The sequence below is a fragment of the Euprymna scolopes genome, chromosome 45 (assembly GCF_053919585.1).
Source record: "Euprymna scolopes isolate OS-2025 chromosome 45, ASM5391958v1, whole genome shotgun sequence".
Taxonomy (NCBI): domain Eukaryota; kingdom Metazoa; phylum Mollusca; class Cephalopoda; order Sepiida; family Sepiolidae; genus Euprymna; species Euprymna scolopes.
Genome location: NC_136526.1, coordinates 50,385,761 through 50,457,849, shown reverse-complemented (window position 1 = coordinate 50,457,849; position 72,089 = coordinate 50,385,761). Strand labels below are relative to the sequence as shown.

General features: G+C 29.7%; 1 long non-coding RNA gene across 1 annotated transcript; it reads right to left on the bottom strand.

Moving 5' to 3' along the window:
• Window positions 1-34,626: 34,626 nt before the first annotated feature.
• Window positions 34,627-47,804, bottom strand: LOC145269594 (uncharacterized). The gene is made up of 2 exons (XR_013865121.1): window positions 47,709-47,804; window positions 34,627-39,583 (listed from the first exon to the last, which is right to left on the bottom strand). It is a non-coding gene; the product is annotated as an uncharacterized LOC145269594 (long non-coding RNA).
• Between the last annotated feature and the right edge of the window lie 24,285 nt (window positions 47,805-72,089).

Below are 72,089 nucleotides of genomic sequence, written 5' to 3'. Positions count from 1 at the left end.
TTGTTATGATACCGAGCAAAGGGTTCGATTTTTAGGAAGGAAAGCTAGTATTAAAGATGGGGAGGGAGTGTCGGTGCTTTAACTGGAGTTATCTGCCCGTGACGTTTTTAAACTCCAAACTAAAATTAAGAAAAAATCCAAGGTGTCTGCCTTCAACGTGCTCTCATAAAACGTGTTTTTCCGTTGTAAAAAAAAAACAACAAAAAAACAAAAAAAAAAAAAACTACTCGATCAAATTAAGAATTTTTTTCGGAGATCTTCAGTACAAAACAGATACGCACAATATAACCTTTTTTTTTTCAATATTTTCATTTTTTAATGTCTTGATTAAACTGTACAAGTACCGTCAATTTCAATATCGTTTCATTATCATTTCTAATTATCTTTTTGTTTATCATTTTATTTATAAAATTACGCGGAAGTGATTCAATAAAAAAAAGATATAAACTACTAAAAAATTTTTTTTTAATTCCTGTATTTAATAAAAATTATATTTAAACTTTAAAAATCTAGCAAAATTTCTCTATTGGTTAAATTTTTACAACATTTTCAGGGTAAATGTGAAATTTTATGCTCTTTCTAATAAACCGAATATAATATTTTAGACAAACGTTTTTTTTTAATTCACCCACCATTTTGAAATGTCTATTAAAATTTTAATAATTAATTTATGTGCAAAAGTTTTATATATCACAAATTGAACATAAAGGATCAATAAATAATATTTTGTAATTTAAAACAAAGAAAAAATAGTTTTTTTTTCGAAATTTACCTGTAAAATCCAATGTTTAAAACCTTTTTAAAAAAAAAAACGTTGATTTTTTTTTTAATGAAACCTATTAATCTTGTTATATTGCACAGAAAGTTTCGTTTTATTACGAAAATTATTTCTATTACATTCAATGTTTTTTTTAGATATTAAAAATAAAAAAAATCACTCCATAAAGTGGAAATAAAATATATTAACTCAAAAACTCGTGTATTTCTTTGAGAAAAGAAAAAAAAATTGAATGAAATGTTTTGTTTTTTTTTAAGGCAAAAAATTATAAGTAAAATTTGACTAGTTTTCCAGGATGAAGGCACAAATTTCTTCACGTGCAAGGCTAGAAGGCTAACGCGAACGTGTGGTTTTTACTTCGTTTTGTCCACGCATAGTTCAAAACAATAAAAAAAAAACTACTTCCGGTTTTCAATAAAAACGTAAAATCCTATACAAAAGATATACAACTGCGAAATTTTTTATTGGTTTCTATGACTATATGTTGTAAGAAATTCTCTTACTCGTTTTTGCCTATGGCAGAATGAAAGAGACTCAGAAAAGCAACAAAGGCTCACCTTAAATCCAAGACAAATTTTATTTACAAAAGGGTAAAAGAGGAGTCCATATTGCAAAAGAGTGCCCTCTTTAGCTTCTGCCAAAGGGCGGGTAGTTCTTGCCTAGAAAGGCGAAGGTAGTTGTAGTTCATGCCTTGAAAGGCGAAGGTAGTTTTCTTCTTGTGAAGATGCTGGTAGACTCGGCCGCTCGTAGAATTGGTTGAGGGTTCGCGAAATCCTTCCAGACTGTCGATACGAACAACGCATGTTCATAAAATAATATGCCCCCTTGTGGGCAAAGATAATGAAGTAATTATTCCGTAGAACATTTTAGCCTCTGGCTAGTATCCGCATTTAAATGAGCGGAGAAATAAATGGGGTAGAACCCTGCCTTAGTTCATTAGGCCTGGAGCGAGATTTCGCGTGTCAGCTTTGCTCGGCATCATATTGAAATCTGTTTTTTGAAACACAAATTCCCGCCAATTCTGAATCCGCCTTAGCAACTGAACAATGCAATACCGCTGGTCGAAATAATCGCGTGATTGTAAATCACGCGGTTATCGCCCTTGCATTCTGAAATTTCTAACAATGTTTAACGTTTATTCTATGAATACATTTTTAAAGTTTATTTCTATGGATAAATTTTTTAAGTTTATTTCTATGAATAAATTTTTAAAGTTTATTTCTTTGAATAAATTTTTAAAGTTTATTTATATGAATAAATTTTTAAAGTTTATTTCTATGAATAAATTTTTAAAGTTTATTACTATGAATAAATTTTTTAAGTTTATTTCTATGAATAAATTTTGAAAGTTTATTTCTATGGATAAATTTTTAAAGTTTATTTCTATGAATAAATTTTGAAAGTTTATTTCTATGAATAAATTTTTAAAGTTTATTACTATGAATAAATTTTTAAAGTTTATTTCTATGAATAAATTTTGAAAGTTTATTTCTATGGATAAATTTTTAAAGTTTATTTCTATGAATAAATTTTGAAAGTTTATTTCTATGAATAAATTTTTAAAGTTTATTTCTATGAATATATTTTTTAAATTTATTTCTATGAATAAATTTGGAAAGCTTATTTCTATAAATAAATTTTTAAAGTTCATTTATATATATGTTTTTTGAAAATTTATTTCTATGAATATATTTTGAAAATGTATTTCTATGAACATATTTTGAAAGTTTATTTCTATGAATAAATTCTGAAAGTTTATTTCTATGAATAAATTTTTAAAGTTTATTTCTTTGAATAAATTTTTAAAGTTTATTACTATGAATAAATTTTTAAAGTTTATTTCTATGAATACATTTTGAAAGTTTATTTCTATGGATAAATTTTTAAAGTTTATTTCTATGAATAAATTTTTAAAGTTTATTTCTATGGATAAATTTTGAAAGTTTATTTCTATGAATAAATTTTTAAAGTTTATTTCTATGAATAAATTTTTAAAGTTTATTACTATGAATAAATTTTTAAAGTTTATTTCTATGAATACATTTTGAAAGTTTATTTCTATGAATAAATTTTTAAAGTTTATTTCTATGAATATATTTTTTAAATTTATTTCTATGAATAAATTTGGAAAGCTTATTTATATAAATAAATTTTTAAAGTTCATTTATATATATGTTTTTTGAAAATTTATTTCTATGAATATATTTTGAAAATGTATTTCTATGAACATATTTTGAAAGTTTATTTCTATGAATAAATTTTTAAAGTTTATATCTATGAATAAATTTTTAAAGTTCATATATATTAATGTTTTGAACGTTTATTTCTATGAATATATTTTGAAAGTTTATTTCTATGAATAAATTTTGAAAGTTTATTTCTATAAATAAATTTTTAAAGTTTATTTCTATGAATAAATTTTTAAAGTTTATTTCTATGAATAAATTTGGAAAGTTCATTCATATAAATGTTTGAAAGTTTATTTCTATGAATAAATTTTGAAATTTAATTTCTATGAATAAATTTTGAAGGTTTATATAAATGTTTTGAAAGTTTTTTTCTATAATATATGTTTGAAGTTTATTTCTATGAATAAATTTTCCAAGTTTATTTCTATGAATATATTTTGAAAGTTTATTTCTATGAATATATGTTTAAAGTTTATTTCTATAAATATATTTTTAAAGTTTATTTCTATGAATAAATTTTGAAAGTTTATTTCTATGAATAAATTTAGAAAGTTTGTTTCTATGAATATATTTTGAAAGTTTATTTCTATAATTATATTTTGAAATTTTTTTTCTATAAATATATTTTTAAGTGTCTTTCTATGAATATATTTTTACAGTTACTTAATTTTCAAGAGAAATGATTATATCTGTAACTTTCAATATTGAATAAATAAAAGAACACACTTATATACGGATAACATAATTTTAAATCGAATTATCTTGCACAACGACTACATTTTACTAGTGTTTGCACTAAAATTCATTACAATATACTTTTTTGATCAGTAAAGTTTAAGGATTAAAGCAAAAATAAAAAAATTAGCAAGATTGGTGGGTGGTAGAAAAATAATGCAAAAAACGGTATTTTTCCTCATAAGGTTACAGTAGTGGAAAATTCCATGACAAGTTAACTGTTCCATCTGCCTGCTTCCCACCTGACTACAACCTGGATGTCTTCAAGTCCAATGTAAACAAATTCCTGATGAACCACCCCCTTTAGTAGACACTTCATTAAATCTCCACACTAACGTACTGTACTTGCAATAACCCTTATCCCTGAGTGGCTTCAGGGACTTGATAAGTGGTGACTACTGAGTAAAAAAAAAAACAAAAAAAAACGACGAGTTATGATCACATTACAGGATATTTCATCAGGTAACATGTCATGTAAAACCGTATGTGACAGAAGTGAGATCGATTTTGGCTTTATGATTGAACTGAAATATTTCAAAACCAAAGGTTAAAATTTTAAATGGTAAAAGATAGAAAGGAATAAAGTCTGGTTTAGTGGCGTGTGTTGATTGTCAATTATCCACTGTTATTGTGCAGTGTGCCCCACATGTAAGTCTGGTACATTTGCATCTTTATATGGTGGGCAAAAATCTTGCTGTTTTAGACCTGACTTTCTTAAGCCAATCATGGTTTTTTCCACCTAGTCCATAGTTTTTTATTAAAATGTTCAGGAGTAGTTGGGTAGAGATTGTAGACGCTATGTCTTTGAACTACTTGAATATTTTAGGTGTGTAGTAACCCATGGTGATGTTTGGGGGCATGCTTATATCTTAGACGAGGGTATTGTTCTGTTTTAAATTCATGGCGATGCCAAACTTGCTGCTACACTGGATATTTTGCGTTTTCACAGATGGTCCACTTGAGATTTTTATACTCTCCATTATGTTGCATTGTATAAAATCCGTCCCGAGCAGAAATTTCTTACTGAATGTCAGATGGCTCAGATTCTAGTGTGACTTCTCATGTTTCACTAAACTTGATTTTTGAGAAAAAGAATATTCACATATTTTACAAGAATATGGCTTTTCCCCAGTGTGAATTCTAATATGTTTCACTAAGCTGGATTTATCTGAACACGAATATTCACAAAATTCACAAGAATATGGCTTTTCCCCAGTGTGAGTTCTCATGTGTGTCACTAAATGTGATTTCTGGGAACAAGAATATTCACATATTTTACAAGCATATGGTTTTTCCTTAGAGTGAGTTCGCATATGTGTAACCAAAGTTGATTTAACAGAGCAAGAATATCCACATATTTTACAAGAATATGGTTTTTCCCCAGTGTGAATTCTCATATGTTTTACTAAATTTGATTTCTGGGAACAAGAATAATCACATAATTCACAGGAATGTGGCTTTTCTCCAGTGTGAGTTCTTATATGTGTCACTAAATCTGATTTAAAAGAAGTAGAATATTCACATACATTACAAGAATACATGTTTTCACCAGGAAAAATAAAGATCAATTCAAATTCAGCAAAGGCTTTGAACCAGGAACATCTGCAAATAAAAAGATTAAATTCAATTTTTTAGTAGCTGCATTCATATTCAGTTCGTTTATCATTTTACATATTTTACATATTACTAGATAAATTAACAAACTCTATACTAATATATTTTTCAAAGAACTTGGGAGAATTTGAATGCCTACGACGACACTATTTCCGACTGTACAAGGGTTTTTCAGGACAACTGGTATGAGATTATTTTCCCTACGAGTAAACTGACTAAATATTTATATCACATGGTATCCGTGGCCCAAATAAGATCTCCTCACTATGGTCAACTTAGACTAGCTTTTACATGGAATGGTGCACCTTCCCCAAGTGATGTTTCCTCAAGTAGAACATGAAGTTGGATACTCCACCAAGCTAGATGAATTCTTTTGGAAATCACAAGGACTAAGATGCCATTATAAAAATATACTATAAAATATAAAAATATTCAATTGGGGGGACAAATCTATGTTCTCAATTTTGTTATTAACTCATAACTTTAATAAAACATTCAGATATCTATGTATCGCATACAGAGTTAAAGTGTTATCCCCTTGATTTCGGAGAACCTCAACTGAAGTAAAATGAAAAAAGGGAAAGTTATATTCGTGCAAAATATGTGAGTATTCTTTTTCCCAGAAATCAGTAATAATGAAACGATTTTTTTAGAAATTTGTTTTATAACAATATATTTTCATATAATTGACATTAAAATATATTGAAAAAAATGATGCAGAACAATATATTTTAATGAAATTGATATATATATATATATATATATATATATATATATATATATATATATATATATATATATATCAGTTATATTAAATATACTGAGACTATTAACATCAAACAAGTATTTCTTCAATGTAGCTAGGAAAATACGAAGATGAGAAAATTATCCTAGAACAATATATCTATATATATATAGATATAGATATAGTCATCAGTTTAAGAACATCTGTACGATTGTTTATTTATGTAAGTAAAACTATTCTGCGATATGATACATTAATTAACTTTCTGACAAAATTATGTTCCAATGAAGGAGTATTTTTTATAGTTTTAAAGAAACTTCTAAGACTATATATATATATATATATATATATATATATGTGTGTGTGTGTGTGTGTGTGTGTGTGTATATATATATATATATATAGCAGCGTCCAGTAATCAAAGACTCATGGTAAAAAAAAAGAAAATTATATAATCGATATATATATATATATATATATATATATGTGTGTGTGTGTGTGTATATATATATATATATATATATATATATATATAGCAGCGTCCAGTAATCAAAGACTTATGGCAAAAAAAAAGAAAATTATATAATCGATATATATATATATATGTGTGTGTGTGTGTGTATGTGTATATATATTTATATCTGTATTATATAATTTTCTTATTTTTTTTTTACATGAGTCTTTGATTGCTGGATGTTGCTTTGTTGGCATTTGAGTTTATTGTCAGCTTGGAGAAGAAAAAAAGATAATAAGAAAAGAACCGGTGCTGCTTGAGTAATAAGTGAACGTTTCATGGGAAAAAGAAAGACAACATTTGACTCGCGTGTGTTTTTTGTTCTTAACTTAAAATAATTTGCATAATTAAAATAGGAATTGATTCTCTTAAAATATCATTAGGTAATGAAAAACCAGCCAATCTTTGAAAATGTGTTTCTTATATGAAACGGTCATCGAAATATTTCAATCAAAAAATAATTCCTCTGAAGAGTTGATGCTTGAATAACTAATTGCAAAAGTGCAAGTAAAAAATCTCCCTTTTCTATTGATAATAATCCCACTATTATAATTTTTATAGTGATATCAAAAAAAGAGAAACTGGCATTTATGCAAAGTTCACAACTTCCGACGTTCAAACACTCTGGATTGTCTAATGTCTACGCCAGAATAGTGAATTTATTAGTTATTAATTCCCTTCATTCCAATGGCAATTGTTTGGTGGCCTGGAAGTAAAGGCTTAGCTAATGAAGATGAAAGTGACTTTGTGCCTGCATCTCCTGATCAGCAGATTGTGTAAGTATGAAGCACTAGTGTCTCTAGGTATAAGAAATAATTATTATTTTATTGTAATCGCAAGTGGCGACTAATTTGAACAATTAAAATATTTTTCAAACATAACTCAATCCGAAAATTATTGACTATTTTAACATATGTTTTGTGTCATATAACTATGTAAGAAAAAGGTGTTAATTAATACAGTTTTAGTATACTAATAATAACAAGCATAATAATATATAGATTTAAAGTATGTTTACAAATATGATGATAACGGTCGAAGCGACAAGCCTAATAATATATAAATATTGTTAAGATTCCGAATATAATAATTTTACATAGTGGTCTTTAAATAGAAACGCATTGATAATGTGTATGTAATGTTTAGAGTAATAGCAAAGAAATGTTTCCATATTTGTGGAAGCATCAGTCAAAAAGGTTCATAATAAAATGTTCACCAATTTCAGGACAGAATAGGGCTTAAGTGATAACAGCATTAGTTTTTGAGACTCGATTTTGGGGGGTTGGTGTACTAAACAAATCTTCGTCAACTCTTTTCGTTTTTTTACGTTGTTTCGACATTTTTTGCCATTCATGTTTTTTTTAGGTTTTCAGTATTTTGTTCATTGAAAAAAAAATGATAAAAATAACACAAATATAAAGTGCATCGACAAAGTTTTAATGTTGGTGAATTTAAAAGCAAAATTAATTTTATTAATCTAGCAATGTTTTGCACAAGTATTTTTTTCAATTTTAGTAATTAAAATGTGTACAAAATGTCTCTAACAATTTGATAACTTTATTAAAATTAGATGGATATAATTATGGAATTAGTCTCTGAAACACATTCCTCTTAAAAAATGTGTTGTTAAAAAAAAGAAAAACAACAATATACCTCTATATTATTTAATTAGAATTCATTATTGAGATGAGTATTATTAATTTATTTATTGCGGACTATTATCCTCATCTTTTCTTAGTTATTGTTCCATGGTGCAGTGGATAGACATTGAATCTCTACAGTTCCAGGTGAAAATTGTCTGAAGATAGCGGTTTCAATCCTACCCAAAGCCGGCCAGAGGCTTACTTGGCCAATACGTGGTGAGATGACAACAACTATGGATGGCAGTAATTGCTGAAAATGCAGTTAGGAGATTCAGAGTTCCAATCCTGTTGCAGTTACCACTTGACGAACGCTAGAGGAATAGTTGGCCGAAACATTGTGAAACAACAACTAATAAAAGATGAGGGTAATTGTCCGCAATAAATAAATAATAAGCCTATTTATACTTTTTGAATTTGAGGCGGTAAGTTTGGGAAAAAGAGTTATAAATAAAAAACAGAAAAAATACTGTTAGAAACTCGCTCAATATATGTTACTGTGACATAAGCTGACATATATTGGGCGGGATTTAAAAGTATTTTGACTGTTTTTTTATTTATAATTCATTTTCCCAAACTTACCATCTCCAAGAGATAGTTGGCCGCCATTTTGAATTTTCCAATACATCGGTAAACACTGTATGTTTTTCGAGCTGAATAAACATGTTACATTAAATATAAACACTAAAAACATATCCAGTTGGGTAGAAAAGTAACTTATCTTGCCTTTGATAACATTTATTTGTTCTATATTTGTTTTGTGACAACTTTTTCGAATCTATGTGTACAGTAAAACAAACCCAAATAAAGATTATCGTCAATAAACTGTCTTTAATCAAATTTTTGTAGAAACTTTTTACAACGTTGCGTTGGTCATGTCATTTACGCTCATTCCAAGGTTTTTAGAAAGTTATTGAACGCAACTTTTTAGAAAGGTGTTACAAAATTGCGCCATACTTGAACCGAAAGTAGCTTGGTAATCTGGAAGAAAGAGAGAGCCTGTTTCCTCCGTTTGACTATAGGTGGCGTTACTGTCTATCCACTCAGTTATGGAAGCACAAAATCTATATAATGGTACCCTTGAAATAAAAATAAATGTTTTTGTTATATTTTAATTTTAAACATTTTTTTTTTTTGCAAACATATTTAAGTTTTATTTTTTCAAACACATTTACATTTTGTTGCTTGTTTATTGTCAAACATTTACGTTTTTTGTTTTACATTTCTAAGAGAACATCCTTTAAAGAACACTCAAGATGTCACTTAGTGGTAAAATGTTATCAAAAATTGCATCCATTATGTGGTTTGGCAAGGGTTAATTGGCGGCAAATATCATAAGAGATTGCTTATTTTTACAAAATAAAAAAATTTAAAAAAATATATTTGAAAAAAAAAATGACAACAAAAAAATATGTTTGCAAAAAAAGAAAAAAAACGTAACTGTGTTTGAAAAAACAAAAAAGAAACGTAAATGTTTCCAAAACAAACAAAAATAAAATAAATATGAAAAATGAAAAAAAAAACGTAATGTTTGAAAATAAACAAGCAACAAAACGTAAATATGTTTGAAAAAAAATAAAAATATGTTTGCATAAACAAAAACAAAAAAAACGTAAATATGTTTGCAAAACTAAAAAAAAAACAACTTAAATATGTTTGAAAAAAAAAACGTAAATATGTTTGAAACAAAAACATGTTTGCAATTAAAATATAACAAAAACATTTATTTTTATTTCAAGGGTGCCATTATATAGATTTTGTGCTTCCATAACTGGGCGGACAGAGTAACGCCACCTATAGTTAAACGGAGGAAACAGGCTCTCTCTTTCTTCCAGATTACCGCTAAGTATTGGTCGTGATTGTCTTTTTTTATATACCGTTCAAACGAAATAAAAAATAAATAAATAAATAAATAAGTGTTAACACGTTTTCTACGTAAGTGAATTTATTTTTACTCCAAAACTTTCATTATGTCATAATCTTAAAAATAAATAATATAATCGACTAGAAACTATTTAAACGAATTTTCGTAGAAACTTTTTACGGCTGGGATTCATAATTTAACCTCATTTAAACGTTTAAAATTGTTAAAAGGGTTTTTGAATTTTTTTTTTTTTTTTAAGTATTACAAAAATCTTACCTTTCATTCCAGAAAATTCAATGGAAAAAAAAAAAAACAAAAAAAAAAAACAGGATGAATTATTTTTCTTTTGTGTTCAAAGCAGAAAATTTTTTTTGTTTAAGATTTCTTTAGTAAATTAATACTTTTTGTTTTGTGTGTCCAATTCATTAAGAAATAAAATATATGAAACTATAAAAGAATCAAAATTAAAAGATTAAAAAGTAATTTTTTTTTAAAAAGAAAATCAACTGCTAAAGAACAATGAAATTAGGTCATCGTAAGGCGGTGTAATCATTATTTCGTTCCTCGTGTAAAAATGCTCCTTCATAAATTAAATGTGGCCAATTCTTTTCTGATCAAGTTTAGATTGATTTATCAATGCATAAGGCTAAAAGTCTATACATTAATACCATAGTGTGTGTGTGTGTGTGTGTGTGTGTGTGTGTGTGTGTGTGTGTGTGTTATTTTCTGTGTCACACTTACATCCGGGTCGTTTAATTTTTATGTACTTCCATTTCTTGTCATAAATAATTTTACTTAGAATTCTTCATTCGTTTGTTCTTTCGGTTTCGATTATAACTGATGGGACTCCAGTAATCGATTTTTTTTCAATTTTTATAGATAATTTTATTAAGAATTCTTCATAGGTTTTGGTTTCGGTTTCGATTATGACTGAAGGAACTCGAGTTATACATCTATTTTTTTCATAAGTTTTTATTCCGATTTCGATTCAAGCTAATGCACCCAAGTCGTATGGATATATGATTTATTTTTTAAATCACAACTTAATAATATATAAAAATCCATAGAACATCAACTCTATAATAATATATATGAAATCTGCAAGAATTAAAATATATTTAAGCGTACTTTGCAACCGGGCTTTGCCGGGCGTTCGTGCTAGCTTAGATAAATACTTTTTCAGTTTTAACAAAAAAGTTACAATATCAGAGCATCTCCATTTACACTGAACATCTACAAAATGCCAACCTCAATATATTACATATGAGTCCCCCTGTGGACTTTCCACGGATCCCACTAGTAAAGTATTAATACGAATTAAACAAGCGCCGAACACACGAGGACAAAATTATTAAAAAGAAATTCAGTTGCTGCGTCATTGTCTCAAGTCATAGACATATGGTAACCAGCATTTCATCACTACACTTATGAGAAGTTTAGTCGACCCATGGACAGGTAGACACATAAAAGGGCTGATATTTAGATAGTCACTAAAGAAGGGTAAAAATTTGGCAACTGTAGCAATAACACTGACCATTCTAATTTGTGTTTTGAGTGGATTATCGACACCGCTGTAAACGAATCTTGCATTTAAACCAGTCACAAACTTACCATTTGCATGGTATTAATTCCTGGACCTATTTTGCGCCATTTTTTCGCGTTCGTTAATGCTTGTCTTACATGATGCGTTTGCATAATAAAGTGACTTGTCACATCGTGGAGAAATCTTTAGCGGACATTTGAAATAAGAAAGGTTTTGGTGCTTATGTATTTTTGGTACCACTCTATTTTTAAATAGTTTTTTTCAGGTTAAATTCAAGTTTCGCAATATCTTTTTTTTATTAAATTGTTAGATGGAAGCACAGAATAGTTACAAAACACCCTGCGCTCCCCATGTTTAGCATGGCTTTCAAAATAATAACGTTATTATTTCAGCATGGTACCAAAAATACATAAGTACCAACTTTTCAAAAAAAAAAAACAAAAAAAAAAATGCGGTTCATTTTATTTTGTGTGTTGTTACGTAGTTTTTGGTACTTTTTAATTGATTTAAAAGATAAAGTTTTCACGAGCTGTTTATGGAAACATTTTTTTGTTTTTTTGTTCTTTTTTTGGAGGGGAGTTGTTCAATTATCGAACGTAAATTTTTTAACAGATGCTTCTGCAGTTTAATTAACCGTTTTTCAGTCAGTAACGTGTTGACATTAACCAGGCAGAAGAACCGTTTAATATTTCACACAAATTATGTTTACATGAAGAAGGGGTGAAAGGGGCGAGGGGTGTTGTAGTGACCGCATTAAACAGCACTAAAAATGAACCACATTTTGTTTTTTGAAAACTTGTTATTCTAAATGTTTGCTGAGAGATTTCTCCTCGATGTGACAAGTCACTTTACTATGTGCGTGTGCGTGAATGCATCATGTAATAAAAAGGTTAACAAAGGCAGTGAAATGGCACAAAATAGTCCCAGGGTTATGGGGTTAATACCATGCAAACGGTGAAACTGTAACACAATGATTTTGTAAGGCAAGAGAAATATTGGTGACTCCGAAACTCTTGTCAGCAAAGGAAAACTTTACTAGTGGCGTCCTCATTGTAACTCCTTGAAGACGTCAGCCTTTGGAATAGCAACATGTTCAGGCAGAGTTATTTCCCTTATCCCACAACTTCTAATGGGATTAAATATAGGCTTTTAACCCAGAGACTGTGGAGCAGTCATTTCTTCGGTTTTAACCATTTTTTTTTTCACAATGTCGATTCAGTCCCATGTATCCTTTTAATTGTTGGTTGGTTGTTTTTTGTTTTACGGCAGGTCAGCCAGTTTTAGGTTATTTAATGCCGAATCCAAATATTTTGAAGAAAATTTTTTTTAATAGAATATATTTGTTGTTTTCAAGTCAGTTTCTATTCAACCCATAGTTGGGACCCTAACAGGTACTATCACTCTGGGTCAGAGTGGACCTGAGCGCAATGGCAATTAAAGGGTGGCTCCACACTCCCTAAAGTCCGCAAGTTGGGGCCTCACCACTGGATATAGTTTAAGGTCATATCCAGGACTATCTTTTTAGTGCATTGTGTAAATATTGTAAGTGAAGACAAAACATGAATAATGCGAAGGAATGAAAAACAAACAATAAATAATGATGAACCGGAACTGTGAAGAATAGATGAAATAGTATTGTTAGACAATTAAAGAATAAAAAGGAATATCATTTTCCTGCCAGTACACGCTTCGAAAGGAAATATTTTGGGGGATGGCTCTATATTGCCTTAGGAAGTGAGATAAATGTGTTTTCTAGTTGTGACGGTCCACAATGGTAGAAATCTTTTTAAATATGCATAAAGTGCTTAATTTACCTCACGAAATAGTCATGTGATTTTTCTATATTTGAAACCTGAATTAATGGAAAAGTCCTTGAAATATGGGTTTACTATTGGACTTTATAATGGTTGGATACCCCTGTTTGGCGAAAAATCATGTTCTAACGAGAGATGACTGCATTTGCCAACAGAAAGAGGCGCATTTCAACTTCAGGAAATCTGCTACAGTCATTACGTGTGACTAGCAGAGCCTTTCCAGATGCAAAAGGACCTGAAAAATGAACTGAAATTTCAGTCGAAGGAGCAGTTAGGAGAGAGATCGAGTGTGTTGGTTCAAAGTGTGTGTCTTGAGTTTGAGGCTTTGTGGCGAATGCAGCCATGTAGTGTTTCAGCCCCTAACTTGTTCATTCCTAGGAACCAGACCATTTCTCTTATTGTTTTGTCTTAACAATGCTTTTATGTGCGTGATGTGCTATGCTGACTTTCCTTTCTCTCAATTTGGAAGAAATCACAAGATGGTGTCCTCGAAAGAGGAGACCACTATGAACTGATAGTTTATCTTTAAATGAAGGAACACGTGAAAGCTGAGGATCAGTTCATCGTCCATCTTTAATGACAGCTTCACTTTCTGTAAAAGAGGGCCTTCCTTTTTAGCTTATTTTATGGGGTGATAGCTATGGCTGTAGTGCTTTGTATCACATGCCTTCTAGAAGCATCTGCTGTATTGTCTTTTGATGGTAATTGGTGTGGGTGGCGACAGGTCATCTTCAGGGCTCAGATAGTTTTTCCTAGGCTAGTATATCAAACTGTATTGATATGACATGAGTTCAATCCTGGTTGTTGTTGATTTGAGGCTCTTCACGATCTCAAGAAATGGTCTGTGGAAACGTTCGACTGCATACACAACAGCAAATATTTTTGGTCCAGGAAAGTATCGCTGTTCTAAATCCATAAAGGTAAGATTTGCATAGCATAATACTTTCCCAATTTCTATAGGAACTGCACCGTCTGCAAGATTGTTGGTGTCTTTATTTTGGTTAAAGGACAAACTTCAGCTTCTGCCTAAGAATGATTGACCTTCACTAATGTTATTGGGGATTTGCATTTCGTTATAGGTAGAGTGATATTCTCTTTTCTCTGAAAATCTGCCCCCAAGAGATTAGTTCTTGCACAGAGAAAAACTATCTTTTAACCTAAGAAGCCTGTCTTTTAACCTAAGAAGATACACATTTTAGTAACATTTGAGTCAGAATCTCCAGTCAGTATTTTCAACATCGAACATGGAAGCCAGGCTAAGTAGCCTCGCTGAATATGAGTCCGTAGTTTCATCTGGGCTTTGCATGGCCTATCGAAATTTGAAATAGTATGACGTGTGTATTGACCGACTTTATTTCAACTGAAAGTGCTCAACGATAAGAAACGGGTTTCTTAAAAGGGTTATTAGAGGGGCTGACATAATTATTTACTATAATAATTATTGAGTAATTACAGAAACAAGTGTTTTCAGGAATCATCAACATTTGGTTCTGGATAATGGAGTCAGAGATGGCTTCGTTCCTTGGTTCGGATCTATCGACTATTGTTAATTGTGACACCTGCACTGATGATTCCTGAAAGGATGAAACACTTGTGTCTGTAAAAATATATTTTCTGATAATATATACTAATCCTTATTTAAGAAGCTCAATGTAATTACAGAGCAATATGGAGAATCAATGACAAGAAACTACATCCCAAAATTCAGTCGGTGAATCTATTATGCCCTTAACTCATCAGAAGAAATAGCAACAATCAACCCTCCAAAAGGAAATGAAGTGTGATTTGACATGATTAAAATGAAGTGATTGATTTTGCAGATACTGTCACGAATTGTGAAAGTCAATTGGATAAAAGGAATACATTATAAGATGGTCAACATCATGAATTTTCGAATATTGTTTTTGGTCATTTATTCTCTCTCTCTTATATATATATATATATATATATATATATATATATATATATATATATATATATCCATTCTATTTTTCCCCCCAAAAAATATATGTGTTCAATCGTTATTATTTAAAAAAAAAAAAAATGATCTACACGTTTTCATACAATAGTTTTGAAAATCCTTACGGTACGGGCAAAAATGTGCAGCCAAAAATGTGCGGGGACCTCATTTTGAAAGCCGATTTATCATATTGTTTTGTAGGTTTCCGATTACCTTTTGATTGTATTTGAAAGATTAAAGACTAAAGTTAATTTCCTAAAGGAAAAAAATATTTGTACACATGAAAAAAAAAATTATAAAAAATGTTTTCACGGCGAGCTAACCAATTCAGCTAAATTTTGAAGTTAAATAAATGCATTATAAAAATCCTTTAAACCATAAATATTAGTTTTCTCGGTCTATTTCAAAGATAATTCGTAAAATACAGTCCTAAGATATTGAATTAAATTTAAAAGTAAAACACCTTGTTTGTGCAAAAATAACTTTTAGCCCTCAAAAAGCAAGTAATTTACCGTTCGCCAAAAACGCAACAAACTAAAATTTTGTAAACACGATTAAAAGGAGGCCCAAAATTTCAGCCAATCAAAACGCTGTTTTAAAATGAAGTCATGATAGTAAAAGAAGGTAGAGGTGTTAGATTTCTTCTCCCCCCTGACGTGCATCCATACATTCCTATTCTGAATGTTTGTATCAGTTTTGATCATTTTTTAATTCAATTATTTTTTATGTTCCTGGTTTTAAATTTTTTTTTTATTGTTGTTCGAGATTATACAAAAATTATATTACGCGAAAAGTTTCACATTCTTGCGAGCTAGGAAATTATTAAAATCTTGCATATAAACATTATGAAAAATCTGTAATTTAAAAAGAAAAAAAGTAGAAATATCTTTGCTATTATAATTTGTTTGTGTGAAAATATTAAATAAACAATTATCGGTAGTTCGAGAAATTCATTTTTCTTCGAGTTATATCGAATTCATTAATATAGATTCGGGGGGGGGGGTTCGTACTGTTCCTGTAATTTTTTATTATTGCTACAAGTTACGATGCTTTATTTATATAAAAAAAAGCAAAACTAAATTCTTGCGTTTTTTTTTTTGTTTTTTTTTACTACTGAAAACCATAACTTTAGTAAAGGTATTTGGTACTTCTACACTTTATCGCCGAAACTGGAGACATCATTTTATTTCGCGCACCTGCTGTTGAAATCCAAGGGGGAAATCAGTATTTTAAACGATGCCCGAAGTCATGCTTCGACGAAGCAACAAAAAACTTAAACTGGAGAAGGGTTGCTTCCGGAAAGAATAGATTAACCTAAAATTAAATGAAAAACTTTAATTAAATCGAAAAATTTCCAATTAAACAATTATGGATATATGTTCTCTTTCACTTTCTTTGTTTACTATTTTTTAGTTCTTTCTGGAAGTTTATTTAGCTTAATTTTTTATTTCTGACTTCGGCCATAGTTTAAAATACTGATTTCTCCCCTGATTCTAATCGACAGGTGCTCGAAATAAAATGGCGTCTCCAGTTTCGGCGATAAATTGTAGAAGCCCCAGGTATTTTTTGTTTAAACAAAATAATGCATTTTCACTAAGATTTAAATAAAACTAATCAGTTAATTATATTCCGCGATCATTCTTGGATAAATACTGAAAGTTTCATTGAAATTGGTTAATTCCTGATTTTTGGTGAATTTTTAAGTTACGGCAAGCAGGCAGGGGTCAAAATGTTTATACATTTTGAGCATCGGCATTCATTTGGACCGTATTAATTTATGTCCTTTTATTTTTGTCGCCGGATGTAATTTTGTAAAATGCTTCAGCTTGCAAGAAACATGACAGAACACAAACGTATAATTAATAACAACCTGATCGCTGAGTAAAACTATCTCGTACGCTTTTCTATGTACCTCAGTGTTATCGTTTCAGGGTAGATAACTCTTTTGGGAGTTATGTCCCTTTAATTACATTACAACTTCAAGACCTTGTGTCTATTTTATTCACTCAACAGTCTCTCTCTATAAAGACATGAGTTCTTTAAACTTTTCTAAATAAACAGGCCCTGTTAGTGGGGCATTAGAATACACCGACTGTCCCCCCCCCATGCAGAGGGTAAAAGTCCCTCAATGGGGGTCCTGGATATGACCTTAAACTATATCCAGTGGTGTGGTGAGGCCGAGGCCCTAGCTTGCGAGCTTTGGGGAGTGTGGAGCCACCTTTTAATTACCATCGCTCCCAGGTCCACTCTGACCCAGAGTGGTAGTACCTGTTAGGGTTCCAACTATGGGTCAAATAGAAACCGACTTGAAAACAAACAAATATATTCTTTTAAAAATATTTCTTCAAAATCTTTGGATTCAGCATTAAATAACCCGAAAAGGGTTGATATGCCGCAAAACAAAAACAACCAACCAACCAACAACTAAATAAACATTTCTTGATTGAAAATTACTTTTATATTCTTTAAAAATTATAGTTCTATAAATGTTTTGTCATTTAATCATTTTTTCTTTGTTATTTTATTTACAAAGCACTCTTGAAGTATTTAGTTAGCACTTGCTATTTCTCCCGGTATTTTTATTCTATTTTATTTTATTTTTTGTACCTTGATACGCAAAATTTAAGTCCTCCATTGGGTACGTCAAAAGTTGCTAGGTATCATGTCTGAATATGTTTCTACAAAAGAAAAAAAAAGGGTTATCTTTAGATTTTTCTCGTTTTTTTTTTTTTTTTTTTTTTTTTTTTTTTTTACATTTCTCTCTCTCTCTCTCTTTTTTTTTTTTTTTTTTTTTTTTTTACATTTTTATCCAGCAAAGAAACAAGGGGTTTGTATTACTGTACACATAGATTCGAAAAAGTTGTCAAAAAACAAATATATAACAAATAAATGTTATCAAAGGCAAGATAAGTTACTTTTCTACCAAACTGGATATATTTTTCGTGTTTTTATTCAATGTAACAGGTTTATTCAGCTCGAAAACCATACAGTGTTTACTGATGTATTGGAACATTCAAGATGGCGTCTTATTCTCTCTTTAACACGGTAAGTTTGGGAAAAGATGTTATAAATAAAAAAAAAACGGATAAAATACTGTTAAAAACTCGCTCAATATATGTTACCGGGACATAGGTTGACATATATTCGGCGGGTTTTTAATAGTATTTTGTATAGTTTTTTTTTTTTTATTATTTATTTATAACACCTTTTTCCATACTTACGGTATTAAATAGGGTGTGAGACGCCATCTTGAATTTTTTTTACATCGTTAAACACTGTATGTTTTTCGAGCTGAATAAACATGTTACATTGAATAAAAACACAAAAAATATATCCAGTTAGGTAGAAAAGTAACTTATCTTATCTTTGATGACATTTACTTGTTATATGTTTGTTTTTTGACAACTTTTTCGAATCTATGTGTACAGTAATACAAACCCAAAAAAAAGTTGTTGTTTTTTTTTTACGGCATATGTTCCCTAACAACTTTTAACGTACCAAAATGGTGGTCTGTAATTTGGCACAGTGACATACTGGTGTACTGAAAAAAAAAAGGGGGGTTTATCACCATTTTCACAAAATACCTCAAGTTTTAACGAATCTTATATTACTTTCTTTTATTCAATGTCAAGGTCGTTTACATGTCAGCAACATAAATACACAATCTTTTCACCGAGAACAAATTGAAAGAAAAACTTCCTCGATTTCAAACCAAATCTCTTCAACAAATACAACGATATTTTTAATCAAATCAAATTGTTTTGTCTTTAATTCAACGGATGAAAACAAATACAAATTACGATGTGAAGAGTTTTCTCCCCCTACATGACTAGCCATTTATAAAAAAAATGCCAATGAATTCTTTTTTTTTTTTTTTCATATGTTAATATTATGAAATAGTTTTAAATTAATATAAATTGAATTTAGGTAATCTCCAAAAGTCACGTGATCGGATCACGTGACTCTTCTGGCGGCCATGTTGTAAGTCCTAACGGTATTTTTGGAGATTACCTGAATTTATTTAAGGCGATCCATAAGTTACTCTTCTACCTTTCTGGGAAGGTTTCTAGTGGTTTTACTCACTTTAAAACGTGTAATCGCTTCGAAAATCATACAATTGTTTTTAAAAAGAAAAATGTCGGTATGTTTGTAACTTATCTTGCCTTAGATAACATTTATTTGTTATATATTTGTTTTTTGACAACTTTTTCGAATCTATGTGTACAGTAAAACAAACTCGTTATGTAAATTAATTACAGTTAAAATGTTATAAAAAACAAAAAAATTGAAGTTTTAAATATATTTCAAAGAAATCAATTACGCCCCGTGCTAAAATATTGATAATTCACCAATCGTAAAAAAAAACAAAAACAAAAGAACACTGGCGTGAAAAATGCTTACTTTAAAATATTTTAAAATACTCAGTGAAAAGTTTTATTTATTATTAAAAGAACGGACTGAAAAATATTATATAAAAATTGGGGTTTGTATTACTGTACACATAGATTCGAAAAAGTTGTCAAAAAACAAATATATAACAAATAAATGTTATCAAAGGTAAGATAAGTTACTTTTCTACCTAACTGGATATGTTTTCAGTGTTTTTATTTAATGTAACATGTTTATTCATCTCGAAAAAACATACTGTGTTTACCGATGTATTATAAAATTCAAAATGGCGCCCGACTCTCTCTTTAACAGGGTAAGTTTGAGAAAAGGTGCTATAAATATAAAACTAGACAAAATGCTGTTAAAAACTCGATCAATATATATTCCCGTGACATAGGTTGACATATATTCCGTGGGTTTTTAATAGTATTTTGTATAGTTTATTATTTATAACACCTTTTCCCGAACTTATGTAAAAGAGTGAATTATTTATTTTTATTTCTTTCACCTTATTTTTTTTATTTCTTTCACCTTATCTATTTTTATTTCTTTCACTTTATTGTTTTTTTTTCTTTCACTTTATTTTTTTATTTCTTTCACCATCTCTTTTATATTTCTTTCACTTTATCTATTTTTATTTCTTTCACTTTATTTATTTTTATTTCTTTCACCTTATCTATTTTTATTTCTTTCACGTTATTTATTTTTATTTCTTTCACGTTATTTATTTTTATTTCTTTCACCTTATTTATTTTTATTTCTTTCACGTTATTTATTTTTATTTCTTTCACGTTATTTATTTTTATTTCTTTCACCTTATTTATTTTTATTTCTTTCACGTTATTTATTTTTATTTCTCTCACCTTATTTATTTTTATTTCTTTCACGTTATTTATTTTTATTTCTTTCACCTTATCTATTTTTATTTCTTTCACGTTATTTATTTTTATTTCTTTCACCTTATCTATTTTTATTTCTTTCACGTTATTTATTTTTATTTCTTTTACCTTATCTATTTTTTTATTTCTTTCACGTTATTTATTTTTATTTCTTTCACGTTATTTATTTTTATTTCTTTCACGTTATTTATTTTTATTTCTTTCACCTTATTTATTTTTATTTCTTTCACGTTATTTATTTTTATTTCTTTCAACTTATCTATTTTTATTTCTTTCACGTTATTTATTTTTATTTCTTTCACCTTATTTATTTTTATTTCTTTCACGTTATTTATTTTTATTTCTTTCAACTTATCTATTTTTATTTCTTTCACATTATTTATTTTTTATTTCTTTCACGTTATTTATTTTTATTTCTTTTAACTTATCTATTTTTTTATTTCTTTCACGTTATTTATTTTTATTTCTTTCACCTTATTTATTTTTATTTCTTTCACGTTATTTATTTTTATTTCTTTCACCTTATTTATTTTTATTTCTTTCACCTTATTTATTTTTATTTCTTTCACGTTATTTATTTTTATTTCTTTCAACTTATCTATTTTTATTTCTTTCACATTATTTATTTTTTATTTCTTTCACGTTATTTATTTTTATTTCTTTCAACTTATCTATTTTTATTTCTTTCACGTTATTTATTTTTATTTCTTTTACCTTATCTATTTTTTTATTTCTTTCACGTTATTTATTTTTATTTCTTTCCCGTTATTTATTTTTATTTCTTTCACGTTATTTATTTTTATTTTTTTCACCTTATTTATTTTTATTTCTTTCACGTTATTTATTTTTATTTCTTTCACCTTATTTATTTTTATTTCTTTCACGTTATTTATTTTTATTTCTTTCACCTTATTTATTTTTATTTCTTTCACGTTATTTATTTTTATTTCTTTCACGTTATTTATTTTTATTTCTTTCACCTTATTTATTTTTATTTCTTTCACCTTATCTATTTTTATTTCTTTCACCTTATCTATTTTTATTTCTTTCACCTTATTTATTTTTATTTCTTTCACGTTATTTATTTTTATTTCTTTCACGTTATTTATTTTTATTTCTTTCACGTTATCTACTTTTATTTCTTTCACGTTATTTATTTTTATTTCTTTCACCTTATCTATTTTTATTTCTTTTACCTTATTTATTTTTATTTCTTTCACCTTATCTATTTTTATTTCTTTCACCTTATTTATTTTTATTTCTTTCACCTTATCTATTTTTATTTCTTTCACCTTATTTATTTTTATTTATTTCACGTTATTTATTTTTATTTCTTTCACGTTATTTATTTTTATTTCTTTCACGTTATTTATTTTTATTTCTTTCACCTTATTTATTTTTATTTCTTTCACGTTATTTATTTTTATTTCTTTCACCTTATTTATTTTTATTTCTTTCACCTTATTTATTTTTATTTCTTTCACCTTATTTATTTTTATTTCTTTCACCTTATTTATTTTTATTTCTTTCACGTGATTTATTTTTTATTTCTTTCACGTTATTTATTTTTATTTCTTTCACGTTATTTATTTTTATTTCTTTCACGTGATTTATTTTTTATTTCTTTCACCTTATTTATTTTTATTTCTTTCACGTGATTTATTTTTTATTTCTTTCACGTTATTTATTTTTTATTTCTTTCACGTGATTTATTTTTTATTTCTTTCACCTTATTTTTTAAATTTCTTTCACGTTATTTATTTTTATTTCTTTCAACTTATCTATTTTTATTTCTTTCACTTTATTTATTTTTGTTTCTTTTACCTTATCTATTTTTTTATTTCTTTCACGTTATTTATTTTTATTTCTTTCACCTTATCTGTTTTTTTATTTCTTTCACGTTATTTATTTTTATTTCTTTCACGTTATTTATTTTTATTTCTTTCACGTTATTTATTTTTTATTTCTTTCACGTTATTTATTTTTTATTTATTTTACGTTATTTATTTTTATTTCTTTCACGTTATTTATTTTTTATTTCTTTCAACTTATCTATTTTTTATTTCTTTCACGTTATTTATTTTTTATTTCTTTCACCTTATTTATTTTTTATTTCTTTCACGTTATTTATTTTTATTTCTTTCACCTTATCTATTTTTATTTCTTTCACGTTATTTATTTTTATTTCTTTCAACTTATCTATTTTTATTTCTTTCACGTTATTTATTTTTATTTCTTTCACCTTATTTATTTTTATTTCTTTCACGTTATTTATTTTTATTTCTTTCAACTTATTTATTTTTATTTCTTTCACATTATTTATTTTTTATTTCTTTCACGTTATTTATTTTTATTTCTTTTAACTTATCTATTTTTTTATTTCTTTCACGTTATTTATTTTTATTTCTTTCACCTTATTTATTTTTATTTCTTTCACGTTATTTATTTTTATTTCTTTCACCTTATTTATTTTTATTTCTTTCACCTTATTTATTTTTATTTCTTTCACGTTATTTATTTTTATTTCTTTCAACTTATCTATTTTTATTTCTTTCACATTATTTATTTTTTATTTCTTTCACGTTATTTATTTTTATTTCTTTCAACTTATCTATTTTTATTTCTTTCACGTTATTTATTTTTATTTCTTTCACGTGATTTATTTTTTATTTCTTTCACCTTATTTATTTTTATTTCTTTCACGTGATTTATTTTTTATTTCTTTCACGTTATTTATTTTTTATTTCTTTCACGTGATTTATTTTTTATTTCTTTCACCTTATTTTTTAAATTTCTTTCACGTTATTTATTTTTTATTTCTTTCAACTTATCTATTTTTATTTCTTTCACGTTATTTATTTTTGTTTCTTTTACCTTATCTATTTTTTTATTTCTTTCACGTTATTTATTTTTATTTCTTTCACCTTATCTGTTTTTTTATTTCTTTCACGTTATTTATTTTTATTTCTTTCACGTTATTTATTTTTATTTCTTTCACGTTATTTATTTTTTATTTCTTTCACGTTATTTATTTTTTATTTATTTTACGTTATTTATTTTTATTTCTTTCACGTTATTTATTTTTTATTTCTTTCAACTTATCTATTTTTTATTTCTTTCACGTTATTTATTTTTTATTTCTTTCACCTTATTTATTTTTTATTTCTTTCACGTTATTTATTTTTATTTCTTTCACCTTATCTATTTTTATTTCTTTCACGTTATTTATTTTTATTTCTTTCAACTTATCTATTTTTATTTCTTTCACGTTATTTATTTTTATTTCTTTCACCTTATTTATTTTTATTTCTTTCACGTTATTTATTTTTATTTCTTTCAACTTATTTATTTTTATTTCTTTCACATTATTTATTTTTTATTTCTTTCACGTTATTTATTTTTATTTCTTTTAACTTATCTATTTTTTTATTTCTTTCACGTTATTTATTTTTATTTCTTTCACCTTATTTATTTTTATTTCTTTCAACTTATCTATTTTTATTTCTTTCACGTTATTTATTTTTATTTCTTTCACCTTATTTATTTTTATTTCTTTCACGTTATTTATTTTTATTTCTTTCAACTTATCTATTTTTATTTCTTTCACATTATTTATTTTTTATTTCTTTCACGTTATTTATTTTTATTTCTTTTAACTTATCTATTTTTTTATTTCTTTCACGTTATTTATTTTTATTTCTTTCACCTTATTTATTTTTATTTCTTTCACGTTATTTATTTTTATTTCTTTCACCTTATTTATTTTTATTTCTTTCACCTTATTTATTTTTATTTCTTTCACGTTATTTATTTTTATTTCTTTCAACTTATCTATTTTTATTTCTTTCACATTATTTATTTTTTATTTCTTTCACGTTATTTATTTTTATTTCTTTCAACTTATCTATTTTTATTTCTTTCACGTTATTTATTTTTATTTCTTTTACCTTATCTATTTTTTTATTTCTTTCACGTTATTTATTTTTATTTCTTTCACGTTATTTATTTTTATTTCTTTCACGTTATTTATTTTTATTTTTTTCACCTTATTTATTTTTATTTCTTTCACGTTATTTATTTTTATTTCTTTCACCTTATTTATTTTTATTTCTTTCACGTTATTTATTTTTATTTCTTTCACCTTGTTTATTTTTATTTCTTTCACCTTATTTATTTTTATTTCTTTCACGTTATTTATTTTTATTTCTTTCACCTTATTTATTTTTATTTCTTTCACCTTATCTATTTTTATTTCTTTCACGTTATTTATTTTTATTTCTTTCACATTATTTATTTTTTATTTCTTTCACGTTATTTATTTTTATTTCTTTCACCTTATTTATTTTTATTTCTTTCACGTTATTTATTTTTATTTCTTTCAACTTATCTATTTTTATTTCTTTCACATTATTTATTTTTTATTTCTTTCACGTTATTTATTTTTATTTCTTTTAACTTATCTATTTTTTTATTTCTTTCACGTTATTTATTTTTATTTCTTTCACCTTATTTATTTTTATTTCTTTCACGTTATTTATTTTTATTTCTTTCACCTTATTTATTTTTATTTCTTTCACCTTATTTATTTTTATTTCTTTCACGTTATTTATTTTTATTTCTTTCAACTTATCTATTTTTATTTCTTTCACATTATTTATTTTTTATTTCTTTCACGTTATTTATTTTTATTTCTTTCAACTTATCTATTTTTATTTCTTTCACGTTATTTATTTTTATTTCTTTTACCTTATCTATTTTTTTATTTCTTTCACGTTATTTATTTTTATTTCTTTCCCGTTATTTATTTTTATTTCTTTCACGTTATTTATTTTTATTTTTTTCACCTTATTTATTTTTATTTCTTTCACGTTATTTATTTTTATTTCTTTCACCTTATTTATTTTTATTTCTTTCACGTTATTTATTTTTATTTCTTTCACCTTATTTATTTTTATTTCTTTCACGTTATTTATTTTTATTTCTTTCACGTTATTTATTTTTATTTCTTTCACCTTATTTATTTTTATTTCTTTCACCTTATCTATTTTTATTTCTTTCACCTTATCTATTTTTATTTCTTTCACCTTATTTATTTTTATTTCTTTCACGTTATTTATTTTTATTTCTTTCACGTTATTTATTTTTATTTCTTTCACGTTATCTACTTTTATTTCTTTCACGTTATTTATTTTTATTTCTTTCACCTTATCTATTTTTATTTCTTTTACCTTATTTATTTTTATTTCTTTCACCTTATCTATTTTTATTTCTTTCACCTTATTTATTTTTATTTCTTTCACCTTATCTATTTTTATTTCTTTCACCTTATTTATTTTTATTTATTTCACGTTATTTATTTTTATTTCTTTCACGTTATTTATTTTTATTTCTTTCACGTTATTTATTTTTATTTCTTTCACCTTATTTATTTTTATTTCTTTCACGTTATTTATTTTTATTTCTTTCACCTTATTTATTTTTATTTCTTTCACCTTATTTATTTTTATTTCTTTCACCTTATTTATTTTTATTTCTTTCACCTTATTTATTTTTATTTCTTTCACGTGATTTATTTTTTATTTCTTTCACGTTATTTATTTTTATTTCTTTCACGTTATTTATTTTTATTTCTTTCACGTGATTTATTTTTTATTTCTTTCACCTTATTTATTTTTATTTCTTTCACGTGATTTATTTTTTATTTCTTTCACGTTATTTATTTTTTATTTCTTTCACGTGATTTATTTTTTATTTCTTTCACCTTATTTTTTAAATTTCTTTCACGTTATTTATTTTTTATTTCTTTCAACTTATCTATTTTTATTTCTTTCACGTTATTTATTTTTGTTTCTTTTACCTTATCTATTTTTTTATTTCTTTCACGTTATTTATTTTTATTTCTTTCACCTTATCTGTTTTTTTATTTCTTTCACGTTATTTATTTTTATTTCTTTCACGTTATTTATTTTTATTTCTTTCACGTTATTTATTTTTTATTTCTTTCACGTTATTTATTTTTTATTTCTTTCACGTTATTTATTTTTATTTCTTTCACGTTATTTATTTTTTATTTCTTTCAACTTATCTATTTTTTATTTCTTTCACGTTATTTATTTTTTATTTCTTTCACCTTATTTATTTTTTATTTCTTTCACGTTATTTATTTTTATTTCTTTCACCTTATCTATTTTTATTTCTTTCACGTTATTTATTTTTATTTCTTTCAACTTATCTATTTTTATTTCTTTCACGTTATTTATTTTTATTTCTTTCACCTTATTTAATTTTTTTTCTTTCACGTTATTTATTTTTATTTCTTTCAACTTATTTATTTTTATTTCTTTCACATTATTTATTTTTTATTTCTTTCACGTTATTTATTTTTATTTCTTTTAACTTATCTATTTTTTTATTTCTTTCACGTTATTTATTTTTATTTCTTTCACCTTATTTATTTTTATTTCTTTCAACTTATCTATTTTTATTTCTTTCACGTTATTTATTTTTATTTCTTTCACCTTATTTATTTTTATTTCTTTCACGTTATTTATTTTTATTTCTTTCAACTTATCTATTTTTATTTCTTTCACATTATTTATTTTTTATTTCTTTCACGTTATTTATTTTTATTTCTTTTAACTTATCTATTTTTTTATTTCTTTCACGTTATTTATTTTTATTTCTTTCACCTTATTTATTTTTATTTCTTTCACGTTATTTATTTTTATTTCTTTCACCTTATTTATTTTTATTTCTTTCACCTTATTTATTTTTATTTCTTTCACGTTATTTATTTTTATTTCTTTCAACTTATCTATTTTTATTTCTTTCACATTATTTATTTTTTATTTCTTTCACGTTATTTATTTTTATTTCTTTCAACTTATCTATTTTTATTTCTTTCACGTTATTTATTTTTATTTCTTTCACGTGATTTATTTTTTATTTCTTTCACCTTATTTATTTTTATTTCTTTCACGTGATTTATTTTTTATTTCTTTCACGTTATTTATTTTTTATTTCTTTCACGTGATTTATTTTTTATTTCTTTCACCTTATTTTTTAAATTTCTTTCACGTTATTTATTTTTTATTTCTTTCAACTTATCTATTTTTATTTCTTTCACGTTATTTATTTTTGTTTCTTTTACCTTATCTATTTTTTTATTTCTTTCACGTTATTTATTTTTATTTCTTTCACCTTATCTGTTTTTTTTATTTCTTTCACGTTATTTATTTTTATTTCTTTCACGTTATTTATTTTTATTTCTTTCACGTTATTTATTTTTTATTTCTTTCACGTTATTTATTTTTTATTTATTTTACGTTATTTATTTTTATTTCTTTCACGTTATTTATTTTTTTTTTCTTTCAAATTATCTATTTTTTATTTCTTTCACGTTATTTATTTTTTATTTCTTTCACCTTATTTATTTTTTATTTGTTTCACGTTATTTATTTTTATTTCTTTCACCTTATCTATTTTTATTTCTTTCACGTTATTTATTTTTATTTCTTTCAACTTATCTATTTTTATTTCTTTCACGTTATTTATTTTTATTTCTTTCACCTTATTTATTTTTATTTCTTTCACGTTATTTATTTTTATTTCTTTCAACTTATTTATTTTTATTTCTTTCACATTATTTATTTTTTATTTCTTTCACGTTATTTATTTTTATTTCTTTTAACTTATCTATTTTTTTATTTCTTTCACGTTATTTATTTTTATTTCTTTCACCTTATTTATTTTTATTTCTTTCAACTTATCTATTTTTATTTCTTTCACGTTATTTATTTTTATTTCTTTCACCTTATTTATTTTTATTTCTTTCACGTTATTTATTTTTATTTCTTTCAACTTATCTATTTTTATTTCTTTCACATTATTTATTTTTTATTTCTTTCACGTTATTTATTTTTATTTCTTTTAACTTATCTATTTTTTTATTTCTTTCACGTTATTTATTTTTATTTCTTTCACCTTATTTATTTTTATTTCTTTCACGTTATTTATTTTTATTTCTTTCACCTTATTTATTTTTATTTCTTTCACCTTATTTATTTTTATTTCTTTCACCTTATTTATTTTTATTTCTTTCACGTTATTTATTTTTATTTCTTTCAACTTATCTATTTTTATTTCTTTCACATTATTTATTTTTTATTTCTTTCACGTTATTTATTTTTATTTCTTTCAACTTATCTATTTTTATTTCTTTCACGTTATTTATTTTTATTTCTTTTACCTTATCTATTTTTTTATTTCTTTCACGTTATTTATTTTTATTTCTTTCACGTTATTTATTTTTATTTCTTTCACGTTATTTATTTTTATTTTTTTCACCTTATTTATTTTTATTTCTTTCACGTTATTTATTTTTATTTCTTTCACCTTATTTATTTTTATTTCTTTCACGTTATTTATTTTTATTTCTTTCACCTTGTTTATTTTTATTTCTTTCACCTTATTTATTTTTATTTCTTTCACGTTATTTATTTTTATTTCTTTCACCTTATTTATTTTTATTTCTTTCACCTTATCTATTTTTATTTCTTTCACGTTATTTATTTTTATTTCTTTCACATTATTTATTTTTTATTTCTTTCACGTTATTTATTTTTATTTCTTTCACGTTATTTATTTTTATTTCTTTCACGTTATTTATTTTTATTTCTTTCACGTTATTTATTTTTATTTCTTTCACCTTATTTATTTTTATTTCTTTCACGTTATTTATTTTTATTTCTTTCACGTTATTTATTTTTATTTCTTTCACCTTATCTATTTTTATTTCTTTCACCTTATCTATTTTTATTTCTTTCACGTTATTTATTTTTATTTCTTTCACGTTATTTATTTTTATTTCTTTCACGTTATCTACTTTTATTTCTTTCACGTTATTTATTTTTATTTCTTTCACCTTATCTGTTTTTTTATTTCTTTCACGTTATTTATTTTTATTTCTTTCACGTTATTTATTTTTATTTCTTTCAACTTATCTATTTTTTATTTCTTTCACGTTATTTATTTTTTATTTCTTTCACCTTATTTATTTTTTATTTCTTTCACGTTATTTATTTTTATTTCTTTCACCTTATTTATTTTTATTTCTTTCACGTTATTTATTTTTATTTCTTTCACGTTATTTATTTTTATTTCTTTCACGTTATCTATTTTTATTTCTTTCACGTTATTTATTTTTATTTCTTTCACGTTATTTATTTTTATTTCTTTCACGTTATTTACTTTTATTTCTTTCACCTTATCTGTTTTTTATTTCTTTCACGTTATTTATTTTTATTTCTTTCACATTATTTATTTTTATTTCTTTCACGTTATTTATTTTTATTTCTTTCACGTTATCTATTTTTATTTCTTTCACGTTATCTACTTTTATTTCTTTCACCTTATCTGTTTTTTTATTTCTTTCACGTTATTTATTTTTATTTCTTTCACGTTATTTATTTTTATTTCTTTCACGTTATTTATTTTTATTTCTTTCACGTTATCTATTTTTATTTCTTTCACGTTATCTACCTTTATTTCTTTCACCTTATCTGTTTTTTTATTTCTTTCACGTTATTTATTTTTATTTCTTTCACGTTATTTATGTTTATTTCTTCTACCTTATTTTTTTATATTTTATTTCTTTCACGTCATTTTTTCATTTTTTATTTCTCTCACGTTATTTATTTTTTATTTCTTTCACATTATGTTTATCATTTCTTTCACATTTATTTTTTATTTCTTTCACGTTATTTTTTCATTTTTTATTTCATTCACCTCATTTATTTTTTATTTCTTTCACATTATTTCTTGTTTATTTCTATTAGATTATTTATTTTGTATTTCATGTTATTATTTTTTTCATTTTTTATTTCTTTCATGTTGAGTTTTCATTTTTTATCTCTTTCACGTTATTTTTATATTTTTTATTTCTTTCACCTTATCTATTTTTATTTCTTTAATCTTATTTATTTTTATTTCTTTCACCTTAATTTTTTTTCTATTTTCTTTCATGTTTTTTTCATTTTTTAATTCTTTCAACTTATTTATTTTCTATTTCTTTCACGTTATTTTTTCATTTTTTATTTCGTTCACGTTATTTATTTTTTATTTTTTCAAGTCATTTTTTATTTCTTTCACCTTATTTGTTTTATTTCTTTCAGCTAAGTTATTTTTTTAATTCTTTCACGTTATTTGTTTATTTTTTATTTCTTTCACCTTAATCATGTGTTTTATTTCTTTCACGTTATTTTTTTAATTTTTTTTATTTCGCTCACCTTTTGTATTTTTCTTTCTTTCTCGTTATTTATTTTTTGTTTCTTTCATGTTCTTTTTCATTTGTCACGTTATTTTTTCATTTTTTATTTCTTTCACGTTTTTTTTTTTGTTTCATTCCTTTATTTCTTTCACCTTATTTTTATATTTTTAATTTTTTTCACTTTATTTTTTATTTTTATTTCTTTACCTTATATTTTTTTAAATCTGTTCCTTGCATTTTGTACTCCTCCGACTCCAGTTATTTCTTTTCAATTAAATCAGAAGCTCATAGTATTAATGCTGGAGTCCCTCAGGGGTCCATCCTGGGCCCAACTCTTTTCCTGATCTACATTAATGATCTTCCAAATCACATCCTTACATCATTCGTAGACATTTTTGCTGACGACACTACCATCTATGGTAGCACATCTAAGACAGTAAACGACCAAGTTCTCTCCGATTATCTCTCCTCTGATCTTGATCACGTTGTACAATGGGGAAAGGAGTGGCTGGTTACTTTTAATGCATCTAAAACCAAGCTTCTATCTTTACATCATCAACGTTCTGATTCCCATCTGGCATCAATTAAAATGAATGGCTCTTGTCTTGGGGAGACCTCAAGTTTTGACAGACTTCTGGGCTTGACCTTTACTCCTGATCTTAAGTGGAATACGTACATCAAATATGTTGCCAAGGCTGTTGAAAAAATGGTGGGATCCTTCTATCGATCCAGTAGATATCTCACTGCTGATGCAATTCTTTATCTATATAAGAGCCAGATACGTCCAAAGACGGAATACTGTTGCCACATATGGGCAGGAGCTGCTAGAAAAGTTTTGTCCTGCCTTGATAGAGTTCAAAATAGACTTTGTGGCCTGGTGGGAGATGTCCTTTTCTCTTTGCTGCAACCTCTATCTCACAGAAGAGATGTTGCGAGTTTGTCTCTGCTTTATCGTTATTTTCATTGAAAGTGTTCGACTGAGCTTCAATCTATGGCCCCCCTCGCCAAACTTTCACAAGAAACACTTGTCTAGCTGAAAACACTATTAATAATTCCCCCAACTCTTTATCTGTGCCTAAACCTAAACATAGATTCCATGATCAAAGCTTCTTTCTTAGAACTGCACGCCTGTGGAATTGTCTTCCATTTTCCTGCTTTCCAGCTGTCTATAATATGGTTGTCTTCAAGTCCAACGTGAACAAGTTTCTGATGAGCCATTCCACTTAAGTTAACAAGTTTACCGAACTTCCATTACTATCGATTACTATATTGTTCCTTTGACTACTGTACACTCTTTAACCCTTATCCTTGAGTGGCCTATCGGCCTTGATAAGTGGTGACGCCTATGTAAAAAAAATAATTACCTTTTTTCAATCTTCATTTTGACTACAATGCTACTAGTTTGTTCTCTTAGACTGACAGATTTCCTTTTTAAACTAATTATGACAACGCATTTGGCCAAATGAATTTCTTCCTCGTTCCAAACATTATATTCACCATCACATACTGAGATCAAAGCAATTAGGTTTTTCCTTAAAACAATTTTATGAGAGTACTTCATTAAAAAATGGAATAGACTTTTTATAGAAAAGACAAAATATTTTAATAGAATGAGTTTGAAGTAATTATTTTTTTCTAAAACGATTTTAATTTTTGTTTGACACTATCTCAGAAAAATATGGAACACATATTTTAGATAAGCAAAAGTATTTTAATAGAATGAGTTTGCAGTAATTACTTTTTTCTTAAATGAATACAGTTTAATTTTGAGAGAAATTTCAACAAAACTGACTTTTTATAAAAAAATATTTTTAATTGTTTTTTATTTCTACTGATGTTTGAAAGAATATTTAAAACAATGCAGATTTATTTTCTGCATTAAACAAAATCTTATAAAAAAGCAGATAACATTCCACAAAATCTTTTAAAATAAAAGTTACCTTCACAAAAAATATAATGAAAAATAATTTTAACTATCCACGATTTTGCCAAAAACAATGAGTAAATAAAAACCCAGTTCTTAATTAAATATTTCATAAACTAAGTAAAGATCGGATTCGTATTGTAATTTTTTTTAGGAAGAACATATTTCAAATCGAATTCGTTAAAGACGGAATTTTCTTTGGTAAATATTTCATAAACCGATTAGGGACCGATTCCTAATTGCTCTCAGAATAACGTGTTTACCATAACAGTATTTTCAAATCGATTTTATTTTAGAAACGTTTCCCTTTATTAACAACTATTTATTTCCTATACAAATTAAATAAAACACTTGATATCGATAACATGAAAATTTCTTTCCAATTACTAATCAACTTTCAGTGTATATTGTGCAAATAATCATATATTTATAAAGATATCGCGTTTTGTTTTAGTAACATTATAAATATTAGAACAGAAATGAACAAATTCATATACAAATACAGAATAAAAACTGTACAATTTTTTCTAAGGAAGCATACATCACAAGATTTTGGTATCAATCCAGTATGTTTTTATGGGCCACAACATTTGAATCTGCAGAATTATAATTTTTTTTCTCTAGTCCCTATATATAATAAAGATGCAGTTTTTTCTCTCCAGATCAAAATACCGTAAGTTTACAACAACAGATGCCACATACAAATTTATTCTGTCTAAACTATTATCAGCCATCATATCCAACTTTTGACCGCTGTTATAGACACATTTGTTAAATTAAAACCCTACATTGAATCCGAGGAGAGGCATCATGATGATCACCATAAGCCAAAGAGGAAGTAGTTCTTATTTTTCCCTCTCAATCTACCATACTCTGCCTACCACCAGTCTACACCCGGAAGATATATATGCATTCTTACTATGTTCTCCAGTCACCCTTCTTAACTGGATTACAAACTCCTAGACAAAGCATTTACTTTTTATTTCCCGTACACAACATAATAAATTCTCCCCTACACATTTCCATCAATTTGATTGGTTGCTACTGCTCAATCCGCTTATTCGAGAATAGATACCTTATTGATTAAATGAACGCATAGGCTGTAAAAAAAAAACATGGCCTATAAACAACCGGTTTCTTTTCTGTTACATTTTCCTTTTCCCCATTTACACCTTACTTACTTAACTTTTACACCTGTTGTCTATATACACTTATTGTTTTCGGCAAAATATAACACCAGTGAGCCATCGCTGATAATGACTTCTCTGGAGACTGCTAGTGAATTAATAATCATGAGGATACTATAAGAGTTATGAAACTTCTAATTTTTTGTTATTATTAATTTTCAAGTAGAAATCGCTTCAGACAATGCATGAAGCCACTTTATGTAAGGAAATAGTATAATGCTTTAAAATATGTGTTTTTAATGAAAGTAGCATAATTATTAGTTTTAGTTGTGGCATGATAACTGTACTACTACTACTACTACTACACACACGTGTGTGTGAGTGTGTGGGTGCGTATGTGAACCGTAATATGGATAAAGAAAACTATTTCTGTGAAAATGTAAAATTGAGAGGCGTCGAATATTGGTATTCGCGTAGACACATACAGATATACAGACTCCATGAGATAGACTTAGAGAGAGAGAGAGAGAGAGAGAGAGAGAGAGAGAGAGAGAGAGAGAGAGAGAGATACAAACAGGTGGACAGAGAAAGAGATACAGACAGAGTCAGAAAGCAATAAATACCTTTTTGAACAAGATTACACATTTTTATTTACTTTAGACATAACATTTTCTTTGTTTATAAACAACATGCAGATAAGTTTATACACCTTTCTTTTTCTTGTAAACAATACGGGCAGAACTATTGTTGTCTTTATTTTTAATCTTATACACCGTTATTTTTATTCTCATACACCAAACTTTAGTTAACTTTTAAAGGGAAAATAGTATGCTTACAACAACTCCCACAGTGCGATTGTCCACAATTAAGTAGATTTTTGATTATTCAATATAATTGCTGATTGGACATTATTAATATTTATGTGACTATTTATTATACAAATGAAATTATTTTTTAAATTACACCTTTTTGGTTTTTGGGGCACTAGAAAACACAGTTGCGAAATTATTATTTGTTTTACAACAATTACTGTAGGGGTAACCTTCATGCATAAACACAAAATTATTTTATAGAAAATACAGTTGTGAAATTATTTTTAAAAATTTAAAAAAAAAATAACTTTGTGGTTTAACTACGATCTTGGGAACTTGGCCTTTGGACCAAGATCAAAGTGTAGGATCTGTTCTTCACATGCAATTTCTGAGACAATTTGTATTTTTGTTATTTTTCTCCATGTTAAAAAACGACCCTGGTGTCTCTGTCCCATGAAGAGGCATTTTAAAAAGGTACGATATTTTTGCATTTGAAGTGGTAATTTATTTTCTAGAAAATACAGTTGAGAAATTATTAAAAAATAATTTTTACCAACATTATTAGTGACCTACTTGCATTTATTTAAAATATCCACAAATAAGTAGTTTTTCGAATTAAAAAAAATCAGTATAATTCATCTACATTATTTATGACGAATTTGCATTTAAATAAAAAATAACACATTATCATTGTATGCAAATAGCTAGTTTGTCAAATAATAAGCAATATAATTTTTTTTACTTTTGTTTGTAATAAATACCATTGGATTAAATCGAGGTGATTAAGTACAAAGATATTTTCTATGAACTACAATTGCGAAATTATTAGAAAACAAAAACATTTTTATGTACCTACATATTTGTGTCCTATTTGCATTATAAAAAGACTAATACTTAACAGAAGTTTCCAGGCAATGTAGTTAATAACTTTCCTTTTTCTTTCTTTTTTACTGTTTTTCTTTCTTCACCGACACACACCCTATAACTTAAAGGAGATCTTAAAGGTCAACACGGATATGAATGAGTTGTCTATATTATAAACGCTTTACAAACTTTATACAGGTAAAATTTGATAACGTTATTATTGAACATGTAATTATGTGATTATAACATTTTAAGGTGGAAGAACAGATTAATTAGAAAACACCCTCCTCTAACATGTTCAGAATGGCTTTCAAAATAATAACATTATTTCAGCATGCTAACAAAATACTCATAAGTAGCTAACATTTTCATTTTTTTCCGACCAACAATGCACACCCAAAATTGCAAGGTTGGTTCATAGTATTTACACGTTAGGATCATGACAACGATTATGAAGATTACATTTGGGGCAGATATTTGACAACCCCCCACACACACACACAAAATGAAGTGTCTATTCTGAAAACCATTCTTAACAGGGTAGGTTGGGGATGTTCATTACGAAAGCCATTCTTACTATGAGCATGTTGGGAGTGACTATTCAAAAAGCCGTTCTTAACATTAACAGGTTCGGGTTTTGGGCAATACCAACAGCCATACTTAAACATTTTATGAGAAGGGGTATGTTTCCACCGGGCAATGCCGGCTAACGGGTCCTGCTAGTGTAATTGTATTATAGTAGCCATCCGTATGAACTACAGCACATAAAACCTCTGTATAAATTAAATAAATTTGTTAAGGATCACCATATTACATTTTTTCACATTAAATAATAAGATTTACAGCATATTTGACCCTCATGTAAATGAATTAATATAACTAGTGAAAGTTTTCTCTAGTTTCTTTATGGTCTGTTAAATATTAAATTTCTTTGAAAAACCAGTGCCACATATTTCAAAAGAAGGATGCAACTTTACAGGAATATGTATTAAATCACTGTAAAATGTGTTCGACTATGCTGCAACATTGTGAATGAACAAAATATTTGATTTCTTTTAAGCATCGCCATATTCGATTTTAGTAGGACAAACATGCTTCATATTTTTTCAGTTATAAAAGATATTTCTGTGTAAAAGAGGGGACACATATTTCACAAGAATATAGCTTCTCTTTTTAAACATTTTTAATAGGTCATCTAAATAGATGCCAAAGATTTACATACATTCCAACCAAGAGATTTTTACTGCTCCTTGATAATGTTTAAATTGTGTCTTGATCACTTAAAATGCTATCCCTTTAATCATTTCTCTCTACTATGTGTTGACAAAAAAGAGCTGCATACTTCACAAGAATATGGTTTCTGTCATGTTTCATTTTCCTTCAGTTGGAGTTCTCAGAAGTAAATACGTCCCATACTTATGACTAACACATGAACTCCATAAATATTTGAATGTTCCATTAAAGTTTATTGAGTTTATATAAAAGTTGATTACATATTTTCCCCTCAATTAATCATTTTAAAATGCTATAATATACCTTTTTTGTTTTCTTGGTTCTACTTAATTCCAGGACTAGAATTCATCAAGTCTGGTAGCGTCTCCATGTTTTTGCTGTTACATGAGTTAACATCTCATGAAAAAATTGAACCATTCCTCAAATAAGCCAGTGTTTCAAGATCTGGTCAATGTTTGTAAATTCCAAGATTTTAACCGCTCCTTGATAATGTTCAGATTCTGTCTCTTGACCATTTAAAACTATAACTGTCCCTCTGCCTGTTCTACAAGTACTTTAAAGGTGAATGCTCCGACGCACTGCAAGCACTTGTACCCCTAGATTTAAGTACCCCTGACAAGCAGCAAAATCCCACTCCTTCACAGTTGAGATCGCTAGATGTAAGAGCACCTTCTACTCCAATAGTTTCTTCCCCAGAACCACTAGACTTTGGAATGCCCTTCTGGGTTCCTGCTTCCCCAACTGTACTGACATTCAGAAGTTCAAGTTTAATGTGAACCAACATCTTGCTGCCCAACTCCCCACATAGTACCCCTGTAGCTTATGTCCCTGATAGTAGCTCCTTCATCAAAGTGGCAATGTGCCTTGTTTGGGTTGAAAATGTAATGAAAAAAAGGTCCCATACTTATGAGTAACGTATGAACTCCATATGAAACACATAATTATTCGAATGTTCCATTAAAGTTCTTTATCTATAAAGTTTATAATAATTTTTCTCCCCAATTAACCATTTTAAAAATGTTATAATATACCTTTTTTGTTCTCATGGTCTTACTTAATTCCAGGACTAAAATTCATCAAGTCTGGTAGAGTATCCATCTTCTTGCTATTACATGAGGTAACATCTCGTGAAAAAATTGACCCATTCTTCAAATAAGCCAGTGTTTCAAGATCATATTTGGAATGCGAATACTATGTGATTTTCTTATTTGGGCAAGATTTACTTGTAGGAAAAATTACATTTATTTCTGAGAAAGCCCTGTGCTGACATTTGATACTCGGGGACAGTGTGCAGCAGGTATTAAAGTTCTCTTCCGTTTTGCATATTAATGATCAAGTTTTCATTACTTTTAAGAATGAGCCACATGTGTTTCTCGAGTATGCACTACCTATGAATAATCAAGTATTGTCTACTTGTATGAGTGTTTACAAGAATATAGTTTCCTTCCAGTATGTGCTTGCAAATAAATGGGCACATATAGTTTCATTTTAACAAAAGAGCCTCATAATTCACAAAAACATGGTTTCTCTCCAGTATTTCATATATTTGTATCTCTTTTTTTTCATTTTTCTTCATCTTTTTCTTCTATGTATCTCCAGTATGTGTTCGTCTATGAATGGCAAAGTTTCGTTTACTTGTACAAGAAAAGCTACATATTTTACAAGAATATTGCGTATTTCCACTATGTGTTCGCATATGACTGACCAAGTTTTGTTTTTGTCTAAAAGTTAAACCACATACTTCACAAGAATATGGTTTCTCTCCAGTATGTGTTCGCATATGTCTAACCAAGTGGTGTTTCCGGTTAAAACAATAACCACACAAGTCACAAGAATATGGTTTCTCTCCAGTATGTGTTCGCATATGAGTGACCAAATGGTCCTTCTGGTTAAAAGAATAGCAACATACTTCACAAGAATATGGTTTCTCCCCAGTATGGGTTCGTATATGAATGGTCAGGTTTTGTTTACTTGTAAAAGAAGAGTCACATACTTCACAAGTATATGGTTTATCTCCAGTATGTGTTCGCATATGAATGATCAAGTGATTCCTCTGTGTAAAATTAGAGCCGCATACTTCACAAGAATATGGTTTCTCTCCAGTATGTGTTCGTATATGAGTGGTCAAGTTGTGATTACTTGTAAAAGAAGAGTCACATATTTCACAAGAATATAGTTTCTCTCCAGTATGTGTTCGTATATGAATTTTCAAATTTTGCTTAGTTGTAAAAGAAGAGCCACATACTTCACAAGAATATTGCTTTTTTCCAGTATGTGTTTGCATACAAATGGTCAAGTATCGTTTCATTTTAAGAGGTATGTTTCACAAGAATATAGGTTTTCTCCAGTATGTGTTTGTATAAAACGATCTCTTTTGTTTCTGACTGAAAGAAAAATCATATACTATGATAGTATATAGTTTCTATTTTTTTGTTTTACTTCAGTTATTTTAAAGAGATCAATGGCTTCCCTCTTGAGCAAACACTCGATTCCATTTCAATTTTAATTTATTTCTGAGGGCTGTTTTTTAATAGTTTGTTTTTCAATATATCATAAAATTCTGAATGCAAAGTAAATTGTGTACAGTTGAGAAGAATATGTTTTCTTTTGTTTTCAGCTTTTAATTTTATGCAATTTTCATTTGTCTTTCTTCGTATTGAACGTTGGCTATTCTGCAAAATTAAAAAAAAAATGTTTATTTTAAAGGTGTTATTAAAAGTGTTTTTGGATGTGAGAAACGGACATGTTTAAATTGATGGATAAATTAGTTATAGAGTTTAACATAGAAGACTAATATACAATTGAAATAATCATGTACAATCATTTAAAAAGTCAGTAAATTATAAAGATCATGCAGATATTTATGCATTCAAACTAATCCCTTTTTATAGAGAATTTTAAACTAAATATTAATGAAGTGTCAGAAAAATGTTTTATTTTTCATTACATTATCATAAAATTTGATTCGATGAAAAAATAAAATGTGTACATTACGTTAGTGTGGAGATTTGATGAAGTGTTTACTTAAGGGGGCGGTTCATTAGGAATTTGTTTACGTTGGACTTGAAGACATCCAAGTTGTAGTCTGGTGGGAAGCAGGCAGACGGAACAGACTTCCACAGGCGTGCAGTTCAAAGAAAGAAGCTTTGTTCATGGAATCCGCGTTTTGATTTAGGCAGATATAGAGTGGGGGAAATTTTTCACAGTGGATTCAGCTAGATGGGTGTTTTTCATGAAAGATTGGCGAGGGGGGACAGACGAGTACCTGCAATGGAAATAGCGATAAAACAAGGATAGGTTTGCAACCTCTCTTCTGTGGGAGAGAGGTTGTAGGGTAGAGAAAAGGGCATCCCCACTAAGCCACAAAGTCTATTTTGTACTCTGTCAAGGCAGGATAGGCTGTTTTTAGCAGCTCCTGCCCAGATATGGCAACAGTATTCCATCCTTGGACGTACTTGGTTTTTATATAGATAGAGAATTGCATCAGTAGTGAGATATATTCTAGAGCGGTAGAAGGATCCCACCATCTTTCCAGCGACCTTTAAAAGAATATGATTTCTTTTGTTTCCGGTTTTTAATTTAATGTAATTTTCATTTATTTTCTGCATATTGAGTGATACATATTCTGTAACTTTTAAATAAAAAGTAATAATGTTTATTTTTAATATGTTATTTGTCAAAAAATATTGTTAGATGTTTAGTTGCAAAAACGGTTATTTTTTAATCGAGGGATCAATTAGTAGACATCTTGCCATATCAAAATGATCCCACCATGTTGTTTTAGTGAGGTGAATTCAGGGCCGATTTCTTATGACTGCTACAATGGTTACTAAATAAAATCATAAAAATTAGTCAGTCATCTCATAAAATGTATATCAATAAAATACTAAATTTTCAAGAGTCAACGACAAATTTACATGCCTGTAAAAAAGTCTTGAAATTTATTTAAAGCACCTCATACTAAGTCAGCATTTATCAATGCATACTTTATTTGAACTGGTGTATTTAGAACTAATCTCTCCCTGTAGACAACGTTCTAAAAAGACTATCTAATAGTTAAAATACTATCAACCAAACATTTTTTACAAATACTTACTGACGAATTGATAGCACTTAAATACTTCCAATTAAACCCAATAGGAGATAACATCTCACCCTTTAACTGTATAGCTCCTCATATGCCAGAAATTCTTCTATGGTAGCATTTTATTTCCTTTACTTGCAAGATTTTAAAAGTCCCTTGATGTTTCCTATTTCCATGACTCTAATAACACACACTTATTCGTACATGTTTCAGATTAAACAACCAGATTGACCTGTGAAAAGATTGGATACCACAGAAAGGAAATGGGTATTGTTCCTGAGCACATGGACCCAATACAAGGATATGTGCAGATTGGAAGGCCTAGCTACAATCTGGAATGATCTATGGGACACATGTACATTGAAAACAAATAGGTTACTCTTTGAATGGGTCATTAGGATCATGTTAAACCTGTGAAAAGGATGACAGAATCCATTGTTCACTTTCCTATTTTTAGAAATACTACTGGGGATAGATCCTGGTTACTGAATTAGATGTCATATGGTTGTAAATAAGCAGAAGTTATGAGCCCCTTTCAAGAAGCATTGGAGACAATAACAGAAAGTTCTATTAGGAGTCCGAGTAAAGGAGAGTAATTTACTGATGCGGTGTGACAGTCAGTTTCTGAGAGATAAACAATTAAATATTTTTTTAAAAGCTTTTGGAATCAATTAATTTTTTTTCTTAAAAAGATTGAGAATGATTTGCTGTAAGAATATGCAAAGTGTCTGAATTTCAAATAATTTCATCTTTTATCTCACTAAAGATTTTGTGTAGCAAATTAAAAAAAATAATTAATGATAGTTTTAAAGAAACTATGGTAGCCTTGATAGAACTAAATCAACTTATTTCCATTTAATTTTCATTGTTTTGACTCTCGAGTGTGTATCCGTTGATATCCTATATGCTTCTATATAGAGTGATGTGGTTCTCGGTTGATTAACTGTCTATCTGTCAGGTTCTGAGAGATAAACAATTAAATATTTTTTTTAAAGCTTTTAGAACCAATTAATTTTTTTTGTCTAAATACGATTTAGAATGATTTGCTGTAAGAATATGCAAAACTATTATAACATAAGTGTCTGTATTTCAAATAATTTCATCTTTTATCTCACTAAAGATTTTGGGAGTTAGTAGTCATTAGTAGGGCTAGGACAACAGCATATTTTTTTCATTATTTTGACTCTCGAGTGTGTATCTCTTGATATCTTAGATGCTTTTATATAGAGTAATTAGGTTCTCGGTTGATTAACTGTGTCTAATGGTGTCGGATGGATACTTATTAGTAGGGCTAGGACAACAGCATATTCTTTTCATTGTTTTGACTCTCGAGTGTGTATCCGTTGATATCTTATATGCTTTTATATAGAGTGATGTGGTTCTCGGTTGATTAACTGTCTATCTGTGTCAGATATATACTCGGGAGTCAAAACAATGAAAATAATATTCTGTTGTCACAGCCCTAGTCATATTAGGCATGGTCAAAAAATGGAATAAAAACCAAGTTTTTTTTTCAAACGAATTAAAATCCATTATTCTTGAAAGATAAAAGCCTGAATTTTATCACATGGAAAGCAGAATAATATAAAACTTTTTCTATTTATAATAGAATTTAAAATTAAAAAAAAAAACATTCACTGCCATTTTTGATTCAATAAAACATTTGAATATTTTTTTGAAAAGGTTTTTGAACCAATTAATTTTTTTTGTCTAAATACGATTTAGAATGATTTGCTGTAAGAATATGCAAAACTATTATAACATAAGTGTCTGAATTTCAAATAATTTCATCTTTTATCTCAATATGTAGAAATCCCGTGTTGAAATTAAAAAATAAAAAATTTAACATTCTTTTTAAAGCAACTACAGAAGGCTTTATAAGAAATAATTCGTAATTTTGGAAAAGGAGGTGGTAACAACTGTTTGTAAATACAAAACTACTATTTTAATGCGTATAGTCAACCATAGGTGAATTCATATCAAGTAACAAGAAATTACTAATAGAAATTATAGTATTTTTTAGCAAAATATGCAGTTATTTATCGATTTTTTTCTTTTTTGGCATCTATTCTTCAAAGCATTTCCTATTTAATGGTATATTAGCAATATTGGATTCACGAAAAGAAAATAATTTATTTTTCAAAGAATTAAAACTAATGTTTTTCGTAAAAATAATGAAAATATATCAATGTATATTTTTTTTGCTAATCTGAAAGATAATAATAATTATTAACACATTCAACAAATTTCACACTTCAAAAGATGAAAAATTAAACACATTCAAAATTCGGATTTTCAACCTTAAAATTTGATACATGCAGTTTTTTTTGTTTGTTTTATTTACAATTCTCATCCTCCCACAATACAAGATATTTTGCTCGACTTTAGCTGATTATTTTAAGCATCTTTGTACCCACAAATAAAGAAGGTGGGTTTTACAGGTAAAATATATGAAAATATCTATTATTAAAATAAAAATATACCATTATCTACTTCGTTCTTCACTTAATAATCGTGAAAATTTTGCATTGATTGAATAATTGCTTGATTTTTGGAAGATGTAAAAAAATACTTACTCTCTTCTTTTGTTTTGGCCGTGCCTACTTTAAAAATACAAACACAAAAAAAACATACCTGACTGGAGCGAATTCTATCATATTACCATTTTTTGTTAACTTTAACTCATTTCTTATACTAAAACAAAAGGAACCTTAATTGGTTGGACACCTTCCTGTAGTAAAAAAACAAAAACAACTACATTCAAATAATACGTTATTAAATTAATAAATACTTAAGCAATGTAACATTTTTTTTATGAATTTAAATAAGAAAATTTGAAAACCTGAAAATGTTGAGAAATGATAAAATCATTTTTTAACGTAATTTTTTTGTGTTGTTATTAAATTCCAAATGTTCCCCAATAACATGGCTTTATCAAGGAGATCAGTCTGATTGAGTTTTTTTTGCTTCTTCATAATGATGTAATGAGGAGTTGTAGCCTCCCAAAGAGAAAATATGTCCTGTTTCGGTAACTGTTCAAATCGTGTGTTGTCGTTCGGTTTAGGTGTGAGATTTAAGCAATGTAAAGTCACACATTTTAGAAAAAAATTTTTTAATGAATTTGAATAAGAAAATTTGAAAAAATCATTTTTTTAATTAATTATTGAAAATGTTGAGAAATGATGAAATCATTTTTTTATTTAATTTTTTTTTTGTTGTTATTATTATCACATCATCAGTAGAAGGCAGGCTTGAACCCATACCGCGAAGGAGGAAAATAACGGGAAAAAAAAACGTGACATCTTTGTTGTTTCGCCCATCGCCAAACCGGAAGTGATGTAGGTTTAAATAAAGGCTAGTCAATCGAAAAGAGAGGATGGTTTTTGAAAACATCGGCAAAAAAGCGCCCAGTTGAGGGTGAAGTAATAAATGTTTTTAGCTAATTTTTCCGTATTTGTCGTCTGAAGGGCCAGTTTCACAACAATACTGATCTCGTGAAAATCCCTCGCCTGTCAAAATTTTTAGGCAGACACACATACACACATATATACATGCATTAAAACAAACAGGTCAGATTTATATTATAGATTATATTGGATGCAATATATAGAAATGATTTAAAAAGTTAAAAACAAAAATAAAGACTCGTGCGCCACCACCGAGAATCGAAACCAAAACCTTCAGCTTACAACTTATTTTTGCTTCTGCTGCCAATGACTGGGCCATGAAGACATGTTTACTGCAAGGCTAAAAATTAAAACATGAACCAATAGCTACTACATTATGCGTTCGTAATGGCAGTGTTCGACCTTCACCTGGCAAATTTCATTTTTTTTAATTTTCACACTTTTGCACCGATTTTTCCGGGCTAAAACCCAAATATAAAGTTTCGCATGGATTCAAATATCTTATATATAAAGTTTCATGTCTGTAGACCAATAACTCTAGGAGTTTGGTAGGCAAAATTTGTTAAACAAAAATATATACGTATACATAAATATATATGGAAACAATTTTGTGTTTACTATAAACTTTTTATGCAAATATTATGCAAGTATAAATCATGTAAAATATATGCATTAATATAATTACGCGTAATAGTTAACTAAAGATGATCATCCTATACGAAAACTGAAGAAACTAATAGGGAATTAATTAAAATGAATGTTTAAAAGAATATGCAAATTAGCTAGATCGTTTGTAGATTAGCGCAATTTCACGACCCATATATAAGAAAAGTGTATGTTCTTTTTAGATAAATAGAAAAGAGGGTTTTTAATATGAATATCAATACACACAAAAGAAAAACGAATTTATAGGAGTATAGATATATATGTGAAAGTGACAGCGTTTGTCTGTGTATGTGTCTGTACATTTCCCGACACAATAACTCTGTCAATTTTAAGTCTACAGACTCGAAATTTGATATACAGGGTACTGAGATTTGGGAAAATCTTTGTGATCGGTTTTCAGCGAAGAATTTGGCTGTTAAGGCGTCAAAATTCAACGATTTGACCTTTGAGAACTCTACAAAACTACTACAACAAATTTGGGTCTAAACACTTGAAATTTTAGATATTGATTCTTTAGACATGGATCTTACTTAATAACTTGATTTGAACCCAAAACAATAAATGTTAAAGGATCATAATAGGGGTCAAAGTTTAAAAAAATTGACCTCTGTGATCTCTACAAAATTACTCAGACAATTTCTGGTCTAAACATTTGAAATTTGACATAAAGGGTATTCAGAGATAGGGCAAGCTTTTTAATCGGTTTGGGTTGAAAATTTTAGCTACCAATATATAAATGTATGTATGTATGTATGTTTGCATGTCTGCCTAAAACTTTTGACAGAGGTGAGGGATTTTCACAAGATCAGAATCGTTTTGAAACTCGACCCTTTCAGATGACAAATACTGAAAAATTAGCTAAAAACATTAATTTCTCCACCCTCAACTGGACACTTTTCTATAGGGAGAAAATAATACATAGTACATAATAACCAACCATCATACGTATGACGTTTTAAAAAAAAAACACCTGGGTCTATAGCAGGGAAGTCAACAAACGAAAAAAAATATTTTTTAAAAATAGTAAAAACTTTTAATTATTATCATCAAATAAATATTAGCAAAGGCAACATAAGTTGCTCATTTTCTTACCTGGATAGGTTTAGTTTGCTCTAAAGTAAAAAAAAAAAATTAAAAAAAAAATAAATAAATACTGGTAGAAATTCGCCTAAGAATCATCACTGTGATACTTCAATCGTTTTCAAGGCAAGAAAAAAAAAAAAAAAGGAAATTTACAAAAAAAAAAACATAATTGAAGAGAATCTTTAGGTTTATCAGAATTTTTGTAGGAATTTTTGACACCCCTAACACGAAACTGCGAATAAAATATAAAAATCTCATAATTTCTCTGTTAAAAGTGGTTTATTTATTTTCTTTATGGATTATACATCCAAAATAAACTATTAAAGTTGTTTTAAAAGTAATAGAAATATTTTTATTTTTTTTTAAAACAGTAATGAATTTTCCGAACTCAATATTTTTCAATTTTTAAACTTTAAAAATCTATCAAAATTTTTCTATTGATGCTATTTTTACGATATTTTCAGGGTCAATGTGAAATTTTATGTTCTTTCCAATAAACCGAATATAATATTTCAGACAAACTTTTTTTAAAATTCACGCCCCCCCCCATTTTCAAGTTTCTATTAAAAAGTAAATAATTAATTTACTCACCGAAAAGTAAATAATTAATTTACTCACAAATTAAAGAGAAAAGGTCAATAAATAATATATTTAACTTTAAAACAAAAAAAAACGTAGTGTTCTTTTAGAATTTTACCTGTAAAGTTTGAAGTTTAAAACCTTTTTTTTTAAACCACGTTATTTGTTTTTTTTTTCTTTTTTTTAACGGAACCTTGGTCCTTGCTCCTTTAATTGAAAAAAAATTAGGGCTTGAATTACATTTTTCGAGGAGTTATAAGCTTGGAAAGACAGGGGATCGAATAATTCACGCCTCCCATTTTGAAATGTCTATTAAAAAGTAAATAATTAATTTATGTACCAAAGTCTTATATATCACAAATTGAAGAGAAAAGGTCAATAAATAATATATTCAAATTTAAAACAACAAAAAAGAACTGTTTTTTAGAAATTTACCTGTAAAGTCCGAAGTTTAAAACCTTAAAAAAAAACACGTTTTTTTTTTGTTTTTTGTTTTTTTTAAATGAAACCTTGATCCTTGCTCCTTTAATTGAAAAAAAATTAGGGCTTGAATTACATCTTTCGAGGAGTTATAAGCTTGGAAAGATGGGGTGGAATTATTCACTATTTTCACGAAATTTCAGACACACCTAGAGAATCTTACTATTCTTTATTCATATGCAAACATGTTTACTCATTTCTATATCAAAAACAAAGGGAATGATTTGAACGCGCCCAGTAGTATAAAAAAACAATTGAATTCAAGTAACATTTATTTTTTTTTTGCAACATTAAAATAAAAGAAAAATCTTATGCTGATGTTTACATGTTTATGCCTACAAAATTTGTAATAAATAAATGAATAAATAAAACTAAAAAAAACAAACATTTATAATGCAATGTTGACTCATTATTAACACCACAATGAAACAATATTTTGAACGCGCCGCAATAGTACAAAAGAACATCTAAAAGCAATTAATTTCAAGTAATACCTACTTTTTGTTTGGCAATCTGCTTTTAACAAAGAAACGACTGTAACGTGAGTTAATTAAAACGAGACGCGGTTGACGGGTGGACGTCAACATAGTAAAATGGCGACAGGAAAAGCAAGTTCGCATAAAATTATAAAATAATTATTTTAATCTTTTGTGATTTCAAGTTTTATTTTGTTATTTTTAATATTACGTATTGAATTAAATTTTTGAAAAAATGTGTGTGTTTTTTTTAATAATAAAAGAAAGCATGTAATATTTTTAATGTAAAAAAAGACAAAAAAATAAAAATAAAATAACGACTTTTAATATGAGTGAGAATAAAAGTAAAAATAAAAATTTGTGTTGTGTTTGTGTTCCTATTTACAATGTCTCCCCACGGGACAGAGTTAGACACCAGGGTCGTTTTTTAACGTGGAGAAAAGGAACAAAAATAAAAAATAGTCACAGTCGTAAAGGATTTCTCCTCCACAGACAGAGAACAAGAAATTGAAGTGCAGCAACTGCAGCACTCAGTGCAGCACTGCAGCAGCACCTGAAGAACACATACTACACTTTGATCTTGTCCCGAAGACGATTTTTCCGGAAATTAAATTGAAGAAAAAATACGATCATGCGGAAAGCAGGTAAATATTGCATCCGGTGAAGTATTTTTTTAATAAAAAAAAAAAAAAAAAAAAAAAATCGATATTGATGAGGAAGTATGTATTGCAAATTATTTCCTGTTTTGAAAATCAACACTTGATCGATTTAACTCTTCGATTTATTATCGATTACTAAAATTTATTTTTCACTTAGAGCAATCATCATCATCATCATCATCACCTTCTTCTTCTTCTTCTTCTCTCATTATATATTAATACGATAGCGTGTATGTTATTTTCTGTGTCACGCTTACATTTTTTGCTTCCGAGTGATTGTCGTTCAATTGTTAGGAAATTCCATTTAATTCTTCATAAGTTTTGGTTTTGGTTTCAATTATAGCTGATGGCATTCAAGTCATCTATTTTTTATTTTATTTTATTTTTTTTTTTTGTTATATATAAATAATTTTACCAAGAATTCTTCAAAACTGCTGGTATGCATGTTGGGAGTTTCTGCAGGATGTATGTCTGAAATAGTGGGTGATGCGAGGGTGAAAAACAAATATTAGAGGGGAAAAAATGAACACATATCTAAGGAAATGGCGGAATCACTAGAGGATGACCTCCAATCTGTAGTGGAATGGGGGACAAAAATGGATGGTCACATTCAATGCTTCCAAGACTAAACTTGTTTCCTTCAATAACTACAAGAAACCTTTTCTACCACCAATAGCAATGGCTAAGAATACACTGCCTAAAAGTACTTCCTTTAAACTCCTCGGCCTAACATTTACAGGGAACATGAACTGGAATATATACATTGAGAGCATTGCCAAGGCTGCTGCAAAGAAGGTGGGCTCTCTCTACCGTGCTAGAAAATTACTTATGCCTGAAAGTATCCTGTACCTCTATAAAGCCACCATTCGCCCATGTATGGAGTATTGCTCTCACATTTGGGCTGGTGCATCTGCTGCTTGTCTTTCACTCCTCGACAGGGTTCAAAAGAGAGTCGCCAACCTAATAGGTCCTGAACTGTCATCTAAGTTTCAGCCTCTGTCCCATCGACGAAATGTATCCCTCTGCCTGTTCTACAAATACCTTAATGGTGGCTGCTCTGATGAACTGCAAGCACTTGTACCTCCTCGTTGTGACTAATCCTGACAAATCCGACAGGCAACTAAGTCCCACCCTTTACAGTAGAGATCCCTAGGTGTAAGAAAGCCTTTTATTCCAGTAGTTTCTTCCCCAGAACTGCAAGTCTTTGGAACTCCCCTCCGGGATACTGCTTTCCCAACTGTACTGATATGCAGAAGTTCAAGTGTAATGTGAACAAACATCTTTCTACTCATCTCCCTTCATAATGCACCTGCAAATTGTCCCCGATACTAGCCCCCTACTTCAAAGTGGCACTTGCCTTGTTTGGGGTGAAGATTGAATAATAAAAAAATTTTTTTAATTATGTATAAATGATTGTGTCCTATTAGAGGTGTGAGCAACTTTCTGGAGATGTCATCAGTTTCTCCGAAGAAGAATTTGTCCTGATGGTGTCTCAACAAGGTAGGAATGCAGTTCAGTGTAGGTTTGTCTGACGACAGCTGGAGTCCATCTACTCGGCTCTTGGTCTTTTATCCACACTCGTTGTTCTGCGCTAAAATTAACATGTTTGCCATGTTGTCTCTTTTGCGACAATTGTCTCTTTAATAGACGACTGAATTTTCTCTTTATATGCCTTTTTGTTCACACACTTTGTCGGGATATTAGTGACTAGTTTGTGATTAAAAAGTAACTCTCCCAGAAATGGAATAACATGATCTATCAGAGTTGATTAGAGACACAATAGACTCATGTTTATGTTTTGATTGCTCAACATGGCTTTCTTCATAGCTGCTTTGATGGTCTGTATACAGCGCTCTGCCATGCTATTCAATTCGGGATATTTGGGAGATGTGATGTACTCAAAATCCCATGCTTTAGCAAATTCTTTGAAATGCTGTGAGCTAAAATATGAGCCATTATCACTAACGAGCCTTTCTGCTCAGCAAATATTTGCTTGAGAAAACTAATGACTTCCATGGTGGAAAATTCTCTGAGTCTGCAGATGAAGGGGTACTTTGAGTAATAATCTATAATAAGGACATAATTAGCTCCATTAAGGTTGGGCCCTGTCGGTGGGGCATTAGAATACGCCGACTGTCCCCCTGCAGAGGGTAAAAGTCCCTCAATGGGGGTCCTGGATATGACCTTAAACTATATCCAGTGGTGAGGCCCCAGCTTGTGGGCTTTGAGGAGTGTGGAACCACCCTTTAATTACCATTGCTCCCAGGTCCACTCTGACCCGGAGTGGTAGTACCTGTTAGGGTCCCAACTATGGGTTGAATAGAAACCAACGTGAAAACAACAAATATATTCTATTAAAAAAATTTTTCTTCAAAATCTTTGGATTCGGCATTAAATAACCCGGAAAGGGTTGATATGCCGTAAAACGAAAACAACTAACCAACTAATCCATTAAGGTTGAAAATGTCAGTGGCTAGGATTTGCCATGGTCACACAGGACACAGGAACCTCATGTAGCGGAAGGGTCTCAGCAGTTTGGGACTTCTGCAGTTCTTGGCATATGAAACATTGCCATATAATTAGGTCAATGTCATTATTGATGTCACTCCAGAAAACACAGGTCTTGGCTCTTAATTTGCACTTGTCACTTCCTTGGTGACCATAATGTACCTTTTCCAATACATCTGGTTGCATTGATTTAGGGATCAGAATTCTGTCACCTTTGAGTTATATGCCATTCTCAATAGAGAGTTCATCTCGATAGGACCAGTATGGTTGACGGTCCTTGCGTTATTTTCTGCGAGATTCTGGCAAACCATTAAGAATCCGCATCTTTAACTCACACAGTATTGAATCATCATTCATTGCTTGACGAATCTGTGTTAGCTTTTCAGTCGAGAATTGAACAAAGTTTAACTTGATGTCTATGACTTGCTTACTCCTTTTATTTGGTAGCCTGGATAGTCCATCAGCCAGTAGCATCTCATTGCCTGATCGATATTTTATTATCAGATCGTATTCTTGGAGCCTCAAAAACATCCATTAAAGTCGAGGAGGCGCTGCTGTCAAGTTTTTGAGGCAAATAATTCCCAACGGTTTGTGATCACTCTCAGCTTCGAATGAAGAGTCATAAATATAAATTCGAAAATGTTCAAAGTCAAATATGACATCCAAGAGTTCTTGCTCAATATTGGCATAGTGCTGCTCCGTCTCGGTTATTGATTTTGAAACAAAAGCTATAGGTTTGCCTTCTTGTATTAGTGCTGCTCCCTATCCTCTAGATGATGCATCAATTTGTATAATGGAATTTATGGAAGGATCATAATATTGAAGTAGCATCTCCTTGCATATTAAGTCCTTTATTTGTTGCAGTGATTTCTGGTAGCTATTACTCCATTGATTGTCAGCATCTTTTTTAGTGTTCCCTCACGTTTGCTGCGAGGTCTGAAAGTCTCGGAATGAATGTTGCCATACAGGAAATGATTCCCAGTACTTTTGCAACTCTGTCGCATTGTTCTGGCTAGGGAGCGATTTTATTTCCTCCCGTTGAAGATCACACCGAAGAATCTTACTTGCTTTTGGTTGATTGCACATTTGCAGCTGTCGAATGTGAGGCCAGCATTTCGGGCAGTTTCCATCAACTTTTTAAGTTGTATTCATGCTTTTCTTTGGTTTTACCATGGATGATCACATCATCAATTAATGCTAATGCACTAGGACATTTTTCAATGATCATGTCCATTTTTTGATGGAAAACATCCTGAGACATAACCAATCCAAAATACATTCTCTTAACACAATATTTCCCAAACGGTGAGTTGAATGTAATGAGTAGCTGTGATTCTCTGTCGAGCTTGATTGACCAGTAGCTATTTTTTATGTCGAGTCTGTGTGATAGCTCCTCCATGATTGCGCCTTTGTAATGGCAATGCATTATGTTCTTGTGTTACATTGTCGTATCATAAATGAGCGTTTGTTGTATATTGGTTGAAATTAGAATGGAGATGATATATTAAAACGTGTCTATTTATAAAAGATTGTTGCATTTGATTATCTTACCAGAGTTAATGACGTTGTGTGTGTGATCATCTAGTGGTCTTTCTATTACATATGTTCATATGCTGTTAAGTGTGAATATGTGTGACATGCATTTTCACATACCTCTGCTTCGTCGTTGGTCCATCTGGAAATTCTCATCTGGGAGGGAGACTTGATACCTGTTTTGGGGGACGAAGATTTATTTCACACTAAGACAAGAAATCGGTTCTATAGTTTTTTTATTCACCTTCCAGTTTGTTCACAGAAGTAAGGAAAATGAATTTGGCCTGTGGTTTCTTCTTCTAGGTCTTATTTCTACCACGTCAGCATTCGTTTCCCCCGCAGTGAAGGGGAGGAGCCAACGGCGAAGCCGTCCGCCCTCGTCCAAGTCACAACCAAATCTCCACAATTCAGCTAACCTGATCACGTGACTCACATGCAATCAAATCAGCTGATCTTGACTTCCGGTCAACGTGTCTACACTATAACTCACACATCTCCCTCTCTCTCTTTCTCTCTCTCTCTCTCTCTCCATTCTCTAACACTTGTTCAGATCTTTAGGGTCTAAACATATAAACATATAAACATCTAAACATATAAACATATAAACATCTAAACATATAAACATCTAAACATATAAGCATATAAACATATAAGCATATAAACATCTAAACATATAAGCATATAAACATCTAAACATATAAGCATATAAACATCTAAACATATAGACATATAGACTTATAGACATCTAAACATCTAAACATATAACCATCTAAACCTATAAACATCTAAATATCTAAACCTCTAAACCTCTAAACATATAAACATCTAAACATAAATAAATAGGCGAAGTTTGGCATTACTTTTACACACATACACAATACTGCTCACCCAATCTATTGATTCTTTACATTTTATATTATGCCCTGGCACACCATTTCGTCCAGTTCTACCTTTATCTCGTCCCCCATGTTGATGGGACATTTTCTGGATGCGTGGATTATGGGATGATTATTCGGGTGGAGTACAATATGGTACTCCCCATTAAAGTTACCAATCCGATCAAACTGGTTCGAATAAGTTTCAATGAGCTCTCTTGTAGATTTTATTATGGTGTTTGCTGGAGGATCAGCTGGGGTACATTCTGTTCTCTGTATAGAACGGTGTAGGGTGGCCAAATTTAGATCTCAGATGAAGGGTAATCCTAATATAGTAGATCCATTAGATGTTACCACGTGGATTTCCATATGCCCTTGTAGGCACATAATATTTCAATGGATCCCTGCTGCGGAATATTAGAACCATTGTTTGAGAGTGCAAATCACCGCCAGTTTGCACTTGTCGGCCTCGTTTGCGAATGACCATGAGTTAAACTTCTTAACCCTTCCTTCCCTGATAACAATAATGTGTGGCCAACTTGTTTACTTTCATTGAAGAGTTTGAAGGAGTCCTCCAAATTATTAGTATCCAAGCACATGTGTGGTTCCATTGTCCGATTAGACTTTTTTTTTTTATAAAAAATGTAAGGGAATGAACAAAAGATATTAAACAAAAACAACTCACAGTTTTATGAGTAAGAATTCAATATGGCGTTTTCGCAGGCACAACACGCATGGTTTCGCGTTGTCTGTTAAGATGGTTGAATTATTGTTGGGCTGTCCTCAATGTTCTCCCTTTTTTTGTTTACAATAACGTTTTATGCTTGGGTTTTATTGCTGCCACCATGTTGTATTATTCCGTTAAATATTTATTAGGATGAATATGTAAAGATATAGGAGAGATAACGACGGGATTTCTATTGGGGAACAAGAAGCCATTTTCATTCTGTTCTACTGCCATTGGCCGAGAACACAGAATGGAGATCCATCTGATGAAATCTGGACCAAAACCAGCGGCCTCTTCAACAGACCCCAAGAAACGATGTTCAACCCTATCGAAAGCCTTGAACTGATCTAAATTGATCAGCACGGTTTAAGTGTCATCTTCTCACCCCTAAAAGTTAAATGCAGATTGTTATGAATTGACCCCACCTTCACAGTGTTATTCTGATTCAGTCTGATCAAGTCAGTGCTAACAACCAACAAACGATTTGCAAGAACTCTGGCCAAAATAGAGTTATGGGTCTGTAATCATCTATTCCCCCACCCCCCCAGCACTTCTGTCTTTCTTCTTCAGAAGTGTGACCGCACCTTTGGTAACCTGATCCGGTATTGATCCCATGTCAAATCAGTGGTTACACACACGTGTCAGAATCAGAACAAATATGTGTGACATCCTAAAGGCAGTGTAGGGCATACTATCAAGCCCCGGTGATCTGTTGTAGCTGGCCTGCTTCAGAGCAGCAACTACCTCACATTCTACAACGTAACCATCACAGCTAGCCACTCAGGCTGCCTTCAGGCTAAATAGCTGCTAAACTCTTGTATATGGAGCCTGGACAAGAGGCTGAAGTGTTCCATAAAATGTACTCTAAACCGCTCACAAATCTTTGAGTCTGGGCTCTGAATCTGATGAATGTAATTATCCAATTTGTGACCAAGTGAAGAATTATGCTCACGTGTATTGATATTCATGGCTTCATTAGTCACTCTTTCTAATCTAGATCTAACTAGCTGACCCTCATACCACTCGCTAGCCAAACGTTTCAGATCCTTCTTACCTAAATCTATCTCTAAGGAATCCGCCCCCCCCCCAGCCAGCAACTGGACCAGCCTATTCTCTAAGAGCTTTTCTGTGTTAACTCTAGATAAGGCAAAGTGCTGGCAGTATTTGACAGAAGTCCCTAATGCCGCATTTAGTGCTAAGCACTCATTTACTCCCGGTTACTGCCCCCATTAATTCCTTTATAAAATATTCTTCTCACTTTTCCCAGAAGTCGGACATCTCGAGTAATGAGGTGTTCAACTTCCAGTACCCAGCTAGCATAGGATTCCTATCTCGATCAATCCTAGCCACAAGCAGTGTATGATCAGAATGGCCTTACATGTGGAACATGGGACAAGATATGTACTCTACATTGCCTTTTCTAATTAACAACCGATCCAAGTAAGTACTTGAACTGGAAGGCTGGCTAAAGAGCCATATCCACATCTCCTACCCCAGGTGATCGGCCGGAAAGATGTTAAGAAGATTGCACAGAGTCATCAAGTCAGGCAGTCTTGTCTCACACCAATCCGCCCCTCTATCATTACCCACCTTATCTATCTGGGGATCAAGGACGGAATACCAGTCCTCCAGTAAAACTAACTACTCTGAATCACCGAGAAACTCCTCCCGCTGCCAAACAAAAAGGTGACATGCTCCCAAAAGCAATTGCATGCATTAACCATGATGACCTAGAACCCGCTAGTTTTCACGGCAACATCGGCCATGACTAGTCTGCTATCAGCAGTCCTGTGTACAATGTTTACTCCTGCTGACAGAGTGACTCCCTTTACTAGCATCACATATATGATACCCTGGAAGGAAGAGGAGGTTCGTAGTCCTTACTTCTGGAACTGGTGATACCAAGACGGCTCTTCTGCTGCTCTCAAACACTGGCCTTTCTCTAGATAGATGGCATGAGCCAGCTTGGGGGAATCAAAGAGGGAGAGGGATTCTAGTTCAGCAGTGGGTTGGTTTTTTTGTGGGTCTAAACATCTGAAGAAAGATAAATCCACAGCAATGCTGGAACCAGAAGCATCTGCATCCTCAGCCATGATATCCCCAGAATCCAATGGAGGATCAGCAGTCGGCATAGCAGTAGATGGCGCACCTATGGAACAAACCAGCCCTGCCACAATTTATGGCAGACCTGTTCTAGATACACCCCACAAAATACCCAACACTCATCATGGAGCTCAAAAATATTCAGATCCGGTCGTATAATAAGACCACCTAAAATGTATATTTATGATGAAGACAGTCCTTAGTTGGACAACCAGACTACGTCCTAATGTGTTGTAGTTCCTTTGTGTTTTCACTGTTTTGTTGTTTTAGGAAAAGAGGGATGTCATAGTATGAGTTATTCCCCTTAGATGCTCCATCTCTAATAAAAAGATAAATAAAGAGACATTTCCATTCCCCCAGCCTTTCCATCAATAAATTTGTACACATTTAATATATATATATATATATATATATATATATATATATATATATATTGTGTACAGAAAGTTGTTAGTTGAGACAGATCATTGGTACCGTCGGTTTCAAGCCCTATAATAAGGCCCGTTTAAGGTACCAATGATCTGTCTCAACTAACAACTTTCTGTACACAAAATATAAATACGCTCTTACATTTTGGAATTTCCTTTTAATTGAGCACTCTGCTGGAATTCTTTTTCCAAAAAAAAAAAACTAATCATATATATATATATATATATATATATATATATATATATATATATATATATATATATATAATTATTTTTTTACTATAATAATTAAATACCTACATTATATATATATATATATATATATATATATATATATATATATATATATATGTTTTACTGTATTTAAAATCTATCCAGACTTATGCTTTAATTACAAATGCATATCTGTTATCATCAAAAAATAAGTTAATACCATTCCACTCATTAGGTTGGTTGGTTGTTTTTGTTTTACAGCATATCAACCCTTTTCAGGTTATTTAATGCCGAATCCAGTGATTTTGAAGAACAATTTTTTAATAGAGTATATTTATTTTTTTAAGTCGGTTTCTATTTAACCCATAGTTGGGACCCTAACAGGTACTACCACTCCGGGTCAGAGTGGACCTGGGAGCAATGGCAATTAAAGGGTGGTTCCACACTCTCCAAAGCCCGAAAGCTGGGGCCTCACCATCGGATATAGTTTAAGGTCATATCCAGGACCTCCACTCATTAGGAGTAGCCACACAAGCCATCATCAAAGATTTCTCTTTGAGAACAACTTGTGGTTTCCTCTGGAGTCTGAATAACAAAATGTCTCCCAAGATTTCCAGTACCCTCCATCTTTTCGATAAGCTTTGCTGATGAATTTGTGTTATTGCAACAACCACTAACCACTGATTTCTTATTACAGCAGAGGTCTGTTCCAGATTCACCCCACAAAATACCCAACACCCACCATGGACCTCAAAGAATAACCAGATCCAGTCGTATAATAAGACAACCTAAAATGTTTATTCATGATGAGGGCAGGCCTTAGTTGTCCTAATGTGTCGTTGTTTCTTTATTTTTTTTACTCTTTTGTTGTTTTAAGAAAAGAGGGATGTCATAGTATGAGTTATTCCCCTTAGATACTCTATCTCTAATAAAAAGGATAAATAGATAGGCACTTCCGTCGCTCCAGCCGTTCCATTAATAAAAGTTATACACATTGCTGTATTTAAAACCTATCCCAACTTATGCTTCTATTACTAATGCATATCTGTTATCATCAAAAGATAAGTTAATACCATTCCAAGCATTAGGAGTAGTCACACAAGCCATCATCAAAGATTTCTCTTTAAGAAAAACTTGTGGTTTTCTCTGGAGTCTAAGTTAAAAAGTGTCTCCCCTGATTTCCAGTATTCTCCCCTTTTTCGATAAACTTTGCTGCTGAATTTGCGTTCTCGCAACAACCACTGACCATTGGTTTCTTATTAGCAGCGACCATTGGTAATCACTGGAATTTTGGTGGCAATAAGCCTCCCCAAGGCCTCAGTTTTCTTTGCCCTGAACCAGCGGAAGTCTGGATAGTGCTTTCACTATTAGTTGTGTTATCTTTACTTTCTTCATCTTCCAGATCCGTTTGAGCGCTCTGGCCAGATCAGTGTATTGGCTCTGCTTTTCAATCTCTTTGATCTTCACTTTGAGGACTGCTAGAACAGCAAAATCTACAATCTGGCAGGACTTTTCCTTCTTTACTATTATGATATCGGGTCTTCTTGCTTGGATGGGTTTATCCATTTGTATGTCCATGCCCCATAGAATGTTGTGACTTTCATTTTCCAGTATTGCTGACGGTTTGTGCTTGTACCATTTGTCTGTGTGTTCAAGATGCAATTGTTGTTGGTGTTATTATTATTATCATTATTGTTGTTGTTGTTGTTGTTATTATTATTATTATCGTTGCTGTTGTTGTTGTTATTGCTGTTTTGGCGACGTATTATTTTTAACTCGATATTTTTGTTTGTACTTGTACAGGTTAATGAAGACATTAAAAAAAATGAAAATATCGAAAAAAGGTTATATTGTACGTATCCGTTTTGGACTGAAGATCTCTGAAAAAAAAATTCACTTGATTTGATCGAGTAGTTTTTTTTTTTTTTTTTTTTACAGCGGAAAAACACTCCTTGGGCGTTGAGTTATATGGCGACCAGCAGAAAAACATAATAGTCGCTCCCTTAGTCTCCCACCCCACCCCGCACGTAACATATTTTATTTACTGACGTTGCCGTAACTAAACGATTATTTGTCACATTTACAAACATTTATTTATTTATTTATTTTGAAAAAAAAAGTTTTACTCTTTATGAATATCAAAAGAAAAATGTTATTAAACATTTATTAATAATTTCTCACTTTTACAAACATTTGATTTTAAATTTCTTTTTAAATGGCGACTTTTATCGACTTTTTTTTTTAATAGTATTCGCGGATGGGTATTTTGACAACAAATATCAGTTAAATTTTATGGTGGGTGTTTATTCCGAAATCCGTTGTTAACATGAAGAGGTTGAGGGTGTTTATTCTGAAAGCTGTTCTTAACATTTGTGAAGGTGGACCTAATGTATAAATAAATTAATAAATAAAAATAACTAAATCATTTACTGATAATTTCTCACTTTTACAAAAATTTATAATTTACATGCGCGGATGAACAAATTGTTGAATAGTGCGAAAACAAACCGTTTTTGTAATAAACTTCGGGTTTGCAAAATTTAACTGATATTTGTTGTCAGCATACCCATCCGCAATTACTATTAAAAAAAAAAAGTCGATAAAAGTTGTCATTTAAAAAGAAATTTAAAAACAAATGTTTGTAAAAATGAGAAATTATTAATAAATGTTTAGCAACTTTTTTTCTTTTAATATTCATAAAGAGTAAAACTTTTTTCAAAATAAATAAATGTTTGTAAAAGTGACAAATCATCGTTTAGTTTCAACGGCAACATCAGTAAATAAAAATGTTACGTGCGCATTCGTCAGGCTTGACTAGGAGGCGGGGGGGGGGGCTAAGGGAGCGACTATTATTTTTTTTCTGCTGGTCGCCATGTAACTCAACGCCCAAGGAGTACCACACGTTTTTATGAGAGCGCGTTGAAGGCAGTCATCTTGGATGTTTTAAAAAATTTTGTTTTGATTCTAGAAACACCACGGGGAGATAACTCCAGTTAAAGCGCCAACACTCCCTCCCCATCTTTATTACTAGTTTTTCTTCTTAAAAATCGAACCTTTTGCTCGGTATCATAACAAATTGTATTTTCGCTGTAAAAAAAAAACAAAAAAAAAAAACATAAAAAAAAAACAAAAAAAAAAAACTACTTGATTAAATTAAATTAAATTTTTTTAGGAGAACTTCATTCCATAATGGATACGTACAATTTAAATTTTTTTTCTATATTTTCATTTTTTTATGTCTTGATTAAACTGTACAAGTATCGTTTTTTGTTTATTTGTTTTTTTAATTATTTTTGATTTCTATTATGACGTTTAATTAATTTCATTTTCTTTTTTTGGACAAAAGCAAATTTCCTTTAATAAATATTTATGTCAAATTAATATTGATTTCATTGAATTTATAATCCTTATTTAAAATTCAACAATTAAAAAAAAAATCTACGGAAAATCCTTTACGATGGAACGGAAATATCATATTCCAAAAATCACGTTAATTGATCAAGCAGTTTATTTTTATTAAAAAAAAAAAATCATTTTTCAATTATTTAAAGTCACTAATGTGAAATCAATAGCATTACCAGGCTAATCTCGAAATTACAATTATTGTAAATTTATCAGCCTTTGTATTTTTTTTTAAAGTGGCATAACGAGACAGTCCATTTTTGCTTTTATTTTCTCACTTAAAAATAAAACTTGATCAAATTACGTGATGTTTGGAACATGACATCTTCCTTCTGTGACGGGTACGAACATCATTAATATTTTTCCATATATTTTTTATTAGGTTGAATACTAAAAATATATGTAATTATCTACAAAATACATTTACTATTAATTATTTTTGTAAATAAACATATTTCAATGAAAAAAAAATCACTTTCTTATGTGTTGACCTACATTTTCTCATAATTAAAAATTATCTTAGGAGGAAGTGGACTGTCTTGATCAACCGGCCAAAATATACTTTCTGTGATATTTTTCTTTGTCCTCATAAAACTATGAAAATATTGCAATAAATTAATTAATAATTTTATGCGTAATATTTACCGAAAAGATCGACCCTTTCGTAATGGTTTATTTAAATTAGGTGGACTTTAATTTTCTGCGAAATTGATTTTTCGGCCTCCATCGTAAATCTAGACTTAATCATCACACTTGTCTAGTTTTAATTAACAAACCTTATGATTGTTTCTTTATTGAAACAAAATCTTACTTAATTGTAATTGCTTTTATGGATTCTTTTTTACTACAAGTAAGATACGAACTATTGATTGTCTTAACATAAAAATGGGTCAACGCCTCTAGTTTTCATGTAAACAAATACTGTAATTGTATACAATTGTCTGTCTGTAATCAATTATGTGTGTGTGTGTGCGCACGTGCGTGTGGGTGTGAATTCTTACATTGGGTTCATCTCCACAATTTTCTTTAAAATGACAACTATTAAAGGTTTTCGACTATGCTGAATAAGAAAATGTCGGGTTTGTATTACTGTACACATAGATTCGAAAAAAGTTGTCAAAAAACAAATATATAACAAATAAATGTTATCAAAGGCAAGATAAGTTACTTTTCTACCAAACTTGATATATTTTTCGTGTTTTTATTCAATGTAACATGTTTATTCAGCTCGAAAACCATACAGTGTTTACCGATGTATTGGAACATTCAAGATGGCGTCTTATTCTCTCTTTAACACGGTAAGTGTGGGAAAAGATGTTATAAATAAAAAACCGGATAAAATACTGTTAAAAACGCGCTCAATATATGTTACCGTGACATAAGTTGACATATATTCGGCGGGTTTTTAATAGTATTTTGTATGGTTTTTTATTTATAACACCTTTTTCCATACTTACGGTGTTAAAGAGGGCGTGAGACGCCATCTTGAATTTTCGAATACATCAGTAAACACTATGTTTTTCGAGCTGAATAAATATGTTACATTGAATAAAAACACAAAAAATATATCCAGTTTAGCAGAAAAGTAACGTATCTTGCCTTTGATAACATTTATTTGTTTATATATTTGTTTTTTGACAACTTTTTCGAATCTATGTGTACAGTAATACAAACCCAAAATTTCATTTATATTTTGCAGCGGAAAGTAGTTTTTAAGATATTAGGACCCGTATTATGCACTGTAATTTACTGGAAGCCATTTTTGTACATGCGTGCGCTTAACAAATCTACTTCTCTCTGACCGACACTGCCTACTAGTGAAAACAAATTCACTTTTCTGCAGTTGATACTACCCCCACCCCATTTTTTTATAGTATTTTCGGGTGGATATGCTGACAACGAATACCAGTTAAATTTGAGGCAAATATGTCTATTCAGAAAGCCGTTTTTAACAGGAGAAAGTTGGGAGTGTTTATCATGTGCACATGCAAACATGACTGCCAGTAAATAAACATGCATGATACAGATCTTTATATCTCGGAAACTACTTGCCTCTGCTAAATATAAATTATATTTTCTTATTCAGCATAGTCGAAAACCCATATAAGCTGTCATTTTAAAGAAAATTTTTCGGGTGGGCCTAATGTTAAAAAAATACCAAATATGTAAACATATTTATTTTTAACAGTTATATGTGAAAATTTTATAGAAGTAACTCTACTCGCACAGATGCAGCACAACACATAACTTCTCTATATCTCACTCCCTATCACAAATGGTTACGTCTCCAACCCATTTCCCTGACCAGCAAGAACAACACACATCTAGATCTGTTTCTGACCACAGTTCCCGAGGATTGTATAACAAATGCTGACAGCCCACTCGGGAACGCTGATCATGCAGTGATAATGGTCGAAATCGCCCTAAACTCTAGACCCAAAACTGAAGAGCCAGTGCTCAAAACAACGAGATATTATAAAAAGGCTGACTGGGAAGCCATCAGAGATCTTATCAGTGATGCCCCATGGGGAAATATTTTTTTCTCTTCCTGCTGAACAGTGCGCAAATGAGACCACTGAATGGTTCAAAACAGCAATTGAAGCACATGTTCCCATGCGGAAATTTTATAGCAAGCTCCACTCTCCCCAATGGTTTACTTCTACTTGCGCAACTGCCATTGCTCAAAGGAAGCATGCATACCGCAGATTTAACCGACATAAGTCCAGTTAAAACAGACATAAGTATATAGAAGCTAGAAGTAACGTTAAGAAAGAAATAACAACAGCTAAGAGAGAATTTACTGAAACCACTAAAAAACGCACAAAAATTAGGAACTCGTGACTTCTGGAAAATCTACAACAGTGTAGTAAATAATGGGCAATCGACAATTCCTCCACTAACGAACAATCACGAGGTTGTTTGCTCAGCAACCGACAAGGCTAATATGCTTGCCAGCCAGTTTGCCTCAAACTCCACACTGGACCCTTCCAACCACCCCCTGCCTGACTTTCCTTTGCAGACAGACGCCACGCTAGACGATCTAAAAATTACCCCTGCTCAGGTACATGCTATCATAAAAAACCTTTACACTTCAAAAGCATGTGGACCTGATCTCATCCCAGCTGTGCTATTAAAAAATGTTCAGCCGAAATAGCTCAAGTTCTCTCCAAACTATACAACAAATGCCTTAATGAATCATGCTTTCCGGGCTGTTGGAAAACTGCTTCTGTGGTACCAGTATTCAAGAATTCTGGTGAAAGAACTGACCCATCAAATTATCGCCCCATTAGCCTCCTCCCACTTTTCACCAAAATATTTGAGATCATAATTAACCATGCTCCAGTCCGTCACCTTACAGATGCTAAACTTCTGACTGACAAACAATATGGATTTAGACAAGTCCGTTCCACAGCAGACATCCTCACTGTAATCTCTGAACGTTTATACCATTCACTGGACAAAGCAGGGGAGGGCAGAGCAGTAGCTCTAGATATATCTAAGGATTTTGACAGGGTATGGCATGAGGGTCTCAGGAAAATTAAATCATATGGTATCACTGGTAGAATACTTAACATAATTAAATCCTTCTTAGATAAGAGAAAGATCCAGGTTGTCCTTGACGGTCGTACATCTAAACAGTGTTATATAAATGCGGGAGTGCCTCAGGGGTCTATCCTTGGACCTCTATTATTCCTTATATTTATTAATGACCTCTCTGACAAAACTGCCTCTGAGATGGGTATATACGCTGATGACACCACACTCTATAACAGGCATGACAGGAAAACAAATGAACACATAACTAAAGAAATGGAAAACACACTAGAGGATGACCTCCAATCTGTAGTGGAATGGGGACAAAAATGGATGGTCACATTCAATGCTGCCAAGACTAAACTGGTTTCCTTCAATAATTACAAGAAACCTTCTCTGCCACCAATAGCAATGGCCAGTAACTCCCTGTCTGAGAGTACATCTTTCAAACTGCTTGGCCTAACGTTCACAGGAAACATGAGTTGGAACAATTATATTGAAAACATTGCCAGGGCCGCTGCGAAGAAGGTAGGCTCTCTCTACCGTGCTAGAAAACTACTGACACCTGAAAGTATCCTGTACATCTATAAGGCCACCATTCGCTCATGTATGGAGTATTGCTGTCACATTTGGACTGGTGCAGCTGCTGCTAGTCTTTCGCTCCTAGACAAGGTTTAAAAGAGAGTCGCCAATCTGATAGGCCCTGAACTGGCATCTAAGCTTCAGCCTCTGTCCCATCGACGAAATGTTGCATCCCTCTGCCTGTTCTACAAGTATTTTAATGGTGAATGCTCTGACGAACTCCAGACACTTGTGCCTCCACGACGTAGACACCCTCAACAAACCCGACAGGCAGCTAAATCCCACCTCCACACAGTTGAGATCCCTAGATGTAGAAGATCTTTCTACTCCAGTAGTTTCTTCCCCAGAACTGCTAGACTCTGGAATTCCATTCCAGGTCCCTGCTTCCCCAACTGTACTGACATGCAGAAGTTCAAGTGTAATGTGAACCGACATCTTGCTGCCCAAATCCAAACATAGTGCCCCAGTAGTTGCTGCCCCTGATAGTAGCCCCCTACACCACAATGGCAATGTGCCTTGTTTGGGGTGAAAATCTAATAAAAAAAAATTTTTTTTAAATGTCATTATTTCTGATAAAAACCATTAATATATCTTACATTTAATATTCATTATTTCGTTGAAAAACCTCTAACTTATCTTACATTTAATATTTATTATTTCGTTGAAAAACATTTAATATATCTTAAATTTAATATTTATTATTTCGGTGAAAAACATTTAATATATCTTAAATTTTATATTTATTATTTCGGTGAAAAACATTGAACATATCTTACATTTAATATTTATTATTTCGTTGAAAAACATTGAACATATCTTACATTTAATATTTATTATTTTGTTTAAAAATATTGAACATATCTTAAATGTAATATTTATTATTTTATTGAAAAACATTTAATATATTTTATATTCATTATTTCTGTGAAAATGTGTCTGTAAATAAACATGTAAAAATATGTGTGACGTAATTGCCTACCATCATCTATTTCCTAGTACGTGGCATGATGTACCTATTTACTATGCCCCCCCCCACGGGACAGAGTTAGACACCAGGGTCATTTTTTAACGTGGAGAAAAGGTACAAAAATAAAAAAAAAATTGTCTCAGTCGTGAAGGAAGGACTGATCCTCCACAGAAAGAGAACAAGAAATGGAAGTGCAGCAAAAGAACATACACTACACTTTGATCTTGACCTAGTACGTGGCATGATGTAATCAACAAACAATGGCTCAAGTAAGTTTATATGTGTGATCGTCAAAATTGTTAAAAAAATCATGAAATAAATTTTGAACAATAAAATTGTTTATATTAATTCAGGGCAATACGCAATAAAAATATATAATTATTTAAATTTTATGCGAATTTGCTTTTCCAGGCGCCATCTTAAAATGCTGACTTCCACCCGTCAAACTTATCTCATTTTAATTAACTCATTTTATAATCGTTTCTTTGTTAACCACATATTATCAAACAAAAAGGAAATATTACTTGAATTGAATTGCTTTTGAAGCTGTTTTCTTGGAGGGGGGGGGTTACAATGGTGCGTCCAAACTATTCTGATTCCTTGTTTTTATATAGAAATGAGCCAACGTTCCATGATTGCATATAAATGAAGATTCATAATGTAGAAATGTTGGGTTTGTTTTACTATACATATAGAAATCTCTACAATCCTTTGCTTTTTTTATATGTGAATAGCTTAAAAGTATTTTTTATATAAAAAAAATGGCGCAATACATTCTTTAGTTTGTATGCAATCTAACATAATTGTTAACAGTCCAAAATACATGAATTAAAAAAAATCTCTTTAATCAGCGCTACTAAAAACATCACAAAATGATATTAAACGTTTCACTAAATGTTACAGGAAATGTCAGTGTTTATAGGAAATATCGGCGATTGTGCATAAAGTGCCTAACTTTCAAACACACCGCAAATTGGCACTCGCATCTCTGAATCGATGTATGGAAACTCAAAATGGATACAATTTTCAAATATATTTAATGTTTAATTTTTCCCCCTTTTTTATAATAAAAATATATAAAAATATGTAAACTTTTTTATCAGTTTATTTTTTAATTTTTTAATCGCATATCTTTCCAAATAACAATGTTTATTTAAGTAAATATGTTATATATTTTGTCAAACTATTGAGATATTTTAAAATATATTTATTTGCAGAAACATGAAAAAACTATGAATGTGTCCCATTTTTTACAGTTTTAGCAGTTTAAAAAAGGTGAATGTGCAACAGAAAATAGTTTAACAGTTTTATAATGTGAAAATTTCACATGTGTTAAAAAACATTAAATTCAAACAATGTAATAAGTATGAATTTCACAGGTGTTAAAAACCATCAAATTCAAACAATGTAATAAGTACGAATTTCACATGTGTTAAAAAAACATTAAATTCAAACAATGTAATAAGTATGAATTTTACATGTGTTAAAAAAACATTAAATTCAAACAATGTAATAAGTATTAATTTTACATGTGTTAAAAAAAACATTAAATTCAAACAATGTAATAAGTATGAATTTTACATGTGTTAAAAAAACATTAAATTCAAACAATATAAGTATGAATTTCACATGTGTTAAAAAAACATTAAATTCAAACAATGTAATAAGTATGACTTTCACATGTGTTAAAAAAACATTAAATTCAAACAATATAATAAATATGAATTTCACATGTGTTAAAAAACATCAAATTCAAACAATGTAATAAGTATGAATTTCACATGTGTTAAAAAAACATTAAATTCAAACAATATAATAAATATGAATTTCACATGTGTTAAAAAACATTAAATTCAAACAATATAATAAATATGAATTTCACATGTGTTAAAAAAAACATTAAATTCAAACAATATAATAAGTATGAATTTCACATGTGTTAAAAAACCCATTAAATTCAAACAATGTAATAAGTATGAATTTCACATGTGTTAAAAAACCCATTAAATTCAAACAATATAATAAGTATGAATCAAGTAGGTGATATAAATAAAGTAATTACATTTGAAAAAACTCAAAACGTAAATTTGTTTGAAAAAATATACTAACAAAAAGCAGAAGCATTGTATCCGTTAAACATAGTTATTTAAAAAGATATTTGATGAAAAAAAATTAATTGATAAAAAGTTTACGCACTTTTATATATTTCAATTATACGGGGGTGAAAAAAAAAACAAACGTGAAATATATTTGAAAATTGTACCTATTTTGTATCTATTTTTTGCTTCCATACCTCAATTGTCAGATGCAGACACCACCTGCTGGTATGTTTGAGAGTTAGGATCTCTCTTTTTGCACAATTACTGAAATATTTATTTTTTAAATTAAATATTGTGAAAAGGGGGGGGATAATACTGATGCTGACAAAAAAAAAAAATCAACAATAGAGTCCTAGGCGCATGTGTGGGTAGATGAGCAAGTTTTAGGTAGTCAATGGAGTTAATAAAAACTTGGAAAGAATTCCACTGTTAGCATGTTCCTTTTATTTTAAACTTATTCTCCTGCTAAATGTATGGCTGCTCTTCTGCAAGAGTTATTTGTAGATGTATGCAAAATAAATGGCCGATTTCCAAAGTTTAAAAAGACATTTTTATCCCTTCATTTAAAGATTCACCAAAATTCAGGAGACCCAAACAATTTTTAATGAAAATTTCACCATTTATTAACGATTAGCAAGAGTATAATAAACATTTTTTTCTTATTAAAGTAAAAATCTATTATTTTATGTGAACAAAAAACACCTTTACTAAAGTTCTATTTTAAGTACTAAAATTTCATTAATTTATTCAAGTTCTCATGAAAATAAAGCATTGTAGATGATAGCAATTGATTAAGTTTTTAAAAAATAGCTGTACATTGGGTCGGCAGTGTTCTTCCTGAGCAGTCGCTTGAGATGTCCTTATTTTCTCTTTCCGTTTCTATCCACGTTACTAATAAGGGTGATGGAGGTTAATATTAAACCTGGTCTAACATCTGGCTGATAGCGACCCGAACATTGCATTAACCTCCAAGTAGGCTGGTGCAAAGTACTGGGGCTGCTGTATTGCTACTTGGTGAATGGACTATGGACCATGCAGTAGTTTTAAGTGGAGTCTTTTGATATAATATTACTTGGTAATGTTACATCTTTCCCTCTAAATGGATGCAGAAATTATTCTTTGTTTCTCTTTTTCTTTGTTTGCTCTAACAACTTTGCTGGGCTTTTCCACATACCTCAATCCTCAAAAATGAAAAATCTCCAGAAACAAAGCAAGATTATCCCAGAACTGCACGCCTGTGGAATTGCCTTCCATTTTCCTGCTTTCCGGCTGACTACAATATGGTTGTCTTCAAGTCTAACGTAAATAAGTTCTTGATGAGCCGTTCCATATAAGTTATCAAATTTACCAAATTTTCATTACTAATGATTACTATATTGTCCAATTTCTACTGTACACTCTTTAACCCTTATCCTTGAGTGGCCTCTTGGCCTTGATAATGTGGTGATTCCTATGTAAAAAAAAAAAAAAGAACTCTAACTCCAAATGTAGACTCCAGTAAACAGGTTTCCTTCTCTAACATCAGGGGTCTATGCTCCAATCTTCCAGCGGTTGAAATCCAATTACAGGAGACTAAACCTGATTTATTGCCCCTGTATTAAATTGGAATGGGATCAATTATTTCTTGAGATCCCGATGCCTCCGTTCAGTCTCGAAAGACAAAGGATACGCCCTGCAGGGGCAGCTGTGCATGTAATTATGAGGCAAGAGTTGCGCAATCCCAACCACACCTCTTGTGAATTGGCATTGCTTGAGTCCAGTGGCAAGGAGAAGTCCAGGACGACTGGCAACAATGCGGAGATGTGGAGAGCACATACAGCACCTGGAAGTCCCAAATGGTCACCCATTTAGTACTTGTTAGGCTCATCGTTGCTTAACTTCAATGATCTGATGGGAACCAGTGTGTCAAATGTGATTATACCGTATATAACAATTTCCTGAGATAAGTTCAAGATTTTAGTTTTGTGCACGGAAATTGTGTGGGTGTAGACAACAAATGTTCGCGCAACTGAAAAGTTCCTTATACCGATGTTATGTTTTTTTTTTTTTTACCTGTAAAGTCCAAAGTTTAAAACCTTTTTTTAAAAACACCCTTATATTTTTTTTTAATGAAACCTTCGTCCTTGCTCCTTTAATTGAAAAAATAAATTAGGGTTTGAATTACATTTTTCGAGTAGTTATAAGCTTGGAAAGACAGCGGGTCGAATTATTCAATGTTTTTCATGAAGTTTCTGACACACCTAGCTATTTACGCAAGACATACGCATTTTAATCATGATTTTTTTTTAGATCAGGGGGGCACAGTAAATAAACTTTTAACTCAGAATGACTCCTAATGTACTAATATATAACATAAGAAACAGAAATGGGTACACAGCTTTATTTTCTCATAACCTCAATACGCTTTGAAGGGAGTTTACCCATTGCTTTCAGCCATTATTCATGTCAGTCAAAGAGCGTCCAATAAAAATTCAATTAGTAAAAGCGGAATTTTTGCCCCCACCCAGCAAATAATAACAATAAAAACTTGTAAAATAAAATTGATTCATCGAATTTTTTACTCTATTTTCAAGAAAATTAAAAAAAAAAAAAAAAAAATCTTAGACTTTTTGTGTAATTTTCCCTCCAAAATTGAACCGCATGTTAGAACATTTTGGCGTAAACAACGAAACCAAAGCTTTTTTTGTTTTTTCAAATTCTCCCAACACCAAAAAATTGATTAATTTCATTATTTTATTTACAGACTTATTTGGTATTTTTTTTATTTTATAAAAAAGCTGAACTATATGTAAACTGTAAAAAAAAGCTCTCAGACTCCTAAGATTAACATTCACACAAAACATGCATTGAAACAAATGGTGCAGCAAGTCTATTATTGGGCCGAAAATGAAGTCGGTTACATGGAAAATCTGCAAAAAAAAAACAGTATAACGTACGTACTTGTCATTGCATGTACATGTCATATTCCAAAAATCACGTAAATCGATCAAGTAGTTTTTTTTTTTATTTAAGAAAATCAAATATTAAAGCACAGTTAATCGAGAATAAGTCGAGCGCCATGTTGGATCGACACTAGCTGACAAGCTACCGCCACCTAACAGCCAAATGCGATCCACGGATCAAAGAAGGGGGAGATAATTGAGAATTGACATATTTATTTATTTTTTTATTTTTTTCCTGAAATGCCGAAAACAAACTTTTTCCTATTACAAATACAAATTAATAAAGTAACAATAACGACTTCTTTTCCTTTTTAGGAATGTCCGATTCAGTAATTTATTTGGAATAAAATGTTCGAATCAGTTATTTATTTGGAATGAAAAAAAAATATAAACTGATAAAATAAGACAACGACTTCTTTTCCTAAGAGTCAACAAATTAATAATTTCAAATACTGATTTCATGTCCGAATCAGTTTTTTTTTTTTTAAATAGACTTTAAGCGGACATGAAAAAAAAGGCGATTATCTCCCCCTTATTTGATCCGTGGATCGCATTTGGCTGTTAGGTGGCGTTAGCTGACATAGTGTCGATCCAACATGGCGCTCGACTTATTCTCGATTAACTGTGCTTTAATATTTGATTTTCTTAAATAAGAAAAAAAAAATACTTGATCGATTTACGTGATTTTTGGAATATGACATGTACATGCAATGACAAGTACGTACGTTATACTGTTTTTTTTCAGATTTTCCATGTAACCGACTTCATTTTCGGCCCAATAATAGACTTGCACCAAACAAATAAATTGCCTAGGATGCTGAAAAGGTGGGTTCCATCTACAATGCAAGAACACTACACACATTTGCCAGTATTCTCTAATCTCTAACGCTGTCTGTTGCAATAGCAACACAACAGACTTTCATTTGAGTAACAGACGAAGGCCGGACTATTATTTTTTTTTTAATTTATGTTGCTAAAAATGGAGATAGAGAAGAAGGATTTTTTCCACAATGCCTGACTGTAGTTGACTTTCTATTCGAATTTGTATACGAGTTCCTATATTTTTATAAAATACTATCCTTTAGGAGACATTAATTTTTTATAATATTTGGTCCTAGTTTTCTTTAAATATAAAGTATCCTCAAGTAAAGGTGTCTATCCACACCAAAAAAAAGTGCCACTTCAAGTAATAGAAATATTGGTATTATTATACAAACACCGTGACAGCGTTAGGGTTAGGGTTAGGATTAGGGTTAGGGTTAGGGTTTAGGGTTAGGGTTAGGGTTAGGTTTAGGGTTAGGGTTAGGGTTAGGGGTTAGGGTTAGGGTTAGGGGTAGGGTTAATTCGCTGTCACGATGTTTGTATAGTTTTACCGAAATATTAATGTCAAAATTTACCTTTTCTTGCCTAGTGTGTAAACAGGTCGATGTTTATTCTTAATGGTGAAGGCTTATATTCAAATTTGTATGAGTTTCTACCGTTTTATATTTTGACAAAATGCTTCCTTTTATTAATAGTGGGTAGACTGTCTGCAACCTGTAGAACGTGCTGGACGACTTTGGGAAACATTAATATTTTGTTCTAGTTGACTTCAAATAGAAAGGGTCCTCAAGTGAAATTGTCTATAGACACAAAAAACAAGTTCTCTCAGTAGACAAACAAGCTCAAGTTGTTAGCATATGAATTTTTCATTTATTAAAAAAAAACATGGGGAAAATATGTGGCCAAATATGTTATATTTTTGCGCATAAGATGTTTTAAAAATTCAATAATTTCATTAACAAGAAACTTATTATTCAACGAGAAGATAAATTGTTTTTTTTTTATAAAT